Here is a 72,089-nt window from a genome sequence, read left to right on the forward strand (position 1 = left end):
GAGGGTTCTTAATGGAATCCTCTCCAACATAGTCGTAGTCCTTCTGGCTCAGTTGGTAAGACATGGCGCTTGTAACGCCAGGGTAGTGGGTTCGATCCCCGGGACCACCCATACGTAGAATGTATGCACACATGACACATAAGTCGCTTTGGATAAAAAGCGTCAGCTAAAATGGCATATATTATATTATATATTATAGTCCAGGTAGAAGCAGGAATTCCCCAGGGCAGCTGTATAGGCCTTACTTTTTCAATCTTTACTAACGACAAGCCACTGGCTTGGAGTAAAGCCATGGTGGTTGCTGTATGCAGATGACTCAACACTAGACACGTCAGCTACTGCAGAAACTAAAATTACTGCAAAACTTAACAAAGAGCTGCATTAAGTTTCAGAATGGAGTGTAGGAATAAGTTAGTCCTAAATATATGGCCCTTAAAAGTACTCGGAGAGCTAACATTAATGAAATACCTAGTCAGTATCTCATGAGTGAAAGTGGAAGAGAGATTGACATCATCACTACTTGTTTGTAACAGGTGTGACAAGCTAAAATCAGACATCCATGCAAACCCCACTAGACATGCCACCAGAGGTCTCTTCACAATCTCCAAGTCCAAAGCATATGGGAGGCACACAGAACTACATAGAGCCATGACTACATGGAACTCTATTCCACATCAGGTAACTGATGCAGCAGTAGAATCAGAATGTAAAAACAGGCTAAAACACATTATAGCAGGGATGAAGAGACACACACTCAGGTACAGATGGAGGGATACACACAAAAACGCGAGCAGGCTACACACACGGACATTGAAATAACATTGAATGGTGGTTTTATACATGTTGTATTGTAGACATGAGGTGATAAGAATGTTATGTGATGTTCTGTTATATCTTTTGTAAGTGCCTTAATGTGTTTGGACCCCCAGGAAGAGTATCTGCTGCCTTGGCAGGACCTAATGGGGATCCTTAATAAAACCCAGGAAGAGTAGCTGCTGCCTTGACAGGAACTAATGGGGATCCATAATAAACCCCAGGAAGAGTAGCTGCTGCCTTGACATAAACTAATGGGGATCCTTAATAAACCCCAGGAAGAGTAGCTGCTGCCTTGACATAAACTAATGGGGATCCATAATAAACCCCAGGAAGAGGATCTGCTGCTCAACAGGAACTAATGGGGATCCAGCATAAACCACAGGAACTAATGGAGATCCACAATAAACCACATGAACTAATGGGGATCCATAATAAAACCCCAGGAAGAGTAACCCAAGTAAATACTGAGTTAAGGGATCTGAATACTTCTGTAAATGTGATATTTCTACTTTTTAGTACATTTGCAAACATCTCTAAACACCTGTTTTGCGTTGTCATTATGGGGTATTGTGTAGATTGATGAGGGGGTAAAAATTAAACAATCAATTTTAGTGTAAGGCTGTAACGTAACAAAATGTGGAAAAGTCAAGGGGTCTGAATACTTCCCATTTCACTGTAATATAACAGGCTTTACACCAATATTCATACTAATTTCAAGTTTAAATTAAGATGCAGTCTTTTCTTGGAACGACCCAAATATCAATAAATATAACAGCAGGGGCCGGTCCTTATTGAGTAGCGTCACATCGTATCGTTGTTGTAGTATGTGTCTCATATCATTAGGTCTGTGTATCTCTCTGCATTAAGGCTTGCTAGCCTGGCTCCCTTCCCACTGGCACATGTATATTAATGAGCCCCTTGGAGACAACAACACAGACAGATATCATTCATTTATTTTGTTGCGCCCTGGATATTTAAATCCAACTGGAAACAGAAATTTAAATCAAAAGCGCATTTATTCACTTTAAATTAAATGAAACATACACAGAAAAGAAAGTGATGTTTTAATAATTTAATAATAATGTATCTTCTCTACGACTCTTTCTGAATACGGCTATTTTCAATACTCACAAAGACTCATTTACATTTTGCTTTTCAAAGTAGAAATATCATCGTAACATAAAGATTTATAAATGTATGTCTGACTTCTTTAAAATGATGAGAGAGAGAGAGAGAGAGAGAGAGAGAGAGAGAGATATTATATTATATTAATACTCAGCCCATAGGTATAGTATTAAATACTCAGCCCAGAGGTATAGTATTAAATACTCAGCCCAGAGGTATAGTATTAAACACTCAGCCCAGAGGTATAGTATTAAATACTCAGCCCAGAGGTATGTAGTATTGGGCCACTCAGCCCAGAGGTATAGTATTAAATACTCAGCCCAGAGGTAGTATTAAATACTCAGCCCAGAGGTATAGTATTAAATACTCGGCCCAGAGGTATAGTATTAAATACTCGGCCCAGATGTATAGTATTAAATACTCGCCCATAGGTATAGTATTAAATACTCGGCCCATAGGTATAGTATATTAAATACTCATTTAGAGGTATAGTATTAAATACTCGGCCCAGAGGTATAGTATTAAATACTCGGCCCAGAGGTATAGTATTAAATACTCGGCCCAGAGGTATAGTATTAAATACTCAGCCCAGAGGTATAGTATTAAATACTCAGCCCAGAGGTATAGTATTAAATACTCAGCCCAGAGGTATAGTATTAAATACTCAGCCCAGAGGTATAGTATTAAATACTCAGCCCAGAGGTATAGTATTAAATACTCAGCCCAGATGTATAGTATTAAACACTCAGCCCAGAGGTATAGTATTAAATACTCAGCCCAGAGGTATAGTATTAAATACTCAGCCAGGAGGTATAGTATTAAATACTCAGCCAGGAGGTATAGTATTAAATACTCAGCCCAGAGGTATAGTATTAAATACTCAGCCAGGAGGTATAGTATTAAATACTCAGCCCAGAGGTATAGTATTAAATACTCAGCCCAGAGGTATAGTATTAAATACTCAGCCAGGAGGTATAGTATTAAATACTCAGCCCATAGGTATAGTATTAATTACTCAGCCCAGAGGTATAGTATTAAACACTCAGCCCAGAGGTATAGTATTAAACACTCAGCCCAGAGGTATAGTATTAAATACTCAGCCAGGAGGTATAGTATTAAATACTCAGCCCATAGGTATAGTATTAAATACTCAGCCCAGAGGTATAGTATTAAATACTCAGCCCAGAGGTATAGTATTAAACAGGACCTAAACACAGAGAACTGTTTCTGCATTTTGATATATGAAGGTTTTCCACTCACACCATAGAAGATTCACACACACGCACACACACACACACACACACACACACACACACACACACACACACACACACACACACACACACACACACACACACAAATAATGTTTTTCTATCTTAATGGGGTCCTAAAATTAATTTCCATTCAAAAACCTATTTTCCCTAAACGTTATTGTAACCTTAACCCAAACCCTAAACTTAGAGCTAACCTTAACCTTAAACCTAACCCTATCCTTAAACCTAAACCTAACCATTACCCTTAACCTAACCCTTACCCTTAACCTAACCTTTACCCTAACCCTTAACCTAACCCTTAACCTAACCCTTACCCTTACCCTAACCCTTAACCTAACCCTTAACCTAACCCTTACCCTTAACATAACCCTTAACCTAACCATTACCCTTAACCTAACCATTACCCTTAACCTAACCCTTACCCTTAACCTAACCCTTACCCTAACCCTTAACCTAACCCTTACCCTTACCCTAACCCTTAACCTAACCCTTACCCTTAACCTAACCCTTACCCTAACCCTTAACCTAACCCTTAACCTAACCCTTACCCTAACCCTTAACCTAACCCTTAACCTAACCCTTACCCTAACCCAACCCTTAACCTAACCCTTAACCCAACCCTTAACCTAACCCTTAACCTAACCCTTAACCTTTAACCTAACCCCTTAGCTTAAAATATCCTTTGACCTGAAGGGGACGTGGGTAATGAGAATATTCATTGGTTTACTATTCTTGGGTGGGAACATTTGGGGATTTTAGGTCCCAACAAGGATAGAACAACCAACACACACACACACACACACACACACACACACACACACACTCATCTGTAAGCAGATCTAGATGAGTTGTCTGTCTGGTAATGATGGATAAAAGAGAACATCCCAACCTATCGGAGTCTTCCAAAGATAGTGGATTTTAACTCACAATTCATCATCTGGAAAGAGTGTAAATTGATCCAATGTCTGAGATATAGTTGCCAACACTAGACGCCACAACAGTCGCAATGAATCAAAATTACTCCAGGAACTGATACACTTAACATTGATTAAAGACTGAAATGCCACACCGCTTAATATTAAAATGTTACGATGGGATGTAATGCACGCAACACACGCACACACACGCACACACAAACGCACACACGCACACACGCACACACGGACACACACACACAAACACGCACACACACAAACGCATTACCACGCACACATACACACGCACACGCACACAAAAAATACGCACACAAAACACGCACACACAAACGCACACGCACACATGCACACACAAACGCACAAACACGCACACACACAAACGCACACACACACACACACAAACGCACACACACACGCACACACGCACACACGCACACGCACACACACAAACGCACACACGCACACACACAAACGCACACACGCACACACGCACACACAAAAACGCACACACACGCACGCACGCACACACTGTCAGCAGGGGGAAGCTATTAACAACATGTCTCAAACCAGGATCCTGGTCGGTAGTCTACACTACATTATGTCTCCAACCAGGACCCTGGTCGGTAGTCTACACTACATTATGTCTCAAACCAGGATCCTGGTCGGTAGTCTATACTACATTATGTCTCCAACCAGGATCCTGGTCGGTAGTCGACACTACATTATGTCTCCAACCAGGACCCTGGTCGGTAGTCTACACTACATTATGTCTCAAACCAGGATCCTGGTCGGTAGTCTATACTACATTATGTCTCAAACCAGGATCCTGGTCGGTAGTCGACACTACATTATGTCTCCAACCAGGACCCTGGTCGGTAGTCTACACTACATTATGTCTCAAACCAGGATCCTGGTCGGTAGTCTATACTACATTATGTCTCAAACCAGGATCCTGGTCGGTAGTCGACACTACATTATGTCTCCAACCAGGACCCTGGTCGGTAGTCTATACTACATTATGTCTCAAACCAGGATCCTGGTCGGTAGTCTATACTACATTATGTCTCAAACCAGGATCCTGGTCGGTAGTCTACACTACATTATGTCTCCAACCAGGATCCTGGTCGGTAGTCTACACTACATTGTCTCCAACCAGGATCCTGGTCGGTAGTCGACACTACATTATGTCTCCAACCAGGATCCTGGTCGGTAGTCTATACTACATTATGTCTCCAACCAGGATCCTGGTCGGTAGTCGACACTACATTATGTCTCCAACCAGGATCCTGGTCGGTAGTCGACACTACATTATGTCTCCAACCAGGATCCTGGTCGGTAGTCTACACTACATTATGTCTCCAACCAGGACGCTGATCGGTAGTCTACACTACATTATGTCTCAAACCAGGATCCTGGTCGGTAGTCTACACTACATTATGTCTCAAACCAGGATCCTGGTCGGTAGTCTGTACTACATTATGTCTCCAACCAGGATCCTGGTCGGTAGTCTATACTACATTATGTCTCCAACTAGGATCCTGGTCGGTAGTCTACACTACATTATGTCTCCAACCAGGATCCTGGTCGGTAGTCGACACTACATTATGTCTCAAACCAAGACCCTGGTCAGTAGTCTAGATGATGATCTCATTACTGCATCTGGTGAAGATGTGGACTAACAAACTGATTGAACTCAGAGCATGTGGGCGTGCAGTCTGGTTAACATTGGTTCTGGTTGAGCCATGCTGTCTGGTTAACATTGGTTCTGGTTGAGCCATGCTGTCTGGTTAACATTGGTTTTGGTTGAGCCATACTGTCTGGTTAACATTGGTTCTGGTTGAGCCATGCTGTCTGGTTAACATCGGTTCTGGTTGAGCCATGCTGTCTGGTTAACACTGGTTCTGGTTGAACCATACTGTCTGGTTAACACACTGGTTCTGGTTGAGCCATACTGTCTGGTTAACACACTGGTTCTGGTTGAGCCATACTGTCTGGTTAACACTGGTTCTGGTTGAGCCATACTGTCTGGTAAACAATGGTTCTGGTTGAACCATACTATACTGTCTGGTTAACATTGGTTCTGGTTGAGCCATACTGTCTGGTTAACACACTGGTTCTGGTTGAGCCATACTGTCTGGTTAACACACTGGTTCTAGTGAACCATACTGTCTGGTTAACACACTGGTTCTGGTGAACTGTGCTGTCTGGTTAAAACACTGGTTCTGGTTGAACCATACTGTCTGGTTAAAACACTGGCTCTGGTTGAACCATACTGTCTGGTTAAAACACTGGTTCTGGTTGAACCATACTGTCTGGTTAAAACACTGGTTCTGGTTGAACCATACTGTCTGGTTAAAACACTGGTTCTGAGGGACCATACTGTCTGGTTAAAACACTGGCTCTGGTTGAACCATACTGTCTGGTTAAAACACTGGTTCTGGTTGAACCATACTGTCTGGTTAAAACACTGGTTCTGGTTGAACCATACTGTCTGGTTAACACACTGGTTCTGAGGGACCATGCTGTCTGGTTAACACACTGGTTCTGGTGAACCATACTGTCTGGTTAACACACTGGTTCTGAGGGACCATACTGTCTGGTTAAAACACTGGTTCTGAGGGACCATACTGTCTGGTTAACACACTGGTTCTGGTGAACCATACTGTCTGGTTAACACACTGGTTCTGGTTGGACTGTGCTGTCTGGTTAACACACTGGTTCTGAGGGACCATACTGTCTGGTTAACACACTGGTTCTGAGGGACTATACTGTCTGGTTAAAACACTGGTTCTGGTTGGACTGTGCTGTCTGGTTAACACACTGGTTCTGGTTGAACCATACTGTCTGGTTAAAACACTGGTTCTGAGGGACCATACTGTCTGGTTAACACACTGGTTCTGGTTGAACCATACTGTCTGGTTAAAACACTGGTTCTGAGGGACCATACTGTCTGGTTAAAACACTGGTTCTGAGGGACCATACTGTCTGGTTAACACACTGGTTCTGGTGAACTGTGCTGTCTGGTTAACACACTGGTTCTGAGGGACCATACTGTCTGGTTAACACACTGGTTCTGGTTGGACCATACTGTCTGGTTAACACACTGGTTCTGAGGGACCACACTGTCTGGTTAAAACACTGGTTCTGAGGGACCATACTGTCTGGTTAACACACTGGTTCTGGTTGAACCATACTGTCTGGTTAACACACTGGTTCTGGTTGGACCATACTGTCTGGTTAACACACTGGTTCTGAGGGACCACACTGTCTGGTTAAAACACTGGTTCTGAGGGACCATACTGTCTGGTTAACACACTGGTTCTGAGGGACCATACTGTCTGGTTAACACACTGGTTCTGGTTGAGCCATACTGTCTGGTTAACACACTGGTTCTGAGGGACCATACTGTCTGGTTAACACACTGGTTCTGGTTGAACCATACTGTCTGGTTAACACACTGGTTCTGGTTGAGCCATACTGTCTGGTTAACACACTGGTTCTGGTGAACTGTGCTGTCTGGTTAAAACACTGGTTCTGAGGGACCATACTGTCTGGTTAACACACTGGTTCTGGTTGAACCATACTGTCTGGTTAAAACACTGGTTCTAGTGAACCATACTGTCTGGTTAAAACACTGGTTCTGGTTGAACCATACTGTCTGGTTAAAACACTGGTTCTGAGGGACCATACTGTCTGGTTAACACACTGGTTCTGGTGAACTGTGCTGTCTGGTTAAAACACTGGTTCTGGTTGAACCATACTGTCTGGTTAAAACACTGGTTCTGAGGGACCATACTGTCTGGTTGACACACTGGTTCTGGTGAACTGTGCTGTCTGGTTAAAACACTGGTTCTGGTTGAACCATACTGTCTGGTTAAAACACTGGTTCTGGTTGAACCATACTGTCTGGTTAAAACACTGGTTCTGGTTGAACCATACTGTCTGGTTAAAACACTGGTTCTGGTTGAACCATACTGTCTGGTTAAAACACTGGTTCTGAGGGACCATACTGTCTGGTTAAAACACTGGTTCTGGTTGAACCATACTGTCTGGTTAAAACACTGGTTCTGAGGGACCATACTGTCTGGTTAAAACACTGGTTCTGAGGGACCACACTGTCTGGTTAAAACACTGGTTCTGAGGGACCATACTGTCTGGTTAAAACACTGGTTCTGAGGGACCATACTGTCTGGTTAACACACTGGTTCTGGTTGAACCAAACTGTCTGGTTAAAACACTGGTTCTGGTTGAACCATACTGTCTGGTTAACACACTGGTTCTGGTTGAACCATACTGTCTGGTTAAAACACTGGTTCTGAGGGACCATACTGTCTGGTTAAAACACTGGTTCTGAGGGACCATACTGTCTGGTTAACACACTGGTTCTGGTTGAACCATACTGTCTGGTTAAAACACTGGTTCTGAGGGACCATACTGTCTGGTTAAAACACTGGTTCTGAGGGACCACACTGTCTGGTTAACACACTGGTTCTGAGGGACCATACTGTCTGGTTAACACACTGGTTCTGGTGAACTGTGCTGTCTGGTTAACACACTGGTTCTGAGGGACCATGCTGTCTGGTTAAAACACTGGTTCTGGTTGAGCCATACTGTCTGGTTAAAACACTGGTTCTGAGGGACCATACTGTCTGGTTAAAACACTGGTTCTGAGGGACCATACTGTCTGGTTAACACACTGGTTCTGGTTGGACCATACTGTCTGATTAACACACTGGTTCTGAGGGACCATACTGTCTGGTTAAAACACTGGTTCTGAGGGACCATACTGTCTGGTTAAAACACTGGTTCTGAGGGACTATACTGTCTGGTTAAAACACTGGTTCTGAGGGACCATACTGTCTGGTTAAAACACTGGTTCTGAGGGACCATACTGTCTGGTTAACACACTGGTTCTGGTGAACTGTGCTGTCTGGTTAAAACACTGGTTCTGGTTGAACCATACTGTCTGGTTAAAACACTGGTTCTGGTTGAACCATACTGTCTGGTTAAAACACTGGTTCTGGTTGAACCATACTGTCTGGTAAAAACACTGGTTCTGAGGGACCATACTGTCTGGTTAACACACTGGTTCTGGGGACCATACTGTCTGGTTAACACACTGGTTCTGAGGGACCATACTGTCTGGTTAACACACTGGTTCTGGTTGAACCATACTGTCTGGTTAAAACACTGGTTCTGGTTGAACCATACTGTCTGGTTAACACACTGGTTCTGGTGAACCATACTGTCTGGTTAACACACTGGTTCTGAGGGACCATACTGTCTGGTTAACACACTGGTTCTGGTTGGACCATACTGTCTGGTTAACACACTGGTTCTGAGGGACCATACTGTCTGGTTAAAACACTGGTTCTGAGGGACCATACTGTCTGGTTAAAACACTGGTTCTGAGGGACTATACTGTCTGGTTAACACACTGGTTCTGAGGGACCATACTGTCTGGTTAACACACTGGTTCTGAGGGACCATACTGTCTGGTTAACACACTGGTTCTGAGGACCATTGTCTGTTAAAACACTGGTTCTGAGGGACCATACTGTCTGGTTAACACACTGGTTCTGGCCATACTGTCTGGTTAACACACTGGTTCTGGTTGAACCATACTGTCTGGTTAACACACTGGTTCTGGTTGAGCTGAAAACACTGGTTCTGACCATACTGTCTGGTTAACACACTGGTTCTGAGGGACCACTGGTTCTGACTGTCTGGTTAAAACACTGGTTCTGAGGACCATACTGTCTGGTTAACACACTGGTTCTGGTTGGACCATACTGTCTGGTTAACCACTGGTTCTGGAGGACCATACTGGTTCTGAGTTAAAACACTGGTTCTGGTTGGTTCTGGTTACCATACTGTCTAACACACTGGTTCTGAGGACCACACTGTCTGAACACTGGTTCTGATACTGTCTGTTAAAACACTGGTTCTGAGGACCATACTGTCTGTTAAACACTGGTTCTGGTTGAACCATACTGTCTGGTTAACACACTGGGTTCCATACTGTCTGGGGACCATGGTTCTGAGGGACCATACTGTCTGGTTAACACACTGGTTCTGGTTGAACCATACTGTCTGGTTAACACACTGGTTCTGAGGGACCATACTGTCTGGTTAACACACTGGTTCTGGTTGAACCATACTGTCTGGTTAACACACTGGTTCTGAGGGACCATACTGTCTGGTTAACACACTGGTTCTGAGGGACCATACTGTCTGGTTAAAACACTGGTTCTGGTTGAGCCATACTGTCTGGTTAAAACACTGGTTCTGGTGAACTGTGCTGTCTGGTTAAAACACTGGTTCTGGTTGAACCATACTGTCTGGTTAACACACTGGTTCTGAGGGACCATACTGTCTGGTTAAAACACTGGTTCTGAGGGACCACACTGTCTGGTTAAAACACTGGTTCTGAGGGACCATACTGTCTGGTTAAAACACTGGTTCTGAGGGACCATACTGTCTGGTTAAAACACTGGTTCTGAGGGACCATACTGTCTGGTTAACACACTGGTTCTGAGGGACCATACTGTCTGGTTAACACACTGGTTCTGGTTGGACCATACTGTCTGGTTAAAACACTGGTTCTGGTTGAGCCATACTGTCTGGTTAACACACTGGTTCTGAGGGACCATACTGTCTGGTTAACACACTGGTTCTGAGGGACCATACTGTCTGGTTAACACACTGGTTCTGAGGGACCATACTGTCTGGTTAACACACTGGTTCTGGTTGAACCATACTGTCTGGTTAACACACTGGTTCTGGTTGAGCCATACTGTCTGGTTAACACACTGGTTCTGGTTGAACCGTGCTGTCTGGTTAACACACTGGTTCTGAGGGACCATACTGTCTGGTTAACACACTGGTTCTGAGGGACCATACTGTCTGGTTAACACACTGGTTCTGGTTGAACCATACTGTCTGGTTAACACACTGGTTCTGAGGGACCATACTGTCTGGTTAACACACTGGTTCTGGTTGAGCCATACTGTCTGGTTAACACACTGGTTCTGGTTGAACCATACTGTCTGGTTAAAACACTGGTTCTGGTTGAACCATACTGTCTGGTTAACACACTGGTTCTGGTGAACCATACTGTCTGGTTAAAACACTGGTTCTGGTTGGACCATACTGTCTGGTTAACACACTGGTTCTGGTTGAACCATACTGTCTGGTTAAAACACTGGTTCTGAGGGACCATACTGTCTGGTTAACACACTGGTTCTGGTTGAACCATACTGTCTGGTTAACACACTGGTTCTGGTTGAACCATACTGTCTGGTTAAAACACTGGTTCTGAGGGACCATACTGTCTGGTTAACACACTGGTTCTGGTTGAACCATACTGTCTGGTTAACACACTGGTTCTGGTTGAACCATACTGTCTGGTTAAAACACTGGTTCTGAGGGACTATACTGTCTGGTTAACACACTGGTTCTGGTTGAACCATACTGTCTGGTTAAAACACTGGTTCTGAGGGACTATACTGTCTGGTTAAAACACTGGTTCTGAGGGACTATACTGTCTGGTTAACACACTGGTTCTGAGGGACCATACTGTCTGGTTAACACACTGGTTCTGGTTGAACCATACTGTCTGGTTAAAACACTGGTTCTGAGGGACCATACTGTCTGGTTAACACACTGGTTCTGAGGGACCATACTGTCTGGTTAAAACACTGGTTCTGAGGGACCATACTGTCTGGTTAACACACTGGTTCTGAGGGACCATACTGTCTGGTTAAAACACTGGTTCTGAGGGACCATACTGTCTGGTTAAAACACTGGTTCTGGTTGGACCATACTGTCTGGTTAACACACTGGTTCTGGTGAACCATACTGTCTGGTTAACACACTGGTTCTGGTGAACCATACTGTCTGGTTAAAACACTGGTTCTGGTGAACCATACTGTCTGGTTAAAACACTGGTTCTGGTGAACCATACTGTCTGGTTAACACACTGGTTCTGGTGAACCATACTGTCTGGTTAACACACTGGTTCTGGTGAACCATACTGTCTGGTTAACACACTGGTTCTGGTTGAACCATACTGTCTGGTTAAAACACTGGTTCTGGTGAACCATACTGTGTGGTTAACGCAGAGTTTGCTAAGGAGCCTTTTTCAAAATCAAGTTCATCTGCATTCATAAAATACAATACTTTAGACATTGTAATGTTGCCAAAAATAAAGCTCGGTCGGCTCGGACAAAATACTAAGGTTAGACGGACACAGAAAATGCATGTTTCTCATACAAGCAGCTTGAATATCCTACATGAGAGAAGGAAGGTAAAAACGCACTCACAAAACTTCTGTAATGTTTAAAAAAAAAAAAAACAGAATATTCTCGTAAAGTCAAGTTGATTTAGGAGCATATTTTATTTATTATGAATGGCTAAACCTGATCTGAGACCCAAGGAAACCCACACACAGGATTGGTTACCTCTGAAGATAAATGTTCTGATTTTTTAAATTTTATTGCAAGGCATTTATCCACTATATCCTGGGGTGCTGTTCTGTTCTGTACGGTGATACATCAGGCTGCTGGAGAGAGTCTGACTGTGTAACAGGCCTGGAGAACAAGCACTATATCCTGGGGTGCTGTTCTGTTCTGTACGGTGATACATCAGGCTGCTGGAGAGAGTCTGGTGGTGTAACAGGCCTGGAGAACAAGCACTATATCCTGGGGTGCTGTTCTGTTCTGTCAGGCTGCTGGAGAGAGTCTGGCTGTGTAACAGGCCTTGAGAACAAGCACTATATCCTGGGGTGCTGTTCTGTTCTGTACGGTGATACATCAGGCTGCTGGAGAGAGTCTGACTGTGTAACAGGCCTGGAGAACAAGCACTATATCCTGGGGTGCTGTTCTGTTCTGTACGGTGATACATCAGGCTGCTGGAGAGAGTCTGGCGGTGTAACAGGCCTGGAGAACAAGCACTATATCCTGGGGTGCTGTTCTGTTCTGTACGGTGATACATCAGGCTGCTGGAGAGAGTCTGGCTGTGTAACAGGCCTGGAGAACAAGCACTATATCCTGGGGTGCTGTTCTGTTCTGTACGGTGATACATCAGGCTGCTGGAGAGAGTCTGACTGTGTAACAGGCCTGGAGAACAAGCACTATATCCTGGGGTGCTGTTCTGTTCTGTACGGTGATACATCAGGCTGCTGGAGAGAGTCTGGCGGTGTAACAGGCCTGGAGAACAAGCACTATATCCTGGGGTGCTGTTCTGTTCTGTACAGTGATACATCAGGCTGCTGGAGAGAGTCTGACGGTGTAACAGGCCTGGAGAACAAGCACTATATCCTGGGGTGCTGTTCTGTTCTGTACGGTGATACATCAGGCTGCTGGAGAGAGTCTGGCGGTGTAACAGGCCTGGAGAACAAGCACTATATCCTGGGGTGCTGTTCTGTTCTGTACGGTGATACATCAGGCTGCTGGAGAGAGTCTGGCTGTGTAACAGGCCTGGAGAACAAGCACTATATCCTGGGGTGCTGTTCTGTTCTGTACAGTGATACATCGGGCTGCTGGAGAGAGTCTGACGGTGTAACAGGCCTGGAGAACAAGCACTATATCCTGGGGTGCTGTTCTGTTCTGTACAGTGATACATCAGGCTGCTGGAGAGAGTCTGACGGTGTAACAGGCCTGGAGAACAAGCACTATATCCTGGGGTGCTGTTCTGTTCTGTACGGTGATACATCGAGCTGCTGGAGAGAGTGATGGTGGTGTAACAGGCCTGGAGAACAAGCACTATATCCTGGGGTGCTGTTCTGTTCTGTACGGTGATACATCAGGCTGCTGGAGAGAGTCTGACTGTGTAACAGGCCTGGAGAACAAGCACTATATCCTGGGGTGCTGTTCTGTTCTGTCAGGCTGCTGGAGAGAGTCTGACTGTGTAACAGGCCTGGAGAACAAGCACTATATCCTGGGGTGCTGTTCTGTTCTGTAAGGCTGCTGGAGAGAGTGATGGTGTAACAGGCCTGGAGAACAAGCACTATATTCTGGGGTGCTGTTCTGTTCTGTACGGTGATACATCGGGCTGCTGGAGAGAGTCTGGTGGTGTAACAGGCCTGGAGAACAAGCACTATATCCTGGGGTGCTGTTCTGTTCTGTACGGTGATACATCAGGCTGCTGGAGAGAGTCTGGTGGTGTAACAGGCCTGGAGAACAAGCACTATATCCTGGGGTGCTGTTCTGTTCTGTACGGTGATACATCAGGCTGCTGGAGAGAGTCTGGCGGTGTAACAGGCCTGGAGAACAAGCACTATATCCTGGGGTGCTGTTCTGTTCTGTCAGGCTGCTGGAGAGAGTCTGGTGGTGTAACAGGCCTGGAGAACAAGCACGGCTCTCTGAATATTTAAATCAAAAGTAGTGTTTCAACCTGCAGAGGAAAAGCACATTGCTGACAATGTTTTGCGTGGCAGAGAGCGAGAGCGGTGAAATAATAAGTCAGTCTATGTTTCTGTTTTTTTTTTTTTTTTTTGACACAGCTTGATTTAGGGTTATTCAAAGACTGTCAAAAATACACAACAAAATAACATCCCCGCAAAAACAACAAAGCAAGTCCTTTTTCCTCTGTGTAGATTAAAAGAGAGAGAAACGTCTGTTGTTTGATATGACCCATTTTTCTCTCTCTCTTCTCTTTTTCATTGCATTTTGTGATTATCACATTGGATTTTTGTAATGCTAATATGAATTCCAGCTTGTGGGGAAGTCATATTTCTGCTCAGCGGGAGGTGGAGAGTCTTTGAAATAACTGTGATTGAAACTGACACGGCGTCAAATCGACCGAAGCTACTGTCGAGTTGGTACACTGAGCCGTCGGAAAGCTGCACGCCGAACTGTAGAGGGGTTTAAAAGTAATTACTCGGCTGCTTTAAATTTCAAGCATTCTGGTTTCTAACAGTGAAGTGAGAAACGAAACAATTGAAATGAGACCTGCTTGCTGAAAAGGATGTTTCCCAGAGTGTATATACAGAGGACACATCATGGATAGTTGCAAAAAAATGATTAACCAACTTCACATTCAACTGCTATTTCCCATTTAATGGGGTCCCGGACAGTGGAATTGGCTTGCCCACACTAGGTGTACTGGGGTATAATTTAATAAGACTGATAAAATAATTTTAATTACCTTGAGGGTGACTCATTCAGTCAGACAGAGGACAGAATTCAATCACTAAAATAATAGCAACAGAACCTACCAGAAGTGATTCAATCACTAAAATAACAGCAACAGAACCTAAAGTGATTCAATCAATTATGAAAATGTAAATGGTCCCTGAAACATTAATTAACCTCACAGTCTTGAGAGTAAGGATGTTATATTTGAATGCATACATAATAGTGCCATGCCTGTATACATAATAATGCCATTCCTTTATACAGAATAGTAACATTCCTTTATACAGAATAGTAACATTCCTTTATACAGAATAATGCCATTCCTTTATACAGAATAGTAACATTCCTTTATACAGAATAGTAACATTCCTTTATACAGAATAGTAACATTCCTTTATACAGAATAGTAACATTCCTTTATACAGAATAGTAACATTCCTTTATACAGAATAATGCCATTCCTTTATACAGAATAGTAACATTCCTTTATACAGAATAGTAACATTCCTTTATACAGAATAGTAACATTCCTTTATACAGAATAGTAATATTCCTTTATACAGAATAATGCCATTCCTTTATACAGAATAGTAACATTCCTTTATACAGAATGGTCACATTCCTTTATACAGAATAGTAACATTCCTTTATACAGAATAGTAACATTCCTTTATACAGAATAGTGCCATTCCTTTATACAGAATAGTGCCATTCCTTTATACAGAATAGTAACATTCCTTTATACAGAATAGTAACATTCCTTTATACAGAATAGTAACATTCCTTTATACAGAATAGTAACATTCCTTTATACAGAATAGTGCCATTCCTTTATACAGAATAGTAACATTCCTTTATACAGAATAGTAACATTCCTTTATACAGAATAGTAACATTCCTTTATACAGAATAATGCCATTCCTTTATACAGAATAGTAACATTCCTTTATACAGAATGGTCACATTCCTTTATACAGAATAGTAACATTCCTTTATACAGCATAGTAACATTCCTTTATACAGAATAATGCCATTCCTTTATACAGAATAGTAACATTCCTTTATACAGAATAGTAACATTCCTTTATACAGAATAGTGCCATTCCTTTATACAGAATAGTGCCATTCCTTTATACAGAATAGTAACATTCCTTCATAAAGAATAGTAACATTCCTTTATACAGAATAGTAACATTCCTTTATACAGAATAGTAACATTCCTTTATACAGAATAGTAACATTCCTTTATACAGAATAGTGCCATTCCTTTATACAGAATAGTGCCATTCCTTTATACAGAATAGTAACATTCCTTCATACAGAATAGTAACATTCCTTTATACAGAATAGTAACATTCCTTTATACAGAATAGTGCCATTCCTTTATACAGAATAGTAACATTCCTTTATACAGAATAGTAACATTCCTTTATACAGAATAGTAACATTCCTTTATACAGAATAATGCCATTCCTTTATACAGAATAGTAACATTCCTTTATACAGAATGGTCACATTCCTTTATACAGAATAGTAACATTCCTTTATACAGCATAGTAACATTCCTTTATACAGAATAATGCCATTCCTTTATACAGAATAGTAACATTCCTTTATACAGAATGGTAACATTCCTTTATACAGCATGGTAACATTACTTTATACAGAATGGTAACATTCCTTTATACAGCATAGTAACATTCCTTTATACAGAATGGTCACATTCCTTTATACAGAATGGTAACATTCCTTTATACAGAATGGTAACATTCCTTTATACAGAATGGTAACATTATTTTATACAGAATGGTAACATTCCTTTATACAGAATGGTAACATTCCTTTATACAGCATAGTAACATTCCTTTATACAGCATAGTAACATACCTTTATACAGCATAGTAACATTCCTTTATACAGCATAGTAACATTCCTTTATACAGAATAGTAACATTCCTTTATACAGAATAGTAACATTCCTTTATACAGAATGGTAACATTCCTTTATACAGAATGGTAACATTCCTTTATACAGAATGGTAACATTCCTTTTTACAGCATGGTACTATGCTTTTAGGCAGCATACAGTTGAAGTCGGAAGTTTACCTTAGCCAAATACATTTAAACTCAGTTTTTCACAATTCCTGACATTTAATCCGAGCAAAAATTCCCTGTCTTAGTTCGGTTAGGATCACCACTTTATTTTAAGAATGTGAAATATCAGAATAATAGTAGAGAGAATGATTTATTTCAGCTTTTATTTCTTTCATCACATTCCCAGTGGGTCAAAAGTTTACATACACTCAATTAGTATTTGGTAGCATTGCCTTTAAATTGTTTAACTTGGGTCAAGTGTTTCAGGTAGCCTTCCACAAGCTTCCCACAATAAATTGGGTGAATTTTGTCCCATTCCTCCTGACAGAGCTGGTGTAACTGAGTCAGGTTTGTAAGGCCTCCTTGCTCGCACATGCTTTTCAGTTCTGCCCCACATTTTCTATGGGATTGAGGTCAGGGCTTTGTGATGGCCACTCCAATACCTTGACTTTGTTGTCCTTAAGACATTTTGCCACAACTTTGTAAGTATCTTTGGGGTCATTGTCCATTTGGAAGACCCATTTGCGACCAAGCTTTAACTTCCTGACTGATGTCTGGAGATGTTGCTTCAATATATCCACATAATTTCCCTCCCTCATGATGCCATCTATTTTGTGAAGTGCACCAGTCCCTCCTGCAGCAAATCACCCCACAACACGATGCTGCCACCCCCGTGCTTCACGGTTGGGATGGTGTTCTTCGGCTTGCAAGCCTCCCACTTTTTCCTCCAAACATAACGATGGTCAGTTCTATTTTTGTTTCATCAGACCAGAGGACATTTCTCCAAAAAGTATGATCTTTGTCCCCATGTGCAGTTGTAAACCGTAGTCTGGCTTTTTTATGGCAGCTTTGGAGCAGTTGCTTCTTCCTTGCTGAGTTGTCATTCAGGTTATGTCGATATAGGACTCGTTTTACTGTGGATATAGATACTTTTGTACCTGTTTCCTCCAGCATCTGGGATTGACTTGCACTTTTCGAAACCAAAGTACGTTCATCTCTAGGAGACAGAAGGCGTCTTCTTCCTGAGCGGTATGACGGCTGCGTGTTCCCATGGTGTTTATACTTGAGTACTATTGTTTGTACAGATGAACACTTCAGGTGTTTGGACATTTCTCCCATGGATGAACCAGACTTGTGGAGGTTTTGGCTGATTTTCTTTTGATTTTCCCACGATGTCAAGCAAAAAGGCACAGAGTTTGAATGTAGGCCTTGAAATACATCCACAGGTACACATCCAATTGACTCAAATTATGTAAATTAGATTAACAGAAGCTTCTAAAGCCATGACATCATTTTCTGGAATTTTACAAGCTGTTTAAAAGCACAGTCAATTTAGTGCATGTAAACTTCTGACAGGAACAATGGTGGCTCTCTTGAAGCATAAAGGAGAGTGATGGAGTGCTGCATCAGATGACCTGGCCTCCACAATCGGGTTCGGGTTAGGGTTAGGTTTAGGGTTAGGGTTAAGTTCAGGGTTTGGGTTAAGGTTAGGATTAGGTTTAGGGTTAAGTTCAGGGCTTGGGATAAGTTTAGCGGTCTGTGGAGAGAGAGCTCTGAGACAGCTGGGTCATAAATGGCATTCTATTCCGTATATATAGTGCACTACATTTGTCTTAATGGCATATATATATATATATACACATACTGAAGGACACAAATAATAAGAGACTTGCTTGGGTCAAGAAACATGAGCAATGAACATTAGACCGGTGGAAATGTGTCCTTAGGTCTGGAGTCCAAATTGGAGATTTTTGGTTCCACCCGCCGTGTCATTGAGACAAGGATGATCTCCGCAGGTGTGGTTCCCAACGTGACGCATGGAGGAGGAGGTGTGATGGTGTGGGGGAGCTTTGCGGGTTGACACTGTCAGTGATTTATTTAGAATTCAAGGTACACTTAATAAGCATGTCTACAACAACATTCTGCAGCGATACGCCATCCCATCTGGGTTGTGCTTAGTGGAACTATCATTTGTTTTTCAACAGGACAATTACCCAACACACCTCCAGGCTGTGTGAAATGCTATTTGACCAAGAAGGAGAGTGGTGGAGTGCTGATGACCTGGCATACACAATCCCCCGACCTCAACCCACAACACAATTGAGATGGTTTGAGATGAGTTGGATCGCAGAGTGAAGGAAAAGCTTTCCAAGTGAAGCTGGTTGAGAGAATGCCTGTTAATTGAAATGCATTCCAGGTGACTACCTCATGAAGCTGGTTGAGAGAATGCCAAGAGTGTGCAAAGCTAGCATCAAGGCAAAGGGTGGCTACTTGAAACATCTTAAATAAATTATAACACTTTTTTGGTTACTGCATGATTCCATATGTGTTATTTCATAGTTTGTATGTCCTCACTATTATTCTACAATGTAGAAAATAGTAAAAATACTGAAAAACCCTTGAATGAGTAGGTCTTTCCAATCTTTTGACTGGTACTGTATTTCTATATTTGATTCTCATTTTACCATTTTTCTTGACAATTTCCTGATATCCAATTGGTCTTGTCCCATATCTGCAACTCCTGTGCGGACTTGGGAGAGGTGAAGGTTGAGAGCCATGCTTCCTCCGAAACACGACCCGCCAAGCCTCACTGCTTCTTGACACACTGCTCGCTTAACCCGGAAGCCAGCCGCACTACTGTTTTGGAGGACACACCGTACAGCGTAGAGAGCGATGAGATAAGGCCATCCCAGGCGGCCAAACCCTCCCCTAACCCAGACAACGCTGGGCCATTTGTGCGCTGTCTCCTGGTAGCAGCCGGCTGCGACGCAGCCCGGGATCAAACCCGGATCTGTAGTGACTCCTCCAGCAGTGATCAGTGCCTTAGACCGCTGTGCCACTTTGGGGGCCCTCAAATAAAATGTTGACAAACTCCAGTATGTGTTGGGCAAAATCCCAGTAGACAAATGTGTGACCTGCTGCCACAAGAAAATATTAACCAGTGGGTCAGAAACACCAATGTAAATATGATGCACTTATTTATTTCCCCTCCCTTCCCCTCCCTTCACCCCTTCCATTTCCAGTATCAACTTGACCATTCATTTCCTGTATTCAGGGTTCACTCAAATATCGTGTTAAGCTTTTCTTTCTTTTTTTACAGCTGATTTTCAGATTGTGTATCGATTCTCCTTAAATATACAGGGCCTTCAGAAACTATTGATAAGTTAAGGGGGAGATTAAACTGTTCACTTTGAGTGTTTTGTTGCAGCTCGTTCCAGTCGTTTGCTGCAGAGAACTGAAAAGAGGAGCGACCCAGGGATCTGTGTGCTTTGGGGACCTGTAACAGAAATGTGTCTGGCAGAACGGGTGTTGTATGCGGAGGATGAGGGCTGCAGTAGGTATCTCAGATAGGGGGGAGTGAACAGGTGTTGTATGCGGAGGATGAGGGCTGTTGTATGCGGAGGATGAGGGCTGCAGTAGGTATCTCAGATAGGGGGGAGTGAACAGGTGTTGTATGTGGAGGATGAGGGCTGCAGTAGGTATCTCAGATAGGGGGGAGTGAACAGGTGTTGTATGTGGAGGATGAGGGCTGCAGTAGGTATCTCAGATAGGGGGAGTGAAGGGGTGTTGTATGTGGAGGATGAGGGCTGCAGTAGGTATCTCAGATAGGGGGGAGTGAAGGGGTGTTGTATGTGGAGGATGAGGGCTGCAGTAGGTATCTCAGATAGGGGGAGTGAAGGGGTGTTGTATGTGGAGGATGAGGGCTGCAGTAGGTATCTCAGATAGGGGGGAGTGAACAGGTGTTGTATGTGGAGGATGAGGGCTGCAGTAGGTATCTCAGATAGGGGGGTGAACAGGTGTTGTATGTGGAGGATGAGGGCTGCAGTAGGTACCTCAGATAGGGGGGAGTGAAGGGGTGTTGTATGCGGAGGATGAGGGCTGCAGTAGGTATCTCAGATAGGCGGGAGTGAACAGGTGTTGTATGTGGAGGATGAGGGCTGCAGTAGATATCTCAGATAGGGGGGAGTGAACAGGTGTTGTATGTGGAGGATGAGGGCTGCAGTAGGTATCTCAGATAGGGGGGAGTGAACAGGTGTTGTATGTGGAGGATGAGGGCTGCAGTAGGTATCTCAGATAGGGGGGAGTGAACAGGTGTTGTATATGGAGGATGAGGGCTGCAGTAGGTATCTCAGATAGGGGGGAGTGAACAGGTGTTGTATGCGGAGGATGAGGGCTGCAGTAGGTATCTCAGATAGGGGGGAGTGAACAGGTGTTGTATGCGGAGGATGAGGGCTGCAGTAGGTATCTCAGATAGGGGGGAGTGAACAGGTGTTGTATGTGGAGGATGAGGGCTGCAGTAGGTATCTCAGATAGAGGGAGTGACACATAAGAGGGTTTTATAAATAAGCATGCCCATTACATGATGCAGCCACCACTAAGCTTGAGAATATGGAGACTGGTACCCAGACATAACACTTCTGTCACGCCTTGGTCTTAGTATTTTGTGTTTTCTTTAATTATTTGTTCAGGCCAGGGTGTGACATTGGTTTATTGTGTTGTCGTATTGGGTTTTTTGTAGGCATTGGGATTGTGGTTGATTAGGGGTGTGTCCAGCATAGGCTTGGCTGCCTGAGGCGGTTCTCAATCAGAGTCAGGTGATTCTCGTTGTCTCTGATTGGGAACCATATTTAGGTCGCCGGGGTTTCACTGTGTATTTTGTGGGTGATTGTTCCTGTCTCTGTGTTAGTGTTCACCAGACAGGCTGTAATTAGGTTTTCACGTTCCGTTTGTTGTTTTGTATATTTATAAGTTATTTCATGTATTCGCTATTCTTCATTAAAGAACATGAGTAACCACCACGCTGCATTTTGGTCCGACTCTCCTTCAACAGACGAACGCCGTTACAACTTTGTACTCAGGACAAAATATAATTGCTTTACCACATTTTTTGGGTTATTAATTTAAGTATTAATTTAAATTAATTTAAGTATTTAAATTAATTTAAGTATTTATTTAGTGACTTTGTTGCAAACAGGATTCATAGTTTGGAGTATTTTTATTCTGTGCGAGCATTTCAACCAGACAAAAACGTGAAAAGTTCCGTTTAGAAACATGTCAGACGATGTACAGAATCAATCGTTAGGAGGTTTTTAACATAACATTCATTAATAATGTTCCAACCGGAGAATTCCTTTGTCTTCAGAAAGGCACGGGAACGAGAGGTAACCCTTTTCACTCTGTCAATTAGGTTATTATTGTGGAGTTATTACAATGTTGTTCATCCATCCTCAGCCATTAACCATAATAGTATTAATGTAGTATATAATAATAGTATTAATGTAGTATATACTGTATATAATAATAGTATTAAGCCTGGTCTAAGGAGGGTTCTACTAAGCTATGTGGAATTGTTTTAAGAAGGTCATACCAAGTCTAATTTTGCAATTTGATTTAGAATTTTAAGAAGTATAGAAATTATAATTAAGTATAGAAATTTATTTATGACATTTTCTTGGGGGACCTTTACTGCTATTAGCCAATAGAAACACATGGAATAGCAGATAGTCCTTACTGCTATTAGCCCATAGAAACACATTGAATAACAGATAGTCCTTACTGCTATTAGCCAATAGAAACACATTTAATAACAGATAGTCCTTACTGCTATTAGAAACACATTGAATAACAGATAGTCCTTACTGCTATTAACCAATAGAAACACATTGAATAACAGATAGTCCTTACTGCTATTAACCAATAGAAACACATTGAATAACAGATAGTCCTTACTGCTATTAACCAATAGAAACACATTGAATAACAGATAGTCCTTACTGCTATTAACCAATAGAAACACATTGAATAACAGATAGTCCTTACTGCTATTAGCCCATAGAAACACATTGAATAACAGATAGTCCTTACTGCTATTAGCCCATAGAAACACATTGAATAACAGATAGTCCTTACTGCTATTAACCAATAGAAACACATTGAATAACAGATAGTCCTTACTGCTATTAGCCAATAGAAACACATTGAATAACAGATAGTCCTTACTGCTATTAGCCAATAGAAACACATTGAATAACAGATAGTCTTTACTGCTATTAGCCAATAGAAACACATTGAATAACAGATAGTCTTTACTGCTATTAGCCAATAGAAACACATTGAATAACAGATAGTCATTACTGCTATTAGCCAATAGAAACACATTGAATAACAGATAGTCTTTACTGCTATTAGCCAATAGAAACACATTGAATAACAGATAGTCTTTACTGCTATTAGCCAATAGAAACACATTGAATAACAGATAGTCCTTACTGCTATTAGCCAATAGAAACAAATTGAATAACAGATAGTCCTTACTGCTATTAGCCAATAGAAACACATTGAATAACAGATAGTCTTTACTGCTATTAGCCCATAGAAACACATTGAATAACAGATAGTCTTTACTGCTATTAGCCCATAGAAACACATTGAATAACAGATAGTCCTTACTGCTATTAGCCAATAGAAACACATTGAATAACAGATAGTCTTTACTGCTATTAGCCCATAGAAACACATTGAATAACAGATAGTCATTACTGCTATTAACCAATAGAAACACATTGAATAACAGATAGTCCTTACTGCTATTAGCCCATAGAAACACATTGAATAACAGATAGTCCTTACTGCTATTAGCCAATAGAAACACATTGAATAACAGATAGTCTTTACTGCTATTAACCAATAGAAACACATTGAATAACAGATAGTCATTACTGCTATTAGCCCATAGAAACACATTGAATAACAGATAGTCTTTACTGCTATTAGCCCATAGAAACACATTGAATAACAGATAGTCATTACTGCTATTAACCAATAGAAACACATTGAATAACAGATAGTCCTTACTGCTATTAGCCCATAGAAACACATTGAATAACAGATAGTCCTTACTGCTATTAGCCAATAGAAACACATTGAATAACAGATAGTCTTTACTGCTATTAACCAATAGAAACACATTGAATAACAGATAGTCATTACTGCTATTAGCCCATAGAAACACATTGAATAACAGATAGTCTTTACTGCTATTAGCCCATAGAAACACATTGAATAACAGATAGTCATTACTGCTATTAACCAATAGAAACACATTGAATAACAGATAGTCCTTACTGCTATTAGCCCATAGAAACACATTGAATAACAGATAGTCCTTACTGCTATTAGCCAATAGAAACACATTGAATAACAGATAGTCCTTACTGCTATTAGCCCATAGAAACACATTGAATAACAGATAGTCCTTACTGCTATTAGCCCATAGAAACACATTGAATAACAGATAGTCCTTACTGCTATTAGCCAATAGAAACACATTGAATAACAGATAGTCCTTACTGCTATTAGCCCATAGAAACACATTGAATAACAGATAGTCCTTACTGCTATTAGCCAATAGAAACACATTGAATAACAGATAGTCCTTACTGCTATTAGCCAATAGAAACACATTGAATAACAGATAGTCCTTACTGCTATTAGCCAATAGAAACACATTGAATAACAGATAGTCTTTACTGCTATTAGCCAATAGAAACGCATTGAATAACAGACAGTCCTTACTGCTATTAGCCAATAGAAACACATTGAATAACAGATAGTCCTTACTGCTATTAACCAATAGAAACACATTGAATAACAGATAGTCCTTACTGCTATTAGCCCATAGAAACACATTGAATATCAGATGTTCATCATAAGATGTCTAAAGGAAGTTAGTTATGAAAGATATAAGAAATATCAGGGAACATTATTTTGTCTTTAACCCCTTATTTTTGTCACTAAACAGTCTCCATACATACATACATTTTTTCTTTATTTTTTTATTATTATTTTTTTTTTAAACAATGACGAAACTAAGAATTTCTCACTATCCATTGTTTTAAAGATGCATTGTTTTAAAGATCCATTGTTTTAAAGATCCATTGTTTTATTGTCTTGTAGAATAGTCATGAGTCATGACTGGTTTGAGATATTTGCCATAAGATGGCGACGGTGAAGGATATCATCGCTACTTCACGTGGACCCAAGTTCAGTTTTCTAAATCAAGTCAAATCAAATTGTATTTCTCACATGCGCCGAATACAACAGCTGTAGTAGACCTCACAGTGAAATGCTGAATACAACAAGTGTAGTAGACCTTACAGTGAAATGCTGAATACAACAGGTGTAGTAGACCTCACAGTGAAATACCGAATACGACATGTGTAGTAGACCTTACAGTGAAATGCTGAATACAACAGGTGTAGTAGACCTTACAGTGAAATGCTGAATACAGCAGGTGTAGTAGACCTTACAGTGAAATGCTGAATACAGCAGGTGTAGTAGACCTTACAGTGAAATGCTGAATACAACAGGTGTAGTAGACCTTACAGTGAAATGCTGAATACAGCAGGTGTAGTAGACCTTACAGTGAAATGCTGAATACAACAGGTGTAGTAGACCTTACAGTGAAATGCTGAATACAACAGGTGTAGTAGACCTTACAGTGAAATGCTGAATACAACAGGTGTAGTAGACCTTACAGTGAAATGTTGAATACAACAGGTGTAGTAGACCTTACAGTGAAATGCTGAATACAACAGGTGTAGTAGACCTTACAGTGAAATGTTGAATACAACAGGTGTAGTAGACCTTACAGTGAAATGCTGAATACAACAGGTGTAGTAGACCTTACAGTGAAATGTTGAATACAACAGGTGTAGTAGACCTTACAGTGAAATGCTGAATACAACAGGTGTAGTAGACCTTACAGTGAAATGTTGAATACAACAGGTGTAGTAGACCTTACAGTGAAATGCTGAATACAACAGGTGTAGTAGACCTCACAGTGAAATGCTGAATACAACAGGTGTAGTAGACCTCACAGTGAAATGCTGAATACAACAGGTGTACTAGACCTCACAGTGAAATGCTGAATACAACAGGTGTAGTAGACCTCACAGTGAAATGCTGAATACAACAGGTGTACTAGACCTCACAGTGAAATGCTGAATACAACAGGTGTAGTAGACCTCACAGTGAAATGCTGAATACAACAGGTGTAGTAGACCTTACAGTGAAATGCTGAATACAACAGGTGTAGTAGACCTCACAGTGAAATGCTGAATACAACAGGTGTAGTAGACCTTACAGTGAAATGCTGAATACAACAGGTGTAGTAGACCTTACAGTGAAATGCTGAATACAACAGGTGTACTAGACCTCACAGTGAAATGCTGAATACAACAGGTGTAGTAGACCTCACAGTGAAATGCTGAATACAACAGGTGTAGTAGACCTTACAGTGAAATGCTGAATACAACAGGTGTAGTAGACCTCACAGTGAAATGCTGAATACAACAGGTGTAGTAGACCTTACAGTGAAATGCTGAATACAACAGGTGTAGTAGACCTCACAGTGAAATGCTGAATACAACTGGTGTAGTAGACCTTACCATGAAATGCTGAATACAACAGGTGTACTAGACCTCACAGTGAAATGCTGAATACAATAGGTGTAGTAGACCTCACAGTGAAATGCTGAATACAACAGGCGTAGTAGACCTTACAGTGAAATGCTGAATACAACATGTGTAGTAGACCTTACAGTGAAATGCTGAATACAAAAGGTGTAGTAGACCTTACAGTGAAATGCTGAATACAACAGGTGTAGTAGACCTTACAGTGAAATGTTGAATACAACAGGTGTAGTAGACCTCACAGTGAAATGCTGAATACAACAGGTGTAGTAGACCTTACAGTGAAATGCTGAATACAACAGGTGTAGTAGACCTTACAGTGAAATGTTGAATACAACAGGTGTAGTAGACCTCACAGTGAAATGCTGAATACAACAGGTGTAGTAGACCTCACCGTGAAATGCTGAATACAACAGGTGTAGTAGACCTTACCATGAAATGCTGAATACAACAGGTATAGATAGACCTTACAGTGAAATGCTGAATACAACAGGTATAGATAGACCTTACAGTGAAATGTTTACTTACAAGCCATTAACCAACAATGCAGTTCAAGAAATAGAGTTTCTCCCAGCCGGCTCAACACTCCCCTGTCCCCTTTCCTCCCAGCTGGCTCAGCACTCCCCTGTCCCCTTTCCTCTCAGCCGGCTCAGCACTCCCCTGTCCCCTTTCCTCCCAGCCGGCTCAGCACTCCCCTGTCCCCTTTCCTCCCAGCTGGCTCAGCACTCCCCTGTCCCCTTTCCTCCCAGCCGGCTCAGCGCTCCCCTGTCCCCTTTCCTCCCAGCTGGCTCAGCACTCCCCTGTCCCCTTTCCTCCCAGCCGGCTCAGCACCCCGTGTCCCCTTTCCTCCCAGCCGGCTCAGCACCCCACTGTCCCCTTTCCTCCCAGCCGGCTCAGCACTCCCCTGTCCCCTTTCCTCCCAGCCGGCTCAGCACTCCCCTGTCCCCTTTCCTCCCAGCCGGCTAAGCTCTCCCCTGTCTGTCCCCTTTCCTCCCAGCCGGCTCAGCGCTCCCCTGTCCCCTTTCCTCCCAGCCGGCTCAGCACTCCCCTGTCCCCTTTCCTCCCAGCCGGCTCAGCACTCCCCTGTCCCCTTTCCTCCCAGCCGGCTCAGCACTCCCCTGTCCCCTTTCCTCTCAGCCGGCTCAGCGCTCCCCCTGTCCCCTTTCCTCCCAGCCGGCTCAGCGCTCCCCTGTCCCCTTTCCTCCCAGCCGGCTCAGCACTCCCCTGTCCCCCTTTCCTCCCAGCCGGCTCAGCACCCCCCCTGTCCCCTTTCCTCCCAGCCGGCTCAGCACCCCACTGTCCCCTTTCCTCCCAGCCGGCTCAGCACTCCCCTGTCCCCTTTCCTCCCAGCCGGCTCAGCACTCCCTGTCCCTTTCCTCCCAGCCGGCTAAGCTCTCCCTGTCTGTCCCCTTTCCTCCCAGCCGGCTCAGCGCTCCCCTGTCCCCTTTCCTCCCAGCCGGCTCAGCACTCCCTGTCCCCTTTCCTCCCAGCCGGCTCAGCACTCCCTGTCCCCTTTCCTCCCAGCCGGCTCAGCACTCCCTGTCCCCTTTCCTCTCAGCCGGCTCAGCGCTCCCCTGTCCCCTTTCCTCCCAGCCGGCTCAGCGCTCCCTGTCCCCTTTCCTCCCAGCCGGCTCAGCACTCCCCTGTCCCCTTTCCTCCCAGCCGGCTCAGCACCCACCTGTCCCCTTTCCTCCCAGCCGGCTCAGCACTCCCCTGTCCCCTTCCTCCCAGCCGGCTCAGCACTCCCTGTCCCCTTTCCTCCCAGCCGCTCTCAGCGCTCCCTGTCCCCTTTCCTCCCAGCCGGCTCAGCACTCCCTGTCCCCTTTCCTCCCAGCCGGCTCAGCACTCCCTGTCCCCTTTCCCCCAGCCGGCTCAGCACTCCCCTGTCCACTTTCCTCCCAGCCGGCTCAGCTCTCCCCTGTCTGTCCCCTTTCCTCCCAGACGGCTTCAGCCCTCCCTGTCCCCTTTCCTCCCAGCCGGATCAGCGCTCCCCTGTCCCCTTTCCTCCCAGCCGGCTCAGCACTCCCCTGTCCCCTTTCCTCCCAGCCGGCTCAGCACTCCCCTGTCCCCTTTCCTCTCAGCCGGCTCAGCGCTCCCCTGTCCCCTTTCCTCCCAGCTGGCTCAGCACTCCCCTGTCCCCTTTCCTCCCAGCCGGCTCAGCACTACTCTGTCCCCTTTCCTCCCAGCTGGCTCAGCGCTCCCCTGTCCCCTTTCCTCCCAGCCGGCTCAGCGCTCCCCTGTCCCCTTTCCTCCCAGCCGGCTCAGCGCTCCCCTCTCCCTTTCCTCCCAGCCGGCTCAGCACTCCCCTGTCCCCTTTCCTCCCAGCCGGCTCAGCACTCCCCTGTCCCCTTTCCTCCCAGCCGGCTCAGCACTCCCCTGTCCCCTTTCCTCTCAGCCGGCTCAGCACTCCCCTGTCCCCTTTCCTCCCAGCTGGCTCAGCACTCCCCTGTCCCCTTTCCTCCCAGCCGGCTCAGCACTACTCTGTCCCCTTTCCTCCCAGCTGGCTCAGCGCTCCCCTGTCCCATTTCCTCCCAGCCGGCTCAGCGCTCCCCTGTCCCCTTTCCTCCCAGCCGGCTCAGCGCTCCCCTCTCCCCTTTCCTCCCAGTCGGCTCAGCACTCCCCTGTCCCCTTTCCTCCCAGCCGGCTCAGCGCTCCCCTGTCCCCTTTCCTCCCAGCCGGCTCAGCACTCCCCTGTCCCCTTTCCTCCCAGCCGGCTCAGCACTCCCCTGTCCCCTTTCCTCCCAGCCGGCTCAGCGCTCCCCTGTCCCCTTTCCTCCCAGCCGGCTCAGCACTCCCCTGTCCCCTTTCCTCCCAGCCGGCTCAGCGCTCCCTGTCCCCTTTCCTCTCAGCCGGCTCAGCACTCCTGTCCCTTTCCTCCCAGCCGGCTCAGCGCTCCCCTGTCCCCTTTCCTCCCAGCCGGCTCAGCGCTCCCTGTCCCCTTTCCTCCCAGCCGGCTCAGCACTCCCCTGTCCCCTTCCTCCCAGCCGGCTCAGCACTACTCTGTCCCCTTTCCTCCCAGCCGGCTCAGCACTCCCTGTCCCCTTTCCTCCCAGCTGGCTCAGCGCTCCCCTGTCCCCTTTCCTCCCAGCCGGCTCAGCGCTCCCCTGTCCCCTTTCCTCCCAGCCGGCTCAGCGCTCCCCTGTCCCCTTTCCTCCCAGCCGGCTCAGCACTCCCCTGTCCCCTTTCCTCCCAGCCGGCTCAGCGCTCCCCTGTCCCCTTTCCTCCCAGCCGGCTCAGCGCTCCCCTGTCCCCTTTCCTCCCAGCCGGCTCAGCGCTCCCCTGTCCCCTTTCCTCCCAGCCGGCTCAGCTCTCCCCTGTCCCCTTTCCTCCCAGCCGGCTCAGCGCTCCCCTGTCCCCTTTCCTCCCAGCCGGCTCAGCGTTCCCCTGTCCCCTTTCCTCCCAGCCGGCTCAGCGTTCCCCTGTCCCCTTTCCTCCCAGCCGGCTCTGTGGCTGATTGAATCACTGTGAGCTTACAGAACAGGGCTGTGTGCAGCTGAGCAAACATTTAGGAAAACGACTGATGGACTAATAATTTCACTCCTCCTCCTCTACCTCTGTAAATATAAAATATAATCTCTCTAAATATAAAGTTTCACGCTTCTAAACCTCTTTTCCATCTCCCTCCTTAATCCCCCCCCACTGTGCGGATGACTCTGTCGACCACTTTGAAAATAAGGTTGACGACATCCGCTCCTCATTTAACTCAGCCTATCCACTGGTCTCTCTCTCTCTCTCTCTCTCTCTCTCTCTCTCTCTCTCTGTCTCTCTCTGTCTCTCTCTCTCTCTCTCTCTCTCTCTGTGTCTCTCTCTCTCTCTCTCTCTCTCTCTCTCTCTCTCTCTCTCTCTCTCTCTCTCTCTCTCTCTCTCTGTCTCTCTCTCTGTGTCTCTCTCTCTCTCTCTCTCTCTCTGTCTCTGTCTCTCTCTCTCTCTCTCTCTCTCTCTCTCTCTCTCTCTCTCTCTCTCTCTCTCTCTCTCTCTCTCTCTCGCTCTCTCTCTCTCTCTCTCTCTGTGTACAATAACCTGCCCCACTCGATCTCATCCCTTCCTCCTGTTTCCAGACCATCTCTGTAGAACTTTTCTCACTTCTCCTATCAAACACTGGCTGCGTCCCCTCTGACTTCAAAGTGGCCCGAGTCGAGAAACCAAACACTCGACTCCTCTAACATCAACATGATGCTTCTCCTCATCAAGAAACCAAACACTCGACTCCTCTAACATCAAAATGTTGCTTCTCCTCATCGAGAAACCAAACACTCGACTCCTCTAACATCAACATGATGCTTCTCCTCATCAAGAAACCAAACACTCGACTCCTCTAACATCAAAATGTTGCTTCTCCTCATCAAGAAACCAAACACTCGACTCCTCTAACATCAACATGTTGCTTCTCCTCATCAAGAAACCAAACACTCGACTCCTCTAACATCAAAATGTTGCTTCTCCTCATCAAGAAACCAAACACTCGACTCATCTAACATCAAAATGTTGCTTCTCCTCATCAAGAAACCAAACACTCGACTCCTCTAACATCAAAATGTTGCTTCTCCTCATCGAGAAACCAAACACTCGACTCCTCTAACATCAACATGATGCTTCTCCTCATCAAGAAACCAAACACTCGACTCCTCTAACATCAAAATGTTGCTTCTCCTCATCAAGAAACCAAACACTCGACTCCTCTAACATCAACATGTTGCTTCTCCTCATCAAGAAACCAAACACTCGACTCCTCTAACATCAAAATGTCGCTTCTCCTCATCAAGAAACCAAACACTCGACTCCTCTAACATCAAAATGTCGCTTCTCCTCATCAAGAAACCAAACACTCGACTCCTCTAACATCAACATGTCGCTTCTCCTCATCAAGAAACCAAACACTCGACGACTCTAACATCAACATGTCGCTTCTCCTCATCAAGAAACCAAACACTCGACTCCTCTAACATCAACATGTTGCTTCTCCTCATCAAGAAACCAAACACTCGACTCCTCTAACATCAACATGTCGCTTCTCCTCATCAAGAAACCAAACACTCGACTCCTCTAACATCAACATGTTGCTTCTCCTCATCAAGAAACCAAACACTTGACTCGACATCAAAAACGACAGACCAGTATTATTATCCCTTCTTTTTTTCTATCGAAAACACTTGATTATGCTGTCTTGCTATCTCTCTCAGAATGATCTTCTTCACCCCTAACCAGTCAGGCTTCAAGACGGGTCACTCAACCGAGACTCTTAGAGCAAAATGGTGAACACCATCATGTTCGTGAGGCTCGTCAAACCGGTTGGATGCTACGTTTGGATGCTACAGACCGATTATCGGGATGTCTCATGGTCTGACAAACACAGCTGTAAATCGTCCACCTTTCAAGAGAGTATCTCTAGCTTAAACAGACGGAAATATTTCATTTTTATTACGGTAATTAGATTTCCGCGGAGGCACGAGCATCTTAATCTCTTTTGCCATTCTGTTCCCAGAGTGGATTTTCTAAATGATCTACAGTACTATGCTCTATGTGTGGAGTGCTAAACGTTAGATTAGAATATATATTTTTACCTATCCTCTTGACAGGGTTTTAAGCTTCTCTACACACTCATCGGTACCGAAAGTTTCACCTGACATCACACACACTCTCAATGAAATGTTAATGTGCTTCCCTGTTTGAAGTTTTCTGTTGCAACACCTACGGACTAGCGTTACGTAAAGAGATTACAGCCCGTTTCAAACTGTATTGAATTCCTGTTGATGCGTCTCAAGCTTTAAATGGCTGTGCGGTTGGAACACTAATCCCTTCACAGGAAGAGGAAGTGTGGAGAAACAAACAATGGGTAAACATGACAGCCCTTCACAACACACTGACCGAGTTAACTCTCTATCCCTCCTCCCCCCGCGCCCCACGCCGACTCTCTCTCTCTCTCGCCCACCGATGCGCAAATATTGAAAGTACAAAAGGGACATAAATTAACATAAATATGGGTTGTATTTAAAAATCACGTTTGTTCTTCACTGGTTTCCCTTTTTCTTGCGATAACAGGTCACAAATCTTGCTGCTGTGATGGCACACTGTGGTATTTCACCCAGTAGATATGGGAGTTTATCAAAATGTTTTTAATTTTTTTATTCTTTGTGGATCTGTGTAATCTGAGGGAAATATGTGTCTCTAATATGGTCATACATTTGGCAGATGTCAGGTATTCTGCCCTCTCTACTCTCTGTTTGGGGACAAGTAGCGTTCGAGTTTAATCTGTTATTTTGTTTTTTCTTTACATTGTGTCAAGTAATATATTTTTGTGGGGTCTGTTTGTGTTTGTGAACAGAGCCCCAGGACCAGCTTGCTTAGGGGACTCTTCTCCAGGTTCATCTCTCTGTAGGTGATGGCTTTGTTATGGAATGTTTGGGAATCGGTTCTTTAGGTGGTTGTAGAATTTAACCTCTCTACTCTGGATTTTGATATTTAGCAGGTAACGCCTAATTCTGCTCTCATTGTTTGGTGTTTTACGTTGGTGTTTTACGTTGGTTTTACGTTGGTTTTACGTTGGTTAGATATTTTTGCAGAATTCTGCATGCAGTCTCAATTTTGGTGTTTGTGCCATTTTATGATTTCTTGGTTGGTGAGCGGACCCCAGACCTAACATGTCACGCCTTGGTCTTAGTATTTTGTGTTTTCTTTAATTATTTGTTCAGGCCAGGGTGTGACATGGGGTTATTGTATTTTCGTATTGGGGTTTGTAGTATTTGGGATCGCGGCTGAGTAGGGGTGTTGTATAGGCTTGGCTGCCTGAGGCGGTTCTCAATCAGAGTCAGGTGATTCTCGTTGTCTCTGATTGGGAACCGTATTTAGGTAGCCTGGATTTCACTGTGTATTTCGTGGGTGATTGTTCCTGTCTCAGTGTAGTGTTCACCAGATAGGCTGTATTTAGGTTTCACGTTCCGTTTGTTGTTTTTGTTTCTAATAGTTATTTCATGTATCGCTTTTGTTTTTCTTCATTAAAGACATTAGTAACCACCACGCTGCATTTCGGTCCGACTCTCTTTTGACAAACGAAGAACGACGTTACAGAATCACCCACCAAATACGGACCGAGCAGCGTGTTAACAGGCAGCGACAGCTTGAACAGCGAAGGGAGGACGTTATGGACAGCAGAGGCATGGAGTATACGACGTGGGAAGAAATCGACAGGTGGGCGGCCGACCCAGAGAGAGTGCAGGAGCCCGCCTGGGATTCGCTGGAGCAGTGCGAAGAGGGCTATAGGCGAATGGAGTCGAAAAGGAAGACACGGCGGCGCAGAGCGAAAACCGAAAGTCACCCCCAAATATTTATTGGAGGAGGGCTCAGGGAGAGAGTAGCAGAGTCAGGAGTCAGACCTGAGCCTACTCTCCCTGTTAATCGTGAGGAGCAGCGATATAAGGATTTCTGGTCTTGGGAGATGATATTAGACGGAAAAGGACCCTGGGCGCAGCCGGGAGAATAACGCCGTTCCAAGGAAGAACTAAAGGTGGCTAAAGCGGAGAGGCGCTGGTATGAGGAGGCAGCACGGCGACGCGGTTGGAAGCCCGACAAGCAACCCCAAAAAATTATTGGGGGGGGGGGGCTTAAAGGGAGTATGGCTATGCCAGGTAGGAGACCTGCGCAAACTCCCTGTGCTTACCGGTGGGCTAGAGACACCGGGCAGACACTGTGTTATGCTATGGAGCGCACGGTGTTTCCAGTGCGGGTGCATACCCCGGTGCGGTTCATACCAGCCCTTCGTATTGGCCGGGCTAGAGTGGGCATCGAGCCAGGTAAGCTTGGGCAGGCTCGGTGCTCAAGAGCTCCAGTGCGCCTGCACGGTCCGGTCTATCCAGTCCTCCGGTAGCAGCTCCCCGCACCAGGCTTCCTGTGCGTTTCCTCAATCCTGTAGCACCAGTTCCAGCACCACGCACCAGGCCTTCTGTGCGCCTCGCCTGTTCAGCACAGCCAGAGCCTTCCTTCCCTCCTGCGCTGTCGGAGTCTCTCGCCTGTTCAGCACAGCCAGAGCCTTCCTTCCCTCCTGCGCTACTGGAGTCTCCTGTCTGTTCAGCGATATCGGAGCCTTTCTCCTCTCCTGCGCTACCGGAGTCTCCTGTCTGTTCAGCGCTGTCGGAGCCTTTCTCCTCTCCTGCGCTACCGGAGTCTCCTGTCTGTTCAGCGCTATCAGAGCCTTCCTCCTCTACAGCGCTGCTGGAGCCTCCTGCCTGTTCAGAGCAGCCTGAGCTGTCAGTCTGCATGGAGCAGCCTGAGCTGCCAGTCTGCAGGGTGCTGTCAGCCTGCATGGAGCAGTCAGAGCTGTCAGTCTGCATAAAACAGCCAGAGCTGTCAGTCTGCATAAAACAGCCAGAGCTGCCAGTCTGCAAGGAGCTGCTAGTCTGCAAGGAGCTGCCAGTCTGCAAGGTGCTGCCAGCCTGCATGGAGCAGTCAGAGCTGTCAGTCTGCAAGGAGCTGTCAGTCTGCATAGAGCAGCTAGATCCGCCAGTCAGCCATGATCTTCTAGATCTGCCAGTCAACCAGTCTCTTCCAGATCTGCCAGTCAACCAGAATCTTCCAGATCCGCCAGCCAGCCAGGATCTACCGGAGCCTACTACCTACCTGAGCTTCATCTCAGTACTGGGCTTCCTCTCAGTACTAGGCTTCCTCCCAGTCTCGAGCTGCCCCTCAGTCTCGAGCTGCCCCTCAGTCTCGAGCTGCCCCTCAGTCCCGAGCTGCCCCTCAGTCCCGAGCTGCCCCTCAGTCCCGAGCTGCCCCTCAGTCCCGAGCTGCCCCTCAGTCACGAGCTGCTCCTCAGTTCTGTGGGGTTCTGGGTGAGGACTATTAGGCCATGGTCGACGGAGAGTGTGGATTATCCCAGGACGCGAAGGGGAGGAACTATGACTTTAATGGAGTGGGGTCCACGTCCCGAGCCGGAACCGCCACCATGGACAGACGCCCACCCGGACCCTCCCTATGGTTTTGAGGTGCGTCCGGGAGTCCGCACCTTAGGGGGGGGGGGGTTCTGTCACGCCTTGGTCTTAGTATTTTGTGTTTTCTTTAATTATTTGTTCAGGCCAGGGTGTGACATGGGGTTATTGTATTTTCGTATTGGGGTTTGTAGTATTTGGTATTATTATTATTATTATTATTATTTGGTAGTATTATTATTATTATTATATTATTATTATTATATTATTTGGGATCGCGGCTGAGTAGGGGTGTTATATAGGCTTGGCTGCCTGAGGCGGTTCTCAATCAGAGTCAGGTGATTCTCGTTGTCTCTGATTGGGAACCGTATTTAGGTAGCCTGGATTTCACTGTGTATTTAGTGGGTGATTGTTCCTGTCTCAGTGTAGTGTTCACCAGATAGGCTGTATTTAGGTTTCACGTTCCGTTTGTTGTTTTTGTTTCTAATAGTTATTTCATGTATCGCTTTTGTTTTTCTTCATTAAAGACATTAGTAACCACCACGCTGCATTTCGGTCCGACTCTCTTTTGACAAACGAAGAACGACGTTACATAACAACCATAAAGGGCAATGGGTTCTAAAACAGATTCAAATATTTTTAGCCAGATCCTAATTCGTATGTTGAATTTGAAGTTCCTTTTGATGGCATAGAAGGCCCTTCTTGCCTTGTCTCTCAGATCGTTCAACAGCTTTGTAGAAGTTTCCTGTGGCGCTGATGTTTAGGCCGAGGTATGTAGAGTTTGTTGTGTGCTCTAGCGCAACGGTGTCTGGATAGAATTTGTATTTGTGGTCCTGGCGACTGGACCTTTATTGGAACACCATTATTTTTGTCTTACTGAGATTTCCTGTCAGGGTCCAGGTCTGACAGAACCTGTGCAGAAGATCTAGGTGCTGCTGTAGACCCTCCTTGGTTGGTGACAGAAGCACCAGATCATCAGCAAACAGTGGTCCTTCTGTGGCTCAGTTGGTAGAGCATGGCGCTTGTAACGCCAGGGTAGTGGGTTCGATTCCCGGGACCACCCATATGTAGAATGTATGCACACATGACTGTAAGTCGCTTTGGATAAAAGCGTCAGCTAAATGGCATATATTATTATTATTATTACATTTGACTTCATATTCTAGTAGGGTGAGGCCGGTTGATGCAGACTGTTCTAGTGCCCGCGCCAATTTGTTGATATATAGGTTGAAGAGGGTGGGGCTTAAGCTGCATCCTTTTCTCACCCCACGGCCCTGTGGGAAGAAATATGTGGTTTTTGCCAATTTTAAACCACACTTGTTGTTTGTGTACATGGATTTTATAATGTCATATGTTTTACCCCCAACACCACTTTCCATCAATTTGTATAGCAGTACCTCATGCCAAATTGAGTCAAAGGCTTTTTTGAAAACAACAAAGCATGAGAAGACTTTGTCTTTGTTTTGGTTTGTTTGGCAATTAGTGTGTGCAGGGTGAATACGTGGTCTGTTGTACGGTAATTTGGTAAAAAAAAACAATTTGACATTTGCTCAGTACATTGTTTTCATTGAGGAAATGTACAGGTCTGCTGTTTATGATAATGCAGTGGATTTTCCCAAGGTTGCTGTTGATGCATATCCCACGGTAATTATTGAGGTCAAATTTGTCTCCACTTTTGTGGATCGGGTGATCAGTCCTGGGCTCCAAATATTGGGGAAGATGCCAGAGCTAAGGATGATGTTAAAGAGTTTAAGTATAGCTAATTGGCATTTCTTGTGTGTATATTTTATCAATTCATTTCGGAAACCATCAGCACCACAGGCCTTTCTGGGTTATAGGGTTTGTATTTTGTCCTGTAGCTCATTCCATGTAATTGGAGAATCCAGTGGGTTCTGGTAGTCTTTAATAGTTGATTCTAAGATTTGTATTTGATCATATATGTTTTTTTCTGTTTGTTCTTTAATTACAGGGACAAAACGATGAATCTCCATTTTGGACAGATAATTCTTTGTGTTGTTTTGTTTAGTGTTTTCCAATTTCCACGGTGGTTAGATTCTATGGATTCTTTAATTATATTGAACTGATTTCTGCCGTGCTGTTCCTCTTTCTGTAGTGTATTTCTGTATTGTTTTAGTGATTCACCATAGTGAAGGCGTAGACTCAGGTTTTCTAGGTCTATTTGTTTTTGGTTGAATAGGTTTCTCAATTTCTTTCTTAGGTTTTTGCTTTCTTCGTCAAACCGTTTGTCATTGTTGTTAATTTTCTGTTTGAAATGTGTAGATTTGAGGGAAGCTGAGAGGTCAAATATACTGTTTACGTTTTCTACTGGTAAAATATATGTTCTACTGCCAAGTTCACACTCTTACAGTGGAACGTTTTGTCCAGGAAGGTGTCTAAAAGGCATTTGTTGTTGACTAATAGTTTTTTGTTGGTGTCCACACTACTTTCCTTCCAGCTATACCCATAATGACATCACAATACCCCATAATGACATCACAATACCCTGTAATAACATCACAATACCCCATAATGACATCACAATACCCCATAATGACATCACAATACCCCATAATGACATCACAATACCCCATAATGACATCACAACACCCCATAATGCAGCATTTCTTTAATATTCTTAATTCAGTTTCTTTGGCTTTGATGCCTCACGACTGAGTATTGCTCTGTTCAAGTAGAGTGGGATTTTGCTGTGGTCTGATAGGTGTGTCAGTGGACTGACTGTGGACACTCTGAGAGACTCTGGCTTGAGGTCAGTGATAAAGTAGTCTACAGTACTACTGACGATGGATATGCCATAGGTGTACCTACCATAGGAGTCCCCGCGAAGCCTACCATTGACTATGTACATACCCAGGATGTAACAGTGCTATAGGTGTACCTACCGTAGGAGTCCCCTCGAAGCCTACCATTGACTATGTACATACCCAGGATGTAACAGTGCTATAGGTGTACCTACCATAGGAGTCCCCGCGAAGCCTACCATTGACTATGTACATACCCAGGATGTAACAGTGCTATAGGTGTACCTACCGTAGGAGTCCCCTCGAAGCCTACCATTGACTATGTACATACCCAGCGTCCGACAGAGCTGCAGGAGTTGTGACCTGTTATTGTTGGTTATGTTATCATAGTTGTGACTAGGGGGGCATATGGGGGAAGGAATTATGTCACCTCCAGGTAGGTGTTTGTCCCCCTGTGTTCTGAGGGTGTCAGGTTCTGGTCCGGTTCTGGCATTTAGGTCGCCACAGACTAGTACATGTCCCTGGGCTGGAAATGATTGAGTTCCCCCTTTAGGATGGAGAAGCTGTCTTCATTAAAGTATGGGGATTCTAGTGGGGGGAGGAAGGTAGCACACAGGAGGGCATTTTTCTCTGTTAATATCATTTCCTTTTAGATTTCTTGCCAAATGCAAAGTGTTCCTGTTTTGATTAATTTAAAAGAGTGAGTTAGGTCTGCTCTATATCAAATTAGCAACACCCCTGAGTCCCTCTCTCTTTGCCTCCCTCTGTCCCCCCTTTCCCACTCTCTTCCTCCTTGCCTCCATTCTCTCTCTCTCTCTCTCTCTCTCTCTCTCTCTCTCTCTCTCTCTCTCTCTCTCTCTCTCTCTCTCTCTCTCTCTCTCTCTCTCTCTCTACCTCTCTCTCCCTCTCTCTCTCTACCTCTCTCCCCATGCCCACTTCTGTCCCTGCCTTCCTCTCTCTCTCCCTCCCTACCTCTCTTTCCCCATGCCCCCTTCTGTCCCTGCCTCTCTCTCCCCTCCCTACCTCTCTTTCCCCATGCCCCCTTCTGTCCCTGCCTCTCTCTCTCCCCTCCCTACCTCTCTTTCCCCATGCCCCCTTCTGTCCCTGCCTCTCTCTCTCCCTCCCTACCTCTCTTTCCCCATGCCCCCTTCTGTCCCTGCCTCTCTCTCCCTCCCTACCTCTCTTTCCCCATGCCCCCTTCTGTCCCTGTCTCTCTCTCTCTCTCTCTCTCTCTCTGTCTCTCTGTCTCTCTCTCTCTCTCTCTCTCTCTCTCTCTCTCTCTCTCTCTCTCTCTCTTTCTCTCTCTCTCTCTCCGTGCCTCCTCCCTCTCTCTCTCCCTCCCTACCTCTCTTTCCCCATGCCCCCTTCTGTCCCTGCCTCTCTCTCTCCCTGCATCCTTTTCTCCCTCGTTTTTTTAGAACTCAACAAAGTGATGCTCCTGGGCTCCATTTCATTACCCTGTGTAAAGTCCTCAGCTGTGTGATGAATGGAACTATTCTGCTGTGTGTGTGTGTGTGTGTGTGTGTGTGTGTGTGTGTGTGTGTGTGTGTGTGTGTGTGTGTGTGTGTGTGTGTGTGTGTGTGTGTGTGTGTGTGTGTGTGTGTGTGTGTGTGTGTGTGTGTGTGTGTGCACGGACGTCAGTTGCTGGAGATGTTGGAAGAAATGACAACGCATCAGTTGTATCAGTCATCTTTGATGTTTTTTTTTATTTTTTTTATTTCACCTTTATTTAACCAGGTAGGCTAGTTGAGAACAAGTTCTCATTTGCAACTGCGACCTGGCCAAGATAAAGCATAGCAGTGTGAACAGACAACACAGAGTTACACATGGAGTAAACAATTAGCAAGTCAATAACACAGTAGAAAAAAATGGGCAGTCTATATACAATGTGTGCAAAAGGCATGAGGAGGTAGGCGAATAATACAATTTTGCAGATTAACACTGGAGTGATAAATGATCAGATGGGCATGTACAGGTAGAGATATTGGTGTGCAAAAAGAGCAGAAAAGTAAATAAATAAAAACAGTATAAAAACAGTATGGGAATGAGGTAGGTGAAAAGGGTGAGCTATTTACCTATAGACTATGTACAGCTGCAGCGATCGGTTAGCTGCTCGGATAGCTGATGTTTGAAGTTGGAGAGGGAGATAAAAGTCTCCAACTTCAGCGATTTTTGCAATTCGTTCCAGTCACAGGCAGCAGAGTACTGGAACGAAAGGCGGCCAAATGAGGTGTTGGCTTTAGGGATGATCAGTGAGATACACCTGCTGGAGCGCGTGCTACGGATGGGTGTTGCCATCGTGACCAGTGAACTGAGATAAGGCGGAGCTTTACCTAGCATGGACTTGTAGATGACCTGGAGCCAGTGGGTCTGGCGACGAATATGTAGTGAGGGCCAGCCGACTAGAGCATACAAGTCGCAGTGGTGGGTGGTATAAGGTGCTTTAGTGACAAAACGGATGGCACTGTGATAGACTGCATCCAGTTTGCTGAGTAGAGTGTTGGAAGCCATTTTGTAGATGACATCGCCGAAGTCGAGGATCGGTAGGATAGTCAGTTTTACTAGGTAAGCTTGGCAGCGTGAGTGAAGGAGGCTTTGTTGCGGAATAGAAAGCCGACTCTGGATTTGATTTTTGATTGGAGATGTTTGATGTGAGTCTGGAAGGAGAGTTTGCAGTCTAGCCAGACACCTAGGTACTTATAGATGTCCACATATTCAAGGTTGGAACCATCCAGGGTGGTGATGCTAGTCGGGCATGCGGGTGCAGGCAGCGATCGGTTGAAAAGCATGCATTTGGTTTTACTCGCGTTTAAGAGCAGTTGGAGGCCACGGAAGGAGTGCTGTATGGCATTGAAGCTCGTTTGGAGGTTTGATAGCACAGTGTCCAATGACGGGCCGAAAGTATATAGAATGGTGTCGTCTGCGTAGAGGTGGATCAGGGATGTCTACAGTACCCTAGAGTAATAACCCTAATTCCCTACAGAAATAGCCCTAGAGAAATAACCCTAATAACACTGTACTGATAACCCTATAGTAATGACCCCAATAACCCTACAGTAATAACCATGCAGTAATAACTATATAGTAATAGACCCTGTAATAGACCCTGTAGTAATACCCTAACAACCCTATATTAATAACCCTAATATCCTATAGTAACAACCCTAATACTCCATAGCAATAACCCAATTGTAATAACCATATTGTTATAACCCTATATTAATAACCCCACTAGGCTATGGTAATAACCCTAATGCACTATAGTAATAACCCATAAGAAAAAATACTGCATAGTTTCCTAAGAGCGCTAAACTAGGTGGCCCTCTCTGTACTAATATCCTATAGTAATAACCATAATACCCTATAGTAATAACCATAATACCCTATAGTAATAACCCTAATATCCTATAGTAATAACCCTAATACCCTATATTAATAACCATAATACCCTATAGTAATAACCCTAATATCCTATAGTAATAACCCTAATATCCTATAGTAATAACCCTAATATCCTATAGTAATAACCATAATACCCTATAGTAATAACCCTAATATCCTACAGTAATTACCCTAATACCCTATATAATTTGTAAGTCGCTCTGGATAAGAGCGTCTGCTAAATGACTTAAATGTAAATGTAAATATTAATAACGCTAATACCCTATAGTAATTACCTAATACCCTATAGTAATTACCTAATACCCTATATTAATAACGCTAATATCGTATAGTAATTACCCTAATACCCTATATTAATAACCATAATACCCTATAGTAATTACCCTAATATCCTATAGTAATAACCATAATACCCTATATTAATAACCATAATACCCTATAGTAATTACCCTAATATCCTATAGTAATTACCATAATACCATATATTAATTACAATAATACCCTATATTAATTACCATAATACCCTATATTAATAACCATAATAAACTATATTAATAACCATAATACTCTATATTAATAACCATAATATCCTATAGTAATAACCATAATACCCTATATTAATAACCATAATATCCTATAGTAATAACCATAATACCCTATAGTAATAACCATTATACCCTATAGTAATTACCATAATATCCTATGGTAATATCCTATCCTACTTTTTTAATATCATAGAGTAATAACCATAATACCCTACAGTAATAACCATAATACCCTATATTAATAACCATAATACCCTATATTAATAACCATAATACCCTATAGTAATAACCATAATACCCTATAGTAATAACCATAATACCCTATATTAATAACCATAATACCCTATATTAATAACCATAATACCCTATATTAATAACCATAATACCCTATAGTAATAACCATAATACCCTATATTAATAACCATAATACCCTATAGTAATAACAATAATACCCTATATTAATAACCATAATACCCAGGTGCAGTGGTTCTCCTCAGATTAATTCCTCTAATTGGTTTTTAATATCCAGGTGCAGTGGTTCTCCTCAGATTAATTCCTCTAATTGGTTTTTAATATCCAGGTGCAGTGTTTCTCCTCAGATTAATTCCTCTAATTGGTTTTTAATATCCAGGTGCAGTGGTTCTCCTCAGATTAATTCCTCTAATTGGTTTTTAATATCCAGGTGCAGTGTTTCTCCTCAGATTAATTCCTCTAATTGGTTTTTAATATCCAGGTGCAGTGTTTCTCCTCAGATTAATTCCTCTAATTGTTTTTTAATATCCAGGTGCAGTGTTTCTCCTCAGATTAATTCCTCTAATTGGTTTTTAATATCCAGGTGCAGTGTTTCTCCTCAGATTAATTCCTCTAATTGGTTTTTAATATCCAGGTGCAGTGTTTCTCCTCAGATTAATTCCTCTAATTGGTTTTTAATATCCAGGTGCAGTGTTTCTCCTCAGATTAATTCCTCTAATTGGTTTTTAATATCCAGGTGCAGTGTTTCTCCTCAGATTAATTCCTCTAATTGGTTTTTAATATCCAGGTGCAGTGTTTCTCCTCAGATTAATTCCTCTAATTGGTTTTAATATCCAGGTGCAGTGTTTCTCCTCAGATTAATTCCTCTAATTGGTGTTTAATTCCCAGGTGCAGTGTTTCTCCTCAGATTAATTCCTCTAATTGGTTTTAATATCCAGGTGCAGTGTTTCTCCTCAGATTAATTCCTCTAATTGGTTTTAATATCCAGGTGCAGTGTTTCTCCTCAGATTAATTCCTCTAATTGGTTTTTAATATCCAGGTGCAGTGTTTCTCCTCAGATTAATTCCTCTAATTGGTTTTATCCAGGTGCAGTGTTTCTCCTCAGATTAATTCCTCTAATTGGTTTTTAATATCCAGGTGCAGTGGTTCTCCTCAGATTAATTCCTCTAATTGGTGTTTAATTCCCAGGTGCAGTGTTTCTCCTCAGATTAATTCCTCTAATTGGTTTTATCCAGGTGCAGTGTTTCTCCTCAGATTAATTCCTCTAATTGGTTTTAATATCCAGGTGCAGTGGTTCTCCTCAGATTAATTCCTCTAATTGGTGTTTAATTCCCAGGTGCAGTGGTTCTCCTCAGATTAATTCCCAGGTGCAGTGTTTCTCCTCAGATTAATTCCTCTAATTGGTGTTTAATTCCCAGGTGCAGTGTTTCTCCTCAGATTAATTCCTCTAATTGGTGTTTAATTCCCAGGTGCAGTGTTTCTCCTCAGATTAATTCCCAGGTGCAGTGTTTCTCCTCGGATTAATTCCTCTAATTGGTGTTTAATTCCCAGGTGCAGTGTTTCTCCTCAGATTAATTCCTCTAATTGTTTTTTAATATCCAGGTGCAGTGTTTCTACTGAGATTAATTCCCAGGTGCAGTGTTTCTCCTCAGATTAATTCCTCTACTTGGTTTTTAATGTCCAGGTGCAGTGTTTCTCCTCAGATTAATTCCTCTAATTGGTTTTTAATATCCAGGTGCAGTGTTTCTCCTCAGATTAATTCCTCTAATTGGTGTTTAATTCCCAGGTGCAGTGTTTCTCCTCAGATTAATTCCTCTAATTGTTTTTTAATATCCAGGTGCAGTGTTTCTCCTCAGATTAATTCCTCTAATTGGTGTTTAATTCCCAGGTGCAGTGTTTCTCCTCAGATTAATTCCTCTAATTGGTTTTTAATATCCAGGTGCAGTGGTTCTCCTCAGATTAATTCCTCTAATTGGTGTTTAATTCCCAGGTGCAGTGTTTCTCCTCAGATTAATTCCTCTAATTGGTTTTTAATGTCCAGGTGCAGTGGTTCTCCTCAGATTAATTCCCAGGTGCAGTGTTTCTCCTCAGATTAATGCCAAGGTGCAGTGTTTCTCCTCAGATTAATGCCAAGGTGCAGTGGTTCTCCTCAGATGAATTCCTCTAATTGTTTTTTAATTCCCAGGTGCAGTGGTTCTCCTCAGATTCATTCCTCTAATTGTTTTTTAATATCCAGGTGCAGTGTTTCTCCTCAGATTAATTCCTCTAATTGTTTTTTAATTCCCAGGTGCAGTGGTTCTCCTCAGATTCATTCCTCTAATTGTTTTTTAATTCCCAGGTGCAGTGTTTCTCCTCAGATTAATTCCTCTAATTGGTTTTTAATATCCAGGTGCAGTGTTTCTCCTCAGATTAATTCCTCTAATTGGTGTTTAATTCCCAGGTGCAGTGTTTCTCCTCAGATTAATTCCTCTAATTGGTTTTTAATATCCAGGTGCAGTGTTTCTCCTCAGATTAATTCCTCTAATTGGTGTTTAATTCCCAGGTGCAGTGTTTCTCCTCAGATTAATTCCTCTAATTGGTTTTAATATCCAGGTGCAGTGTTTCTCCTCAGATTAATTCCTCTAATTGGTGTTTAATTCCCAGGTGCAGTGTTTCTCCTCAGATTAATTCCTCTAATTGGTTTTTAATATCCAGGTGCAGTGTTTCTCCTCAGATTAATTCCTCTAATTGGTGTTTAATTCCCAGGTGCAGTGTTTCTCCTCAGATTAATTCCTCTAATTGGTTTTTAATGTCCAGGTGCAGTGGTTCTCCTCAGATTAATTCCCAGGTGCAGTGTTTCTCCTCAGATTAATGCCAAGGTGCAGTGTTTCTCCTCAGATTAATGCCAAGGTGCAGTGGTTCTCCTCAGATGAATTCCTCTAATTGGTGTTTAATGTCCAGGTGCAGTGGTTCTCCTCAGATTAATTCCTCTAATTGTTTTTAATTCCCAGGTGCAGTGGTTCTCCTCAGATTAATTCCTCTAATTGTTTTTTAATTCCCAGGTGCAGTGTTTCTCCTCAGATTAATTCCTCTAATTGTTTTTTAATTCCCAGGTGCAGTGGTTCTCCTCAGATTAATTCCTCTAATTGTTTTTTAATTCCCAGGTGCAGTGTTTCTCCTCAGATTAATTCCTCTAATTGTTTTTTAATTCCCAGGTGCAGTGTTTCTCCTCAGATTAATTCCTCTAATTGGTGTTTAATTCCCAGGTGCAGTGTTTCTCCTCAGATTAATTCCTCTAATTGGTTTTTAATATCCAGGTGCAGTGGTTCTCCTCAGATTAATTCCTCTAATTGGTGTTTAATTCCCAGGTGCAGTGTTTCTCCTCAGATTAATTCCTCTAATTGGTTTTTAATATCCAGGTGCAGTGTTTCTCCTCAGATTAATTCCTCTAATTGGTTTTTAATATCCAGGTGCAGTGTTTCTCCTCAGATTAATTCCTCTAATTGGTTTTTAATATCCAGGTGCAGTGTTTCTCCTCAGATTAATTCCTCTAATTGGTTTTTAATATCCAGGTGCAGTGTTTCTCCTCAGATTAATTCCTCTAATTGGTTTTTAATATCCAGGTGCAGTGTTTCTCCTCAGATTAATTCCTCTAATTGGTTTTTAATATCCAGGTGCAGTGTTTCTCCTCAGATTAATTCCTCTAATTGGTGTTTAATTCCCAGGTGCAGTGTTTCTCCTCAGATTAATTCCTCTAATTGGTTTTTAATATCCAGGTGCAGTGTTTCTCCTCAGATTAATTCCTCTAATTGGTTTTTAATATCCAGGTGCAGTGTTTCTCCTCAGATTAATTCCTCTAATTGGTTTTTAATATCCAGGTGCAGTGTTTCTCCTCAGATTAATTCCTCTAATTGGTTTTATCCAGGTGCAGTGTTTCTCCTCAGATTAATTCCTCTAATTGGTTTTTAATATCCAGGTGCAGTGGTTCTCCTCAGATTAATTCCTCTAATTGGTGTTTAATTCCCAGGTGCAGTGTTTCTCCTCAGATTAATTCCTCTAATTGGTTTTATCCAGGTGCAGTGTTTCTCCTCAGATTAATTCCTCTAATTGGTTTTTAATATCCAGGTGCAGTGGTTCTCCTCAGATTAATTCCTCTAATTGGTGTTTAATTCCCAGGTGCAGTGGTTCTCCTCAGATTAATTCCCAGGTGCAGTGTTTCTCCTCAGATTAATTCCTCTAATTGGTGTTTAATTCCCAGGTGCAGTGTTTCTCCTCAGATTAATTCCTCTAATTGGTGTTTAATTCCCAGGTGCAGTGTTTCTCCTCAGATTAATTCCCAGGTGCAGTGTTTCTCCTCGGATTAATTCCTCTAATTGGTGTTTAATTCCCAGGTGCAGTGTTTCTCCTCAGATTAATTCCTCTAATTGTTTTTAATATCCAGGTGCAGTGTTTCTCCTGAGATTAATTCCCAGGTGCAGTGTTTCTCCTCAGATTAATTCCTCTACTTGGTTTTAATATCCAGGTGCAGTGTTTCTCCTCAGATTAATTCCTCTAATTGGTTTTAATATCCAGGTGCAGTGTTTCTCCTCAGATTAATTCCTCTAATTGGTGTTTAATTCCCAGGTGCAGTGTTTCTCCTCAGATTAATTCCTCTAATTGGTTTTTAATATCCAGGTGCAGTGTTTCTCCTCAGATTAATTCCTCTAATTGGTGTTTAATTCCCAGGTGCAGTGTTTCTCCTCAGATTAATTCCTCTAATTGGTTTTTAATATCCAAGTGCAGTGGTTCTCCTCAGATTAATTCCTCTAATTGGTGTTTAATTCCCAGGTGCAGTGTTTCTCCTCAGATTAATTCCTCTAATTGGTTTTTAATGTCCAGGTGCAGTGGTTCTCCTCAGATTAATTCCCAGGTGCAGTGTTTCTCCTCAGATTAATGCCAAGGTGCAGTGTTTCTCCTCAGATTAATGCCAAGGTGCAGTGGTTCTCCTCAGATGAATTCCTCTAATTGTTTTTTAATTCCCAGGTGCAGTGGTTCTCCTCAGATTCATTCCTCTAATTGTTTTTTAATATCCAGGTGCAGTGTTTCTCCTCAGATTAATTCCTCTAATTGTTTTTTTAATTCCCAGGTGCAGTGGTTCTCCTCAGATTCATTCCTCTAATTGTTTTTTAATTCCCAGGTGCAGTGTTTCTCCTCAGATTAATTCCTCTAATTGGTTTTTAATATCCAGGTGCAGTGTTTCTCCTCAGATTAATTCCTCTAATTGGTGTTTAATTCCCAGGTGCAGTGTTTCTCCTCAGATTAATTCCTCTAATTGGTTTTTAATATCCAGGTGCAGTGTTTCTCCTCAGATTAATTCCTCTAATTGGTGTTTAATTCCCAGGTGCAGTGTTTCTCCTCAGATTAATTCCTCTAATTGGTTTTTAATATCCAGGTGCAGTGTTTCTCCTCAGATTAATTCCTCTAATTGGTGTTTAATTCCCAGGTGCAGTGTTTCTCCTCAGATTAATTCCTCTAATTGGTTTTAATATCCAGGTGCAGTGTTTCTCCTCAGATTAATTCCTCTAATTGGTGTTTAATTCCCAGGTGCAGTGTTTCTCCTCAGATTAATTCCTCTAATTGGTTTTTAATGTCCAGGTGCAGTGGTTCTCCTCAGATTAATTCCCAGGTGCAGTGTTTCTCCTCAGATTAATGCCAAGGTGCAGTATTTCTCCTCAGATTAATGCCAAGGTGCAGTGGTTCTCCTCAGATGAATTCCTCTAATTGGTGTTTAATGTCCAGGTGCAGTGGTTCTCCTCAGATTAATTCCTCTAATTGTTTTTTAATTCCCAGGTGCAGTGGTTCTCCTCAGATTAATTCCTCTAATTGTTTTTTAATTCCCAGGTGCAGTGTTTCTCCTCAGATTAATTCCTCTAATTGTTTTTTAATTCCCAGGTGCAGTGGTTCTCCTCAGATTAATTCCTCTAATTGTTTTTTAATTCCCAGGTGCAGTGTTTCTCCTCAGATTAATTCCTCTAATTGTTTTTTAATTCCCAGGTGCAGTGTTTCTCCTCAGATTAATTCCTCTAATTGGTGTTTAATTCCCAGGTGCAGTGTTTCTCCTCAGATTAATTCCTCTAATTGGTTTTTAATATCCAGGTGCAGTGTTTCTCCTCAGATTAATTCCTCTAATTGGTGTTTAATTCCCAGGTGCAGTGTTTCTCCTCAGATTAATTCCTCTAATTGGTTTTTAATGTCCAGGTGCAGTGGTTCTCCTCAGATTAATTCCCAGGTGCAGTGTTTCTCCTCAGATTAATGCCAAGGTGCAGTGTTTCTCCTCAGATTAATGCCAAGGTGCAGTGGTTCTCCTCAGATGAATTCCTCTAATTGGTGTTTAATGTCCAGGTGCAGTGGTTCTCCTCAGATGAATTCCTCTAATTGGTGTTTAATATCCAGGTGCAGTGTTTCTCCTCAGATTAATTCCTCTAATTGGTGTTTAATGTCCAGGTGCAGTGGTTCTCCTCAGATTAATTCCTCTAATTGGTGTTTAATATCCAGGTGCAGTGGTTCTCCTCAGATTAATTCCTCTAATTGGTGTTTAATGTCCAGGTGCAGTGGTTCTCCTCAGATTAATTCCTCTAATTGGTGTTTAATGTCCAGGTGCAGTGGTTCTCCTCAGATTAATTCCTCTAATTGGTGTTTAATATCCAGGTGCAGTGTTTCTCCTCAGATTAATTCCTCTAATTGGTTTTTAATATCCAGGTGCAGTGTTTCTCCTCAGATTAATTCCTCTAATTGGTTTTTAATATCCAGGTGCAGTGTTTCTCCTCAGATTAATTCCTCTAATTGGTTTTTAATATCCAGGTGCAGTGTTTCTCCTCAGATTAATTCCTCTAATTGGTTTTATCCAGGTGCAGTGTTTCTCCTCAGATTAATTCCTCTAATTGGTTTTTAATATCCAGGTGCAGTGGTTCTCCTCAGATTAATTCCTCTAATTGGTGTTTAATTCCCAGGTGCAGTGTTTCTCCTCAGATTAATTCCTCTAATTGGTTTTATCCAGGTGCAGTGTTTCTCCTCAGATTAATTCCTCTAATTGGTTTTTAATATCCAGGTGCAGTGGTTCTCCTCAGATGAATTCCTCTAATTGGTGTTTAATTCCCAGGTGCAGTGGTTCTCCTCAGATTAATTCCCAGGTGCAGTGTTTCTCCTCAGATTAATTCCTCTAATTGGTGTTTAATTCCCAGGTGCAGTGTTTCTCCTCAGATTAATTCCTCTAATTGGTGTTTAATTCCCAGGTGCAGTGTTTCTCCTCAGATTAATTCCTCTAATTGTTTTTTAATATCCAGGTGCAGTGTTTCTCCTGAGATTAATTCCCAGGTGCAGTGTTTCTCCTCAGATTAATTCCTCTACTTGGTTTTTAATATCCTGGTGCAGTGTTTCTCCTCAGGTTAATTCCTCTAATTGGTTTTTAATATCCAGGTGCAGTGTTTCTCCTCAGATTAATTCCTCTAATTGGTGTTTAATTCCCAGGTGCAGTGTTTCTCCTCAGATTAATTCCTCTAATTGGTTTTTAATATCCAGGTGCAGTGTTTCTCCTCAGATTAATTCCTCTAATTGGTGTTTAATTCCCAGGTGCAGTGTTTCTCCTCAGATTAATTCCTCTAATTGGTTTTTAATATCCAGGTGCAGTGGTTCTCCTCATATTAATTCCTCTAATTGGTGTTTAATTCCCAGGTGCAGTGGTTCTCCTCAGATTAATTCCCAGGTGCAGTGTTTCTCCTCAGATTAATTCCTCTAATTGGTGTTTAATTCCCAGGTGCAGTGTTTCTCCTCAGATTAATTCCTCTAATTGGTGTTTAATTCCCAGGTGCAGTGTTTCTCCTCAGATTAATTCCTCTAATTGTTTTTTAATATCCAGGTGCAGTGTTTCTCCTGAGATTAATTCCCAGGTGCAGTGTTTCTCCTCAGATTAATTCCTCTACTTGGTTTTTAATATCCAGGTGCAGTGTTTCTCCTCAGGTTAATTCCTCTAATTGGTTTTTAATATCCAGGTGCAGTGTTTCTCCTCAGATTAATTCCTCTAATTGGTGTTTAATTCCCAGGTGCAGTGTTTCTCCTCAGATTAATTCCTCTAATTGGTTTTTAATATCCAGGTGCAGTGTTTCTCCTCAGATTAATTCCTCTAATTGGTGTTTAATTCCCAGGTGCAGTGTTTCTCCTCAGATTAATTCCTCTAATTGGTTTTTAATATCCAGGTGCAGTGGTTCTCCTCAGATTAATTCCTCTAATTGGTGTTTAATTCCCAGGTGCAGTGTTTCTCCTCAGATTAATTCCTCTAATTGGTTTTTAATGTCCAGGTGCAGTGGTTCTCCTCAGATTAATTCCCAGGTGCAGTGTTTCTCCTCAGATTAATGCCAAGGTGCAGTGTTTCTCCTCAGATTAATGCCAAGGTGCAGTGGTTCTCCTCAGATGAATTCCTCTAATTGGTGTTTAATGTCCAGGTGCAGTGGTTCTCCTCAGATTAATTCCTCTAATTGTTTTTTAATTCCCAGGTGCAGTGGTTCTCCTCAGATTAATTCCTCTAATTGTTTTTTAATTCCCAGGTGCAGTGTTTCTCCTCAGATTAATTCCTCTAATTGTTTTTTAATTCCCAGGTGCAGTGGTTCTCCTCAGATTCATTCCTCTAATTGTTTTTTAATTCCCAGGTGCAGTGTTTCTCCTCAGATTAATTCCTCTAATTGGTTTTTAATTCCCAGGTGCAGTGTTTCTCCTCAGATTAATTCCTCTAATTGGTGTTTAATTCCCAGGTGCAGTGTTTCTCCTCAGATTAATTCCTCTAATTGTTTTTTAATTCCCAGGTGCAGTGTTTCTCCTCAGATTAATTCCTCTAATTGGTTTTTAATATCCAGGTGCAGTGTTTCTCCTCAGATTAATTCCTCTAATTGGTGTTTAATTCCCAGGTGCAGTGTTTCTCCTCAGATTAATTCCTCTAATTGGTTTTTAATATCCAGGTGCAGTGTTTCTCCTCAGATTAATTCCTCTAATTGGTGTTTAATTCCCAGGTGCAGTGTTTCTCCTCAGATTAATTCCTCTAATTGGTTTTTAATATCCAGGTGCAGTGTTTCTCCTCAGATTAATTCCTCTAATTGGTGTTTAATTCCCAGGTGCAGTGTTTCTCCTCAGATTAATGCCAAGGTGCAGTGGTTCTCCTCAGATGAATTCCTCTAATTGGTGTTTAATGTCCAGGTGCAGTGGTTCTCCTCAGATTAATTCCTCTAATTGTTTTTTAATTCCCAGGTGCAGTGGTTCTCCTCAGATTAATTCCTCTAATTGTTTTTTAATTCCCAGGTGCAGTGTTTCTCCTCAGATTAATTCCTCTAATTGTTTTTTAATTCCCAGGTGCAGTGGTTCTCCTCAGATTCATTCCTCTAATTGTTTTTTAATTCCCAGGTGCAGTGTTTCTCCTCAGATTAATTCCTCTAATTGGTTTTTAATTCCCAGGTGCAGTGTTTCTCCTCAGATTAATTCCTCTAATTGGTGTTTAATTCCCAGGTGCAGTGTTTCTCCTCAGATTAATTCCTCTAATTGGTGTTTAATTCCCAGGTGCAGTGTTTCTCCTCAGATTAATTCCTCTAATTGGTTTTTAATATCCAGGTGCAGTGTTTCTCCTCAGATTAATTCCTCTAATTGGTGTTTAATTCCCAGGTGCAGTGTTTCTCCTCAGATTAATTCCTCTAATTGGTTTTTAATATCCAGGTGCAGTGTTTCTCCTCAGATTAATTCCTCTAATTGGTGTTTAATTCCCAGGTGCAGTGTTTCTCCTCAGATTAATTCCTCTAATTGGTTTTTAATATCCAGGTGCAGTGTTTCTCCTCAGATTAATTCCTCTAATTGGTGTTTAATTCCCAGGTGCAGTGTTTCTCCTCAGATTAATTCCTCTAATTGGTTTTTAATGTCCAGGTGCAGTGGTTCTCCTCAGATTAATTCCCAGGTGCAGTGTTTCTCCTCAGATTAATGCCAAGGTGCAGTGTTTCTCCTCAGATTAATGCCAAGGTGCAGTGGTTCTCCTCAGATGAATTCCTCTAATTGGTGTTTAATGTCCAGGTGCAGTGGTTCTCCTCAGATTAATTCCTCTAATTGTTTTTTAATTCCCAGGTGCAGTGGTTCTCCTCAGATTAATTCCTCTAATTGTTTTTTAATTCCCAGGTGCAGTGTTTCTCCTCAGATTAATTCCTCTAATTGTTTTTTAATTCCCAGGTGCAGTGGTTCTCCTCAGATTAATTCCTCTAATTGTTTTTTAATTCCCAGGTGCAGTGTTTCTCCTCAGATTAATTCCTCTACTTGGTTTTTAATATCCAGGTGCAGTGTTTCTCCTCAGATTAATTCCTCTAATTGTTTTTTAATTCCCAGGTGCAGTGTTTCTCCTCAGATTAATTCCTCTAATTGGTTTTTAATATCCAGGTGCAGTGTTTCTCCTCAGATTAATTCCTCTAATTGGTGTTTAATTCCCAGGTGCAGTGTTTCTCCTCAGATTAATTCCTCTAATTGGTTTTTAATGCCAAGGTGCAGTGTTTCTCCTCAGATTAATTCCCAGGTGCAGTGTTTCTCCTCAGATTAATGCCAAGGTGCAGTGTTTCTCCTCAGATTAATGCCAAGGTGCAGTGGTTCTCCTCAGATGAATTCCTCTAATTGGTGTTTAATGTCCAGGTGCAGTGGTTCTCCTCAGATTAATTCCTCTAATTGTTTTTTAATTCCCAGGTGCAGTGGTTCTCCTCAGATTAATTCCTCTAATTGGTGTTTAATGTCCAGGTGCAGTGGTTCTCCTCAGATTAATTCCTCTAATTGTTTTTTAATTCCCAGGTGCAGTGTTTCTCCTCAGATGAATTCCTCTAATTGGTGTTTAATGTCCAGGTGCAGTGTTTCTCCTCAGATTAATGCCAAGGTGCAGTGGTTCTCCTCAGATTAATTCCTCTAATTGTTTTTTAATTCCCAGGTGCAGTGTTTCTCCTCAGCGTAATTTCTCTATTTGCTTTACATTAGTCTGTCCTCTCTTCTCAACCTTCATAGTGAAACGGAGGAATCACTCCTCTGTTTTACACTTAGAGGTGAGTTAACTCAAGCATCACCTATTTAAAAAACATCCTTCCTTTTCTCCCGCCCTCTCTAGAAAATATGACATTGTTTTCTAAATTTCTCATAGTGTTGTGGAATAGATTTTATTGCATGATTGCATTTTTGGTGAGGCTGTTGATCTCAGGCTGAGGGTCACAGAGCCCCTGAGGATTCTGGTAAGGAGAAGAGAGATGATGGGTGGGTGGGTGGAGGACAGGAGATGAGAGGACAGACAGGGTGGGTGGAGGGGAGGACAGACAGGGTGGATGGAGGAGAGGAGAGACAGGGTGGGTGGAGGAGAGGAGAGACAGGGTGGGTGGAGGAGAGGACAGACAGGGTGGGTGGAGGAGAGGAGAGACAGGGTGGGTGGAGGAGAGGAGAGACAGGGTGGGTGGAGGAGAGGACAGACAGGGTGGGTGGAGGAGAGGACAGACAGGGTGGGTGGAGGAGAGGACAGACAGGGTGGGTGGAGGAGAGGAGAGACAGGGTGGGTGAAGGACAGGAGATGAGAGGACAGACATTGTGGGTGGAGGGGAGGACAGACAGGGTGGATGGAGGAGAGGAGAGACAGGGTGGGTGGAGGAAAGGAGATGACAGGGAGGGTGGAGGAGAGGAGAGGAGAGACAGGGTGGGTGGAGGAGAGGAGAGGAGAGACAGGGTGGGTGGAGGAGAGGAGAGACAGGGTGGGTGGAGGAGAGGAGAGGAGAGACAGGGTGGGTGGAGGAGAGGAGAGGAGAGACAGGGTGGGTGGAGGAGAGGAGAGACAGGGTGGGTGGAGGAGAGGAGAGGAGAGACAGGGTGGGTGGAGGAGAGGAGAGGAGAGACAGGGTGGGTGGAGGAGAGGAGAGGAGAGACAGGGTGGGTAGAGGAGAGGAGAGACAGGGTGAGTGGAGGAGAGGAGAGGAGAGACAGGGTGGGTGGAGGAGAGGAGAGGAGAGACAGGGTGGGTGGAGGAGAGGAGAGACAGGGTGGGTGGAGGAGAGGAGAGGAGAGACAGGGTGGGTGGAGGAGAGGAGAGGAGAGACAGGGTGGGTGGAGGAGAGGAGAGACAGGGTGGGTGGAGGAGAGGAGAGACAGGGTGGGTGGAGGAGAGGAGAGACAGGGTGGGTGGAGGAGAGGAGAGACAGGGTGGGTGGAGGAGAGGAGAGGAGAGGAGAGGAGAGGAGAGGAGAGGAGAGGAGAGGAGAGGAGAGACAGGGTGGGTGGAGGAGGGGACAGACAGGGTGGATGGAGGAGAGGACAGACAGGATGGGTGGAGGAGGGGACAGACAGGGTGGGTGGAGGAGAGGAGAGACAGGGTGGGTGGAGGAGAGGAGAGGAGAGACAGGGTGGGTGGAGGAGAGGAGAGACAGGGTGGGTGGAGGAGGGGACAGACAGGGTGGGTGGAGGAGAGGAGAGGAGAGACAGGGTGGGTGGAGGAGAGGAGAGACAGGGTGGGTGGAGGAGAGGAGAGGAGAGACAGGGTGGGTGGAGGAGAGGAGAGGAGAGACAGGGTGGGTGGAGGAGAGGAGAGGAGAGACAGGGTGGGTGGAGGAGAGGAGAGAGGGCGGGTGGGTGGAAGAGATACATAGTGTTTACCCTTCTACCACAGTGGGCTAAATCAGGGCCACAAGGAGTGTTTCTTGTTAGTCTTAAACAAATCTACTATTTAACAAGGTATACACCTCACACATGGACTTAAAAAAGACACCTGTACCATGTCAGATATAGACTTGAAATGTATTCCATTTTGAGTTTGCATCCCAATATTACACTGTATATACTGTACCAGTCAAACGTTTGAACACACCTACTCCTTATTGAGTTCTTCTATATTTTTACATTGTAGAATAACAGTGAAGACATCACAACTATGAAATAACACAAATGGAATCATGTAGTATCCCAAAAAAAAGTGTTAAACAAATCAAAATATATTTTAGATTTTAGATTCTACAAAGTAGCCACCCTTTTGCCTTGTTGACAGCTTTACACCCTCTTTGCATTCTCTCAACCAGCTTCATGAAGTAGTCACCTGGAATGCATTTCAATTAACAGCTGTGCCTTGTTAACGTTTTTGAGCCAATCAGTTTAGTTCTGACAAGGTGGGGGGAGGGGGGTGGTTATACAGAAGATAGCCCTATTTAGTAAAAGACCAAGTCCATATTATGACAAGAACAGCTCAAATAAACAAAGAGAAATTAAAGTCCATTAATTTAGTCAGTCAATACGGAATATTTCGAGAACTTTGAAAGTTTCTTCAAGTGCAGTCGCAAAAACCATCAATCACTATGATGAAACTGGCTCTCATGAGGACCACCACAGGAAAGGAAGACCCAGAGTTACCTCTGTTGCAGGGGATAAGTTCATTAGAGTTAACCGGCTCTCATGAGGACCACCACAGGAAAGGAAGACCCAGAGTTACCTCAGCTGCAGAGGATAAGTTCATTAGAGTTAACCGGCTCTCATGAGGACCACCACAGGAAAGGAAGACCCAGAGTTACCTCTGTTGCAGGGGATAAGTTCATTAGAGTTAACCGGCTCTCATGAGGACCACCACAGGAAAGGAAGACCCAGAGTTACCTCTGTTGCAGGGGATAAGTTCATTAGAGTTAACCGGCTCTCATGAGGACCACCACAGGAAAGGAAGACCCAGAGTTACCTCAGCTGCAGAGGATAAGTTCATTAGAGTTAACTGGACCTCAGATTGTAGCCCAAATAAATGCTTTACGGAGTTCAACATCAACTGTTCAGAGGAGACTGCGTGAATCAGGCCTTCTTGGTCGAATTACTGTGAAGAAAACACTACTAAAGGACACCAATAAGAAGAAGAGACTTGCTTGGGCCAAGAAACACAATGGACATTAGACCGGTGGAAATCTGTCCTTTGGTCTGATGAGATTGTTTGTTCCAACCGCCGTGTCTTTGTGAGAAGCAGAGTAGGTGAACGGATGAACACCTCATGTGTGGTTCCCACCGTGAAGCATGGAGGAGGAGGAGGAGGTGTGGTGGTGCTTTGCTGGTGACACTGTCTGTGATTTATTTAGAATTCAAGACACACACATCAAACATCACACTCTACCTGCTCTTAGTAATTATACACCAACCATCAAACATCACACTCTACCTGCTCTTAGTAATTATACACCAACCATCAAACATCACACTCTACCTGCTCTTAGTAATTATACACCAACCATCAAACATCACACTCTACCTGCTCTTAGTAATTATACACCAACCATCAAACATCACACTCTACCTGCTCTTAGTAATTATACACCAACCATCAAACATCACACTCTACCTGCTCTTAGTAATTATACACCAACCATCAAACATCACACTCTACCTGCTCTTAGTAATTATACACCAACCATCAAACATCACACTCTACCTGCTCTTAGTAATTACACACCAACCATCAAACATCACACTCTACCTGCTCTTAGTAATTATACACCAACCATCAAACATCACACTCTACCTGCTCTTAGTAATTATACACCAACCATCAAACATGACACTCTACCTGCTCTTAGTAATTATACACCAACCATCAAACATCACACTCTACCTGCTCTTAGTAATTATACACCAACCATCAAACATCACACTCTACCTGCTCTTAGTAATTATACACCAACCATCAAACTCCTGCGGCTCTCCGTAATTATACACAAAGATCAAACATCACACTCTACCTGCTCTTAGTGATTATACACCAACCATCAAACATCACACTCTACCTGCTCTTAGTAATTATACACCAACCATCAAACATCACACTCTACCTGCTCTTAGTAATTATACACCAACCATCAAACATCACACTCTACCTGCTCTTAGTAATTATACACCAACCATCAAACATCACACTCTACCTGCTCTTAGTAATTATACACCAACCATCAAACATCACACTCTACCTGCTCTTAGTAATTATACACCAACCATCAAACTCCTGCGGCTCTCAGTAATTATACACAAAGATCAAACATCACACTCTACCTGCTCTTAGTAATTATACACCAACCATCAAACTCCTGCGGCTCTCAGTAATTATACACAAAGATCAAACATCACACTCTACCTGCTCTCAGTAATTAAAAAGCAGCCATTACTCTCTCCCTGGTCTTAGTAATTATACAGGTGTAGTTTCCAGTCATTATCCTGTTCTAGTGTACCACAATGACATGTATACGTTTTCACAGATTATCCAAACACGAGTGCATGTACCTAATTTCCTATCTAAAGCACTACTTTAGACCAGAGCCCTATGGCACCCTATTCCCTATGTAGTGCACTACATTAGACCAGAGCCCTATGGAACCCTATTCCCTATATAGTGCACTACTTTAGACTAGAGCCCTATGGAACCCTATTCCCTATATATAGAGCACTACATTAGACTAGAGCCCTATGGAACCCTATTCCCTATATATAGAGCACTACATTAGACTAGAGCCCTATGGAACCCTATTCCCTATATAGTGCACTACTTTAGACTAGAGCCCTATGGAACCCTATTCCCTATATGGAGCACTACTTTAGACTAGAGCCCTATGGAACCCTATTCCCTATATAGTGCACTACATTAGAGCAGAGCCCTATGTAACCCTATTCCCTATATAGTGCACTATTTTAGACCAGAAACCTATGGAACCCTATTCCCTATGTAGTGCACTACATTAGACCAGAGCCCCCTGGAGCCCTATTCCCTAATTATAGTGCATTACTTTAGACCAGAGCCCTATAGAACCCTATTCCCTATGTAGTGCACTACATTAGACCAGAGTCCTATGGCACCCTATTCCCTACATAGTGCACTACATTAGACCAGAGTCCTATAGACCCTATTCCCCATGTAGTGCACTACATTAGACCAGAGTCCTATGGCACCCAATTCCCTACATAGTGCACTACTTTAGACCAGAGCCCTATGGAACCCTATTCCCTATGTAAAGCACTACATTAGACCAGAATCCTATGACCCCCTATTCCCTATATAGTGCACTACATTAGACCAGAGCCCTATTCCCTATATAGTGCACTACATTAGACCAGAGCCCTATAGAGCCCTATTCCCTATATAGTGCACTACATTAGACCAGGGCCCTATAGAGCCCTATTCCCTATATAGTGCACTACATTAGACCAGAGCCCTATAGAGCCCTATTCCCTACATAGTGCACTACATTAGACCAGGGCCCTATGGCACCCTATTCCCTATATAGTGCACTACATTAGACCAGGGCCCTATAGAGCCATATTCCCTATATAGTGCACTACATTAGACCAGAGCCCTATAGAGCCCTATTCCCTATATAGTGCACTACATTAGACCAGGGCCCTATGGCACCCTATTCCCTATATAGTGCACTACATTAGACCAGGGCCCTATAGAGCCATATTCCCTATATAGTGCACTACATTAGACCAGAGCCCTATAGAGCCCTATTCCCTATATAGTGCACTACATTAGACCAGGGCCCTATGGCACCCTATTCCCTATATAGTGCACTACATTAGACCAGGGCCCTATAGAGCCCTATTCCCTATATAGTGCACTACATTAGACCAGAGCCCTATACAACCCTATTCCCTACATAGTGCACTACATTAGACCAGAGCCCTATGAATCCTGTTCAAGACTAAAGTACTATATACTGACTAGACTGCTGGATCAGAACTGTTCGCCGTCGCCAGCTGTCTTCAGATGAACAGCGGGTCTTTCACACACCAGTCTATCAGCAGGACGTTTTGAAGACGAGGAGCTCTGATTATGTGGCCATTGACAGCGGTGTGTTGCCAGTTGCCTGTGGAGTCTGAATTGCTCCAGTAGCGTATCGCTTCACCACTCGACTGCACAACAAGCAGCGAACTCATTTGAACCTTATTCAATGTCATTGAATCACAGGGAAATATCCCAGGGTATATGAGTGAGTGTGTCTTAGCGCTGCTTAACTGTGTATTGTACATCCTTAGCCGGTGTGCACTGATTGCGTTCTACATGAACTTACTGTAAGAAGCATGGCTTTGATTCTACAGCAGGCCTGTGTGTGTGTGTGTGTGTGTGTGTGTGTGTGTGTGTGTGTGTGTGTGTGTGTGTGTGTGTGTGTGTGTGTGTGTGTGTGTGTGTGTGTGTGTGTGTGTGTGTGTGTGTGTGTGTGTGTGTGTGTGTGTGTGTGTGTGTGTGTGTGTGTGTGTGTGTGTGTGTGTGTGTGTGTGTGTGTGTGAGTGAGTATATTCATGGTTGTGCTCCTGTACACCCCGTTGTATCTTTCCTCAGTCGAAGACACAATTCATTTCTCTGGGTGAGTTCTACATTAGCTTGATGAAGCTAATGAATCCTGGTCTTCTGGTTTAACCTCTAGCTGTTCTCTGAACACCACAGCATAATTGATGGTCTAGACTCTGCTTACCCACATTCAGCCATCGACCTCAGCGGATTGGGGACTGGCTCTGTTAGAATCATATTCCCTAGAGAAACTACTATAAGAGCTGGACCAAAGTAGTGCACTATATAGGGAATAGGGTGCCATTTGTTACACAGAAGTAGTGCACTATAAACGAAATACGATGCAATTTCAGACAGAGAGTAGTGCACTATAAACGGAATACAATGCCTTTTAGGACTAAGTTAATGCCCTCAGTAGTCTCCTCTCCAGGCTTCTTATATTATCCAGAGAGAGAAGAGTCTTTTGTTAACTAGCTGGCATAGCGGTAGCATGGCTCTTCTCTTCAGTCGTCCCGTTAACATGCCTGTGATTAGCATCATCAAACGTGGTGCTGTGGATCAAAAGCGTTTGACGTTTGAGGTATGACCTAAACAAAAGGAGCAGGCAAACAACGTTTCAAGGAGGAGGGGGCAATAATAATAATAATATAATATAATATAATAATATAATATAATAATAATAATATAATAATAATAATATAATATAATAATAATAATATAATATAATATAATAATAATAATATAATATAATATAATAATTATAATATAATAATAATATAATAATAATAATAATAATAATAATAATAATATAATAATAATATAATATAATATAATAATAATAATAATAATAATAATATATGCCATTTCTCAGACGCTTTTATCCAAAGCGACTTACAGTCATGTGTGCATACATTCTACGTATGGGTGGTCCCGGGAATCGAACCCACTACCCTGGCGTTACAAGCGCCATGCTCTACCAACTGAGCCACAGTAATACTACTATAATAATAATAATAATAATAATAATATAATAATAATATAATATAATATTATAATAATAATATAATATAATATAATAATAATAATATAATAATAATAATATAATATAATATTATTATAATAATATAATAATAATACTATAATAATAATAATTTAATAATAATAATAATAATAATAATAACAACAAACTATTATGGTCCAAACATACTAAGAATGTAGTGAAGAGGGCACGACAAAACCTATCCCCCCTCAGGAGACTGAAAGGATATGGCATGGGTCCCCAGATCCGCATAGGCCTGTACTGTGCCAGCTGGGGAGTAACCTCGTACTTATTATGTTGTGATCGTAAGTCAGTGGAGAAGCATAACGAGTCGGTCACCAAAACACCTGTCACAGACCTTGCATAGTTGCTGGTGTGGGGGGTTGGAGACAGCAATTTTACATTCCATTTGTATTACCTAACCTGTCTAGCCACTAGACTCTGTAAGGTAAACAAGTGGTAGCATAAATGAGCTGAGACAAATAGCCTATAAAGGAGACAATACCCCTGTTTTGGGGTAACCTGAACATCATTCATTCCTCCCGCCTAATACTATTCCATATTCTTTCAGATATAATCAAGTGGGGTGGAAACAATTGGTTATGTTAGATACTGCTGGTGGCATGAGATAGGTGTGAATGCTGTGTAGCTACATGTCATGTGACCTACAAGACTCTGAAACCGTGGGCATACCGGACACACCCGGCAGCCCAGATGATCTGGGGACCCATGCACATGTCACCTGGCCATGCTGCTGCTCCAGTTTCAACTGGCCTGGGCCCTAGGACCATGTCCCAGGACTACCTGACATGATGACTCCTTGCTGTCCCCAGTCCACCTGGCCATGCTGCTGCTCCAGTTTCAACTGTTCTGCCTTACTATTATTCAACCATGCTGGTCATTTATGAACATTTGAACATCTTGGCCATGTTCTGTTATAATCTCCACCTGGCACAGCCAGAAGAGGACTGGCCACCCCACATATGCTCTCTCTAATTCTCTCTTTCTTTCTCTCTCTCGGAGGACCTGAGCCCTAGGACCGTGCCCCAGGACTACCTGACATGATGGCTCCTTGCTGTCCCCAGTCCACCTGACTGTGCTGCTGCTCCAGTTTCAACTGTTCTGCCTTATTATTATTCGACCATGCTGGTCATTTATGAACATTTGAACATCTTGGTCATGTTCTGTTATAATCTCTACCCGGCACAGCCAGAAGAGGACTGGCCACCCCTCATAGCCCGGTTCCTCTCTAGGTTTCTTCCTAGGTTTTGGCCTTTCTAGGGAGTTTTTCCTAGCCACCGTGCTTTTACACCTGCATTATTTGCTGTTTGGGGTTTTAGGCTGGGTTTCTGTACAGCACTTTGAGATATCAGCTGATGTACGAAGGGCTAAATAAATACATTTGATTTGATTTGATTTGATCGAGGTCTTTTTTCTATTCTTTATTCTTTTAATGTAATAAAACCCTATAAAAAAGTCTAAACTTTTTTTTCTTCATTTCCATATATACTAGGGTTTGATTCTTGGGCATCGGGAATGTGGCTGAAAAGAAGTGAAGAAAGAAACAGATTGAAAGAATTAGCGAACAGCTTGATTGCCGTAGGAACCTCAGGGAAACTGGGCAGAACGGAGTCGAGCTTCAAATGCAGAAATTATATAACATCTTTAATTGAGCCTCTCATTCTCCTTAATTGCCGGCCTCAACACATTACGGAAAGAGAGTAAGAAGCAGGAAGCTCTGGGGGCAGGTCGTCAGGATACTGGACTGACAATAAGTTGATGCAAACAGTTTTTAAATAAAAGTTCAAATAAAATATGCAAACAGTTTATCATCTTTAGCAGACACCAGTTCTTGAAGATTTGAACAAAAAAAAAAAAAAGCTACTTTGCAATTTATTTTATACTAGCGAACCGTTGATTGAGGTGCGTGTTTGCAATATCAACAGTCCCTTATCTCTGGTATAACTTGGCATGCAACATTTATTAAGACTAAGTTTAAATTGTGTGCAGCGCAATGGACATATAGTATAATGCACAATGTGTAAGGAAAGACTGTCTAGGTTGACAATACTCAGTATAGAAAACCAGGGGTGCAACTTTGTGGGGGAGACATAATTATTATTAAAAATAAATGTATATCCAGTCTGATAAACACTCCAAAACAGCCTCGGAGGCGTCCGCATGGTCCTAAAGCACACTGGTTTCTTGTTTTGTATCACATTACAAGGCTATTTCATATTATACTTTTTTTTAATACATTAACATTTTTTAAATAGCAGCTAAATACAGTATAATAGCTATATATAGTACATAATGAAACAATCCCTAGTAAGCTAGTGTTTTCAGGGTTTGACTGACCATATTATTTTGGCATTAATACACTGGTTTTACGCGTTTAACAAATGTATTTTCAAGCTGGGAGAGAGTGTGAGAACAGTTCATTTCATGCAGGTAGACTATACAGGACAGTTGTATACTCAAAGAGATAATTAATGTTCTACTGTTGCCAAAGTCCTTCATGAATACTAGAAAGGTTGGGAAGGGGTCTGATCGCAATTAAGATTGGCTGCGCAAGGGGAATCTCGCTCGTATTTCTATTTTATTTTCACCAAGTGATCAGATAACGTAACGTGTCATTACAACTATGTTGTCATTAAGCCGGGACACGTTTTTTTTTTTTTACTGTTAATGTCTTAGAGACTAGTTTAAGTTCCAATGTTTTCAGAGTTCTGATGTGGCCTTGAACATATTACAGCAGCCCTTTTAAACAGGGCCCACATCAGAACACTGAAAACATTGGAACAGCCCTTTAAACAGGGCCCACATCAGAACACTGAAAACATTGGAACAGCCCTTTAAACAGGGCCCACATCAGAACACTGAAAACATTGGAACAGCCCTTTTAAACAGGGCCCACATCAGAACACTGAAAACATTGGAACAGCACTTTAAACAGGGCCCACATCAGAACACTGAAAACATTGGAACAGCCCTTTTAAACAGGGCCCACATCAGAACACTGAAAACATTGGAACAGCCCTTTAAACAGGGCCCACATCAGAACACTGAAAACATTGGAACAGCCCTTTAAACAGGGCCCACATCAGAACACTGAAAACATTGGAACAGCCCTTTTAAACAGGGCCCACATCAGAACACTGAAAACATTGGAACAGCCCTTTTAAACAGGGCCCACATCAGAACACTGAAAACATTGGAACAGCCCTTTTAAACAGGGCCCACATCAGAACACTGAAAACATTGGAACAGCCTTTTAAACAGGGCCCACATCAGAACACTGAAAACATTGGAACAGCCCTTTTAAACAGGGCCCACATCAGAACACTGAAAACATTGGAACAGCCCTTTAAACAGGACCCACATCAGAACACTGAAAACATTGGAACAGCCCTTTTAAACAGGGCCCACATCAGAACACTGAAAACATTGGAACAGCCCTTTAAACAGGGCCCACATCAGAACACTGAAAACATTGGAACAGCCCTTTAAACAGGGCCCACATCAGAACACTGAAAACATTGGAACAGCCCTTTTAAACAGGGCCCACATCAGAACACTGAAAACATTGGAACAGCCCTTTAAACAGGGCCCACATCAGAACACTGAAAACATTGGAACAGCCCTTTTAAACAGGGCCCACATCAGAACACTGAAAACATTGGAACAGCCCTTTTAAACAGGGCCCACATCAGAACACTGAAAACATTGGAACAGCCCTTTAAACAGGGCCCACATCAGAACACTGAAAACATTGGAACAGCCCTTTAAACAGGGCCCACATCAGAACACTGAAAACATTGGAACGGCCCACATCAGAACACTGAAAACATTGGAACAGCCCTTTAAACAGGGCCCACATCAGAACACTGAAAACATTGGAACAGCCCTACAGGGCCCACATCAGAACACTGAAAACATTGGAACAGCCCTTTTAAACAGGGCCCACATCAGAACACTGAAAACATTGGAACAGCCCTTTTAAACAGGGCCCACATCAGAACACTGAAAACATTGGAACAGCCCTTTTAAACAGGGCCCACATCAGAACACTGAAAACATTGGAACAGCCCTTTAAACAGGGCCCACATCAGAACACTGAAAACATTGGAACAGCCCTACAGGGCCCACATCAGAACACTGAAAACATTGGAACAGCCCTTTAAACAGGGCCCACATCAGAACACTGAAAACATTGGAACAGCCCTTTAAACAGGGCCCACATCAGAACACTGAAAACATTGGAACAGCCCTTTAAACAGGGCCCACATCAGAACACTGAAAACATTGGAACAGCCCTTTAAACAGGGCCCACATCAGAACACTGAAAACATTGGAACAGCCCTTTAAACAGGGCCCACATCAGAACACTGAAAACATTGGAACAGCCCTTTAAACAGGGCCCACATCAGAACACTGAAAACATTGGAACAGCCCTTTTAAACAGGGCCCACATCAGAACACTGAAAACATTGGAACAGCCCTTTTAAACAGGGCCCACATCAGAACACTGAAAACATTGGAACAGCCCTTTTAAACAGGGCCCACATCAGAACACTGAAAACATTGGAACAGCCCTTTAAACAGGGCCCACATCAGAACACTGAAAACATTGGAACAGCCCTTTTAAACAGGGCCCACATCAGAACACTGAAAACATTGGAACAGCCCTTTAAACAGGGCCCACATCAGAACACTGAAAACATTGGAACAGCCCTTTTAAACAGGGCCCACATCAGAACACTGAAAACATTGGAACAGCCCTTTTAAACAGGGCCCACATCAGAACACTGAAAACATTGGAACAGCCCTTTTAAACAGGGCCCACATCAGAACACTGAAAACATTGGAACAGCCCTTTAAACAGGGCCCACATCAGAACACTGAAAACATTGGAACAGCCCTTTAAACAGGGCCCACATCAGAACACTGAAAACATTGGAACAGCCCTTTTAAACAGGGCCCACATCAGAACACTGAAAACATTGGAACAGCCCTTTAAACAGGGCCCACATCAGAACACTGAAAACATTGGAACAGCCCTTTAAACAGGGCCCACATCAGAACATTGAAAACATTGGAACAGCCCTTTAAACAGGGCCCACATCAGAACTCTGAAAACATTGGAACAGCCCTTTAAACAGGGCCCACATCAGAACATTGAAAACATTGGAACAGCCCTTTAAACAGGGCCCACATCAGAACACTGAAAACATTGGAACAGCCCTTTTAAACAGGGCCCACATCAGAACACTGAAAACATTGGAACAGCCCTTTAAACAGGGCCCACATCAGAACACTGAAAACATTGGAACAGCCCTTTTAAACAGGGCCCACATCAGAACACTGAAAACATTGGAACAGCCCTTTAAACAGGGCCCACATCAGAACACTGAAAACATTGGAACAGCCCTTTAAACAGGGCCCACATCAGAACACTGAAAACATTGGAACAGCCCTTTTAAACAGGGCCCACATCAGAACACTGAAAACATGCCCACGTCAGGAGAGATACCTATTTAGGTCATCCCTAGCTGCTGGGATGCTCAGTCCTGGCCCTGTGGGTCTGCTGTACTGTTGTCACTCTGGCCTAACACACCTGAAACCAATGATGAATGTTTCACTAAGATCCTAACGCTGAGTTGGGTGTGTTGGGTTGGGGCGCTACAGGGCCGTAGACCCCTAGGGGCAGGACGGGGTGACCCACATATATTGAATTCAAGCAGAATGAGCTCTGCAGTACTACTAGACCTATGATATGAATTATATGGAAGATGTAATTTTCTGTGCAGTTACCCACTTTAAAACCAAAGATGTGCCCCCTGAGAACATCAGTTTGGTATGGAGGAACTACATCACTGCCTACATCAGAACATCAGTTTGGTATGGAGGAACTACATCACTGCCTACAACAGAACATCAGTTTGGTATGGAGGAACTACATCACTGCCTACGTCAGAACATCAGTTTGGTATGGAGGAACTACATCACTGCCTACGTCAGAACATCAGTTTGGTATGGAGGAACTACATCACTGCCTACAACAGAACATCAGTTTGGTATGGAGGAACTACATCACTGCCTACATCAGAACATCAGTTTGGTATGGAGGAACTACATCACTGCCTACGTCAGAACATCAGTTTGGTATGGAGGAACTACATCACTGCCTACGTCAGAACATCAGTTTGGTATGGAGGAACTACATCACTGCCTACGTCAGAACATCAGTTTGGTATGGAGGAACTACATCACTGCCTACAACAGAACATCAGTTTGGTATGGAGGAACTACATCACTGCCTACATCAGAACATCAGTTTGGTATGGAGGAACTACATCACTGCCTACGTCAGAACATCAGTTTGGTATGGAGGAACTACATCACTGCCTACGTCAGAACATCAGTTTGGTATGGAGGAACTACATCACTGCCTACGTCAGAACATCAGTTTGGTATGGAGGAACTACATCACTGCCTACGTCAGAACATCAGTTTGGTATGGAGGAACTACATCACTGCCTACGTCAGAACATCAGTTTGGTATGGAGGAACTACATCACTGCCTACGTCAGAACATCAGTTTGGTATGGAGGAACTACATCACTTCCTACGTCAGAACATCAGTTTGGTATGGAGGAACTACATCACTGCCTACGCCAGAACATCAGTTTGGTATGGAGGAACTACATCACTGCCTACGCCAGAACATCAGTTTGGTATGGAGGAACTACATCACTGCCTACGCCAGAACATCAGTTTGGTATGGAGGAACTACATCACTGCCTACGCAGAACATCAGTTTGGTATGGAGGAACTACATCACTGCCTACGCCAGAACATCAGTTTGGTATGGAGGAACTACATCACTGCCTACGTCAGAACATCAGTTTGGTATGGAGGAACTACATCACTGCCTACGTCAGAACATCAGTTTGGTATGGAGGAACTACATCACTGCCTACGTCAGAACATCAGTTTGGTATGGAGGAACTACATCACTGCCTACGTCAGAACATCAGTTTGGTATGGAGGAACTACATCACTGCCTACGTCAGAACATCAGTTTGGTATGGAGGAACTACATCACTGCCTACAACAGAACATCAGTTTGGTATGGAGGAACTACATCACTGCCTACGTCAGGACATCAGTTTGTTATACAGGAACTACATCACTGCCTACATCAGAACATCAGTTTGGTATGGAGGAACTACATCACTGCCTACGTCAGAACATCAGTTTGGTATGGAGGAACTACATCACTGCCTACGTCAGAACATCAGTTTGTTATACAGGAACTACATCACTGCCTACATCAGAACATCAGTTTGGTATGGAGGAACTACATCACTGCCTACGTCAGAACATCAGTTTGGTATGGAGGAACTACATCACTGCCTACGTCAGAACATCAGTTTGGTATGGAGGAACTACATCACTGCCTACGTCAGAACATCAGATTGGTATGGAGGAACTACATCACTGCCTACGCCAGAACATCAGTTTGGTATGGAGGAACTACATCACTGCCTACGCCAGAACATCAGTTTGGTATGGAGGAACTACATCACTGCCTACGCCAGAACATCAGTTTGGTATGGAGGAACTACATCACTGCCTACGCCAGAACATCAGTTTGGTATGGAGGAACTACATCACTGCCTACGTCAGAACATCAGTTTGGTATGGAGGAACTACATCACTGCCTACGTCAGAACATCAGTTTGGTATGGAGGAACTACATCACTGCCTACAACAGAACATCAGTTTGGTATGGAGGAACTACATCACTGCCTACGTCAGGACATCAGTTTGTTATACAGGAACTACATCACTGCCTACAACAGAACATCATTACATTTACATTTACATTTAAGTCATTTAGCAGACGCTCTTATCCAGAGCGACTTACAAATTGGTGCATACACCTTATGACAACCAGTGGAACAGCCACTTGCATCTAAATCTTGTTGGGGGAGAAGGGGGGTGAGAAGGATTACTTACCCTTACTTACCCTATCCTAGGTATTCCTTGAAGAGGTGGGGTTTCAGGTGTCTCCGGAAGGTGGTGATTGACTCCGCTGTCCTGGCGTCGTGAGGGAGTTTGTTCCACCATTGGGGGCCAGAGCAGCGAACAGTTTTGACTGGGCTGAGCGGGAACTGTACTTCCTCAGTGGTAGGGAGGCGAGCAGGCCAGAGGTGGATGAACGCAGTGCCCTTGTTTGGGTGTAGGGCCTGATCAGAGCCTGGAGGTACTGAGGTGCCGTTCCCCTCACAGCTCCGTAGGCGAGCACCATGGTCTTGTAGCGGATGCGAGCTTCAACTGGAAGCCAGTGGAGAGAGCGGAGGAGCGGGGTGACGTGAGAGAACTTGGGAAGGTTGAACACCAGACGGGCTGCGGCGTTCTGGATGAGTTGTAGGGGTTTAATGGCACAGGCAGGGAGCCCAGCCAACAGCGAGTTGCAGTAATCAAGACGGGAGATGACAAGTGCCTGGATTAGGACCTGCGCCGCTTCCTGTGTGAGGCAGGGTCGTACTCTGCGGATGTTGTAGAGCATGAACCTACAGGAACGGGACACCGCCTTGATGTTAGTTGAGAACGCCAGGGTGTTGTCCAGGATCACGCCAAGGTTCTTAGCGCTCTGGGAGGAGGACACAATGGAGTTGTCAACCGTGATGGCGAGATCATGGAACGGGCAGTCCTTCCCCGGGAGGAAGAGGAGCTCCGTCTTGCTGAGGTTCAGCTTGAGGTGGTGATCCGTCATCCACACTGATATGTCTGCCAGACATGCAGAGATGCGATTCGCCACCTGGTCATCAGAAGGGGGAAAGGAGAAGATTAATTGTGTGTCGTCTGCATAGCAATGATAGGAGAGACCATGTGAGGTTATGACAGAGCCAAGTGACTTGGTGTATAGCGAGAATAAGAGAGGGCCTAGAACAGAGCCCTGGGGACACCAGTGGTGAGAGCGTGGTGAGGAGACAGATTCTCGCCACGCCACCTGGTAGGAGCGACCTGTCAGGTAGGACGCAATCCAAGCGTGGGCCGCGCCGGAGATGCCCAACTCGGAGAGGGTGGAGAGGAGGATCTGATGGTTCACAGTATCGAAGGCAGCCGATAGGTCTAGAAGGATGAGAGCAGAGGAGAGAGAGTTAGCTTTAGCAGTGCGGAGCGCCTCCGTGATACAGAGAAGAGCAGTCTCAGTTGAATGACTAGTCTTGAAACCTGACTGATTTGGATCAAGAAGGTCATTCTGAGAGAGATAGCGGTAGAGCTGGCCAAGGACGGCACGCTCAAGAGTTTTGGAGAGAAAAGAGAGAAGGGATACTGGTCTGTAGTTGTTGACATCGGAGGGATCGAGTGTAGGTTTTTTCAGAAGGGGTGCAACTCTCGCTCTCTTGAAGACGGGAGGGACGTAGCCAGCGGTCAGGGATGAGTTGATGAGCGAGGTAAGGTAAGGGAGAAGGTCTCCGGAAATGGTCTGGAGAAGAGAGGAGGGGATAGGGTCAAGCGGGCAGGTTGTTGGGCGGCCGGCCGTCACAAGACGCGAGATTTCATCTGGAGAGAGAGGGGAGAAAGAGGTCAGAGCATAGGGTAGGGCAGTGTGAGCAGAACCAGCGGTGTCGTTTGACTTAGCAAACGAGGATCGGATGTCATCGACCTTCTTTTCAAAATGGTTGACGAAGTCATCTGCAGAGAGGGAGGAGGGAGGGGGGGGATTCAGGAGGGAGGAGAAGGTGGCAAAGAGCTTCCTAGGGTTAGAGGCAGATGCTTGGAATTTAGAATGGTAGAAAGTGGCTTTAGCAGCAGAGACAGAGGAGGAAAATGTAGAGAGGAGGGAGTGAAAGGATGCCAGGTCCGCAGGGAGGCGAGTTTTCCTCCATTTCCGCTCGGCTGCCCGGAGCCCTGTACATCAGTTTGGTATGGAGGAACTACATCACTGCCTACGTCAGGACATCAGTTTGTTATACAGGAACTACATCACTGCCTACATCAGAACATCAGTTTGGTATGGAGGAACTACATCACTGCCTACGTCAGAACATCAGTTTGTTATACAGGAACTACATCACTGCCTACATCAGAACATCAGTTTGGTATGGAGGAACTACATCACTGCCTACAACAGAACATCAGTTTGTTATACAGGAACTACATCACTGCCTACATCAGAACATCAGTTTGGTATGGAGGAACTACATCACTGCCTACAACAGAACATCAGTTTGGTATGGAGGAACTACATCACTGCCTACATCAGAACATCAGTTTGGTATGGAGGAACTACATCACTGCCTACAACAGAACATCAGTTTGGTATGGAGGAACTACATCACTGCCTACAACAGAACATCAGTTTGGTATGGAGGAACATCAGTTTCAGTTTGGTATGGAGGAACTACATCACTGCCTACGCCAGAACATCAGTTTGGTATGGAGGAACTACATCACTGCCTACGTCAGAACATCAGTTTGGTATGGAGGAACTACATCACTGCCTACGCCAGAACATCAGTTTGGTATGGAGGAACATCACTGTTTGAACATCAGTTTGGTATGGAGGAACATCACTGCCACGCCAGAACATCAGTTTGGTATGGAGGAACTACATCACTGCCTCAGAACATCAGTTTGGTATCACTGCCAGAACATCAGTTTGGTATGGAGGAACTACATCACTGCCTACAATAGAACATCAGTTTGGTATGGAGGAACTACATCACTGCCTACACTGCCTACAGAACATCAGTTTGGTATGGAGGAACTACATCACTGCCTACGCCAGAACATCAGTTTGGTATGGAGGAACTACATCACTGCCTACGTCAGAACATCAGTTTGGTATGGGGAGGAACTACATCACTTCCTACGTCAGAACATCAGTTTGTTATGGAGGAACTCACTGCCTACGAGAACATCAGTTTGGTATGGAGGAACTACATCACTGCCTACGTCAGAACATCAGTTTGGTATGGAGGAACTACATCACTGCCTACAATCAGAACATCAG

This window comes from Oncorhynchus keta, chromosome 4 (assembly GCF_023373465.1).
Source record: "Oncorhynchus keta strain PuntledgeMale-10-30-2019 chromosome 4, Oket_V2, whole genome shotgun sequence".
Taxonomy (NCBI): Eukaryota; Metazoa; Chordata; class Actinopteri; order Salmoniformes; family Salmonidae; genus Oncorhynchus; species Oncorhynchus keta.